The 71,483-nt window shown below is 38.1% G+C and overlaps 4 protein-coding genes, 1 long non-coding RNA gene and 1 other non-coding gene across 12 annotated transcripts; 2 read left to right on the top strand and 4 right to left on the bottom strand.

Annotated features, from left to right (window-relative positions):
- Positions 1-15,297: 15,297 nt before the first annotated feature.
- On the bottom strand, positions 15,298-15,390 carry LOC112201223. Its single transcript, XR_002936677.1, has one exon. It is a non-coding gene; the product is annotated as a small nucleolar RNA Z101 (small nucleolar RNA).
- Positions 15,391-16,812: 1,422 nt separating this feature from the next.
- LOC112197557 (sucrose nonfermenting 4-like protein) lies at positions 16,813-23,827 on the top strand. 2 transcript variants are annotated; one of them, XM_024338287.2, is made up of 14 exons: positions 16,813-17,102; positions 17,231-17,427; positions 17,543-17,630; positions 18,712-18,894; positions 19,307-19,438; positions 19,556-19,615; positions 20,181-20,270; positions 20,752-20,886; positions 21,539-21,683; positions 21,778-21,951; positions 22,262-22,325; positions 22,441-22,510; positions 22,819-22,933; positions 23,220-23,827. In XM_024338287.2, exons 2-14 carry the CDS (start codon positions 17,303-17,305, stop codon positions 23,309-23,311), a joined length of 1,473 nt encoding a protein of 490 aa, XP_024194055.1. In that variant the 5' UTR covers positions 16,813-17,102; positions 17,231-17,302; the 3' UTR covers positions 23,312-23,827. The 2 variants fall into 2 exon arrangements, with proteins under 2 accessions (XP_024194055.1, XP_024194054.1); XM_024338286.2 differs by having other exon boundaries at positions 16,814-17,102; positions 17,540-17,630.
- A 140-nt stretch (positions 23,828-23,967) lies between these two features.
- LOC112197556 (cell division cycle protein 48 homolog) lies at positions 23,968-26,076 on the bottom strand. The gene has a single exon (XM_040518774.1). It carries the CDS (start codon positions 26,074-26,076, stop codon positions 24,115-24,117), a length of 1,962 nt encoding a protein of 653 aa, XP_040374708.1. The 3' UTR covers positions 23,968-24,114.
- Positions 26,077-26,871: 795 nt separating this feature from the next.
- Positions 26,872-28,335, top strand: LOC112198511. Its single transcript, XM_024339651.2, has 5 exons — positions 26,872-27,211; positions 27,286-27,440; positions 27,552-27,616; positions 27,701-27,790; positions 27,892-28,335. Exons 1-5 carry the CDS (start codon positions 27,105-27,107, stop codon positions 27,952-27,954), a joined length of 480 nt encoding a protein of 159 aa, XP_024195419.1. The 5' UTR covers positions 26,872-27,104; the 3' UTR covers positions 27,955-28,335.
- A 319-nt stretch (positions 28,336-28,654) lies between these two features.
- On the bottom strand, positions 28,655-69,841 carry LOC112198509 (protein ALWAYS EARLY 3). 6 transcript variants are annotated; one of them, XM_040518382.1, is made up of 20 exons: positions 69,689-69,841; positions 68,855-68,978; positions 47,826-47,924; positions 47,673-47,735; positions 36,792-36,869; positions 36,059-36,245; positions 35,227-35,489; positions 34,829-35,138; positions 34,492-34,569; positions 34,139-34,326; positions 33,962-34,024; positions 33,050-33,355; positions 32,791-32,969; positions 32,403-32,685; positions 31,550-31,792; positions 30,895-31,053; positions 30,614-30,757; positions 30,287-30,493; positions 29,707-29,973; positions 28,655-29,337 (listed from the first exon to the last, which is right to left on the bottom strand). In XM_040518382.1, the coding sequence occupies exons 2-20, from the start codon at positions 68,957-68,959 to the stop codon at positions 29,173-29,175; spliced, it is 3,387 nt and encodes a 1,128-aa protein (XP_040374316.1). In that variant the 5' UTR covers positions 68,960-68,978; positions 69,689-69,841; the 3' UTR covers positions 28,655-29,172. The 6 variants fall into 6 exon arrangements, with proteins under 6 accessions (XP_040374316.1, XP_040374315.1, XP_024195415.1 ...); XM_040518381.1 differs by lacking the exons at positions 47,673-47,735; positions 47,826-47,924 and adding exons at positions 37,441-37,503; positions 37,595-37,693; XM_024339647.2 differs by lacking the exons at positions 68,855-68,978; positions 69,689-69,841 and adding exons at positions 48,531-48,654; positions 49,612-49,767.
- On the bottom strand, positions 57,024-57,711 carry LOC112196601. Its single transcript, XR_002935292.2, has 3 exons — positions 57,474-57,711; positions 57,229-57,349; positions 57,024-57,144 (listed from the first exon to the last, which is right to left on the bottom strand). It is a non-coding gene; the product is annotated as an uncharacterized LOC112196601 (long non-coding RNA).
- Positions 69,842-71,483: the final 1,642 nt, after the last annotated feature.

Raw genomic sequence — 71,483 nt, 5'->3', positions numbered from 1 at the left:
AAAACACACCTGACTCAAAGCTCCATTAGATTGGAGTATTTGCTTCGTAAAAGGACAATCTCTACAAAGATGTAAAGTTGTTTCAATTGTAGATGAACACAAAACACATACATGAGAATCCAGCACTACCATTTTTGACTCTAGTCTCTCCATTGCAAGCAAAATGTTATGACAGACTCTCCAAATATGAATCTTAGCCGAGCAAGGTATATTCACCTTCCAAAGCTTTTTCCAAAAAGCCACACCCACCGACAAATGGAATGGACTTCTAGCATTAGAAATAGCAAAATCAAATCGATAAGCTGTTTTAACAGAAAACATACCATTTTTCCCTAGTCTCCACACAACTCTGTCATCAACACGTCTTGTACTTAAAGGGAGACTCAAGATAGCATCAGCCTCTGCCAATGGGAAAAGCCTTCGAATCAAACTAGTATTCCACAATCCTGCCTGAATCATTAAATCGCTAACCTGTTGAACCTCACTAGCAGCAATGCTATTATCCATTGGCTTAAAATCATGTACACCAGGCAACCAACAGTCTGACCAAATGTTAACAGTATTACCATCGCCAATTTGCCAATAGGAACTCTGCCTTAGAAACTCCCTTGTTGAGAACAAGCTTCTCCAAGAGAAAGAAGGAGAATCATGAGCAGTTGTCATCCAAAAAGAAGTATCCGGAAAATATTTAGCCTTGAAAATTCGAGCAACCAAACTCGTGGGATTAGTCACTCAAATCTGCTCACTTGACCTCACTCTATTATGAATTATTAAATTACATATATAACCTACTATAAAATGACTATTAAGGACAATAATTATACCAAAAAAATATTACATTTATTTTATGTAGACTTTTCAATTCAATAATATTAGATTGTATTCCTTATCTATTTTCATTTTCCAATTTCACTACATACTCATTATAGCATTCATATATATTTAATAAGAATTAAATATATAAAAATGTATTAAGATAATGTGACAGAAAAATGTATAATATATATGTTGAATGCATATTGGTGAGGGAAAACAAAATCATTCCTCTTATGATTTATGACCTAGATCTAAGTCAATCCATTATATTTGCAAAAAAAAAAATTAATAATAATAAAATAAAATATTTAAATAATTAATCTTGTGGTACAAAAAATACAGAAAAAAAATAAACATTAAAAAAACGAATGATTTTTTTTTAGAATAAAAACAAATGATTTTTTTTTTGCACAGCTAAAATGGAAATTGTTTTTTTTTTTTAACAAAAAAACAATAGTTCGTGGCATTTTCTTATTGATTAGACATTAATTTTTGAAACTCAAGTTTGATTAAGAAATGTATATTTAGTTAAGATTTCTAGAGTGATTAAATCATTGAAATGACTAATTTTTTTTATTAAAGATAATAATTTGCAAAATGAGTGAGGTTATTTGAGGAAGTTTAGTGAGATTTAGTGAGTAAATTTAGTGTTTGAAAATTTGATAAGAGGTGTAAAAAGCATAGAGGTTAAGTGAGTAAATTTGGAGGTTCCAATAGAAAATTTTCTATGGATATGTCATATAAGGATATTTTTGGAAAGAGAAATAGGTTAAATAAGTAAATTTAGGGATTCGCACACCCATTTTCTCTATTCACACCCCCCCCCCCTATTTATCTATTACTTTAACTTAATTTTTTTTTTACAAATTACCCTAACTACCCTCCCTTGCAATTTTATTTCTTTTTCTTTTTTTCTATAGGGCAAGTCAATCATCCCCAAATCCTAAACCCTTATTTTCCTGCAGACACAAAGAACTTCAAAACTCTTTACGATTTTCTCTTTTCTTTTCCATCAAAATCTTCTCTAGCATAGTCATTTTATCTTTCTAACGTGATGCTTTGAAGTTTAATTATGGCAGAATAAGCCACTTTAGACCCATCTTTGGAAAAAAAAAAATTACATCTTATTGCAATTGAGACATGGAAGAAAAATATGAATTTAGTGATCATTCGAGCCCCTTTGAATCTATCATTCCTGGTAAGATTCTAACTGAAATTATTTGGTTTATTTCAATCCATCGCTCTTCACTACAAAGATCAATTTCTCAGTGATTTGGTGGACTAGGAGCTTTAAATCTGTGCGTTATGTTCATCTTAGCTTGATTTTGGTATGGCTTGCTTGCTAATCATGATTTTGACTTGAGTTAATTGATAATTTTGAAATTATTGACGCTTTGATTTCGTTTTGACTTTAGTCATATCATCACTCTATAAAATGCTTTATGTCACTGAGAATAGTATCTTGAATCAACATTGCTTAATCAGATGTGAGAGGTTTTGGATCTCCTTTAGTTTATGTGATATGCTTATATATTTCTTCAGTTTTGTATAGCAGTTATGATGATATACCTAAATCCCCAAACTCAGTTATATCATGTTTTTCATCTAAGCCCTAAACTTTGGCACACTAATTGCAAAACTTTTGACAGATTGCACTTCGTCCTGCCCATCATTTTTTCTTTCTTTCTAATTAGCAATGACATTCACGAGAAAAATTGGTTTATTACATAATGATGTTTAATTCATGACTGACTTACCAAATAGAAATAAGAAAAAGAAAAAGAAACATAATTACAAGAGAGGGTAGTTAGGGTAATTTGTAAAAAAAAAATTGTATTAAAGTAATGGAAAAACAGAATGGGTGTGTGAATAGAGAAAATGGGTGTGCGAATAGCACCACCCTAAATTTAATATTTGAAATTAAAATATAGGGTATAATGAGCAAATAGGGTGAACAAAGAAAATGGTAGGGTGACAATAGCTGCACCCAAAGAAATACCATGACCGAACTAAGAAACGATAAAAGATGGAAGTGAAAGCCACCAAACTGAACCTTTATGCAAAGCGCCATAACTTACCAACTTGTCTACTACTCCATTGCCTTATCTATAGATGTGTGAAGCATAAAAATTCAGTTGCCAAGTTTCATGTAAACAATTTAGCCAACGTCCCCGAAGTTTCAAACAAAAGGTTGAATGACTATCTTTATCTTAGCCTGATCTCGAGATAGTCTATAGCTATAAAGAGATAGTATACTGCTAAATAGTTTGTCAACATTTGATGCACTTATACATCAATATAACATAGAACTTTCATATCCTTAATTAGAACGCAACTTGTACATCAATACTCATCAATTGTCTTTTACTTCTGGTGGCTTAGGGCTCAGACTTATGTTAAAGTAAATCCGGATGCAATTGATTACTTCTGGGTCCACATGCGATTGATGAGCCTATTATAGATTTTGGTTAATTATATTACATATTGAAAAAGTTTTTCATAAAAAACATAAAAAAACTATCATCAAAAGCAATCAATTTCACTTTTGACTTATGTTATTTAATTTTATCACTAGAGTTGCTTTGACTGGCATATATCATGTCTAGCATAAAGTTGATCACGGTAACAAAACATATAAAACATACCTGAGAACAAACAATTTCAAATTTGCAAATGTATATGTAACATGTTACGTTAGCAATTCGGGTTGCCCACACGTACATTAGTGATATTTCATTGCATATGATCGTGCAATATGTAGTACAATTCATACAAAAAGTGGTAATTTAGCAATAAAACCATCAACCACTACAACAACCAACTCTGTCAATTTTACAAAACCCTAGGAGAGTTTTTTCCTCTCAACCCTAGCTCTCCACGACACCCTTGCCTCCTCCTAGCCGGCCTAGTGTCAGTTTCCTCCTTCTACCTAGCAGCCATGGCCTCTATTGACGCCGTTACGGCCAGTTTTGCAGCCTCCCTTGCCCTTGCTGAAGGGGGAAGAGCCCCGGACCTGGGGAAGATCGGTGGAGGCCCTTTGCGCCGATCTTCTTAATCATTCTTGCTTGGCAAGCCTTTGACTCGTAAGACGGTGGATTCCAAGGCCTTCAAGGCTCACTTCCATCGTACATGGATGGTGGATCTCGAGTTTAAGGTTCAGGATAAACCTGGAGATATTTTCCTGTTCTCTTTTGACTCGATGCGTGACTGCAACAAGATACTCCGAGGTGGGGTTTGGTGCTTTGATCGAGCCCCAGTTTGCTTTGTAGAATATGATGGTGTCAAGCCTCTCCAGGAGATCCAGTTCCAACATATCCGTATTTGGGTTAGGGTTTCTGGAATTCCCCCTTTGTATGAAGAACCATAAAACTTTACTCTGGTTAGTAATTTCTTAGGCGGCTTTTTGGATTTTGATAAGAAGGAGTTTAAGAAAGGAGTCATCCGGATCTTGATCTCCCATGACATCTCCAAGCCAGTCCTGCTGGAGCGACAAGTTTTTTTGGATAAGGGCGTGGAACCGACACTACACTTTCAGTTTGAACATCTCAAAGGCAGATGCTCATAGTGTGGGCTCTTCACACACGCTGGGATCTCCTGTGAGATGCCGAATGCTGCTGTCACAACGCCTAGGGCTTCCCACTTTCCGGGCTCATCATCTTCGGGTGGTTCTTTTTCTTTTACAGCCCAGAACAATAGGGACTTCTTCACCGCGCCCTCCACTATCCCTAAGAAAAAGAAGCCCACGATCAGAAGACTCGACCGCTCTGTTAATATCTCCCCCACGCCGGCTGAATCACTGCTAGTTTCGGACTGAGTTGATGGAGTTCCTGGTGTTTCTGCGATGACGCATGAACTGGAACAGAATAAAGTTTTAGATGGGAATGAGCATACTGGTGCTGGTTGGATAAGCTACTGGCGGGGATATTGACCGTGTGCAGGTGGTCCAGGAGGATATCTTGAGGTCTAAGAAAAGGGAGCGCGCTGATGCTTGCAATCCCTCCACGAAAAAGTTTAAGACCATACTCGGCGGCAAAATTCCAACGTTGCAGGCTGATGCTCTGGGATTGAGGGATATGGACAGTGATGTTCCGCTGGTTACTCTGAAGAAGAAGTTGGGTCGTCCCTTGGGTAATAGGAACAAGCAACACCGGTCTGGTAAGCTGCAGGGTGTTGCTACTCTGAGGCTCACCTATCCTACTACAGGTGTTTCAACCTCTAGCCCTCGAGCAAAGGGCAAAAGGAAACTTTAGTTTCCCTACTTTATCTTTGCCTAGCACTTGGCACTGAGTTTTCACTTCCTATTTCTTTGTTTTCTCTAGTTGTACACCAATTGAGGTCTCTAGGCAGCTAGGTTTACTTTATTGAGAGATTTGTAGTGAGGATTTGGTGTCTTGTCTATAGGCTCAATAAGTGAGCGAATATGTTATACAGTGAGGGTCACCTGTCTTTTGCTTGACAGCTTGTGCCATTTAATTCCTAGGTATGAGACAGCATCTGATGTACGTGGTCTTCTGGCCGTTTAGTAATGAAATTTTTCCCTTTTCAAAAAAAATAAAAACCAACTCTGTCAATTTTAGTTTAGTTTGTAATTTGCCCTCTAAACCATACATGATATTTGACGTAATACTCTCTCTGTTCCATTTCTCTTATTCCTTATTTACTATCCTCTTTTTGAGTCATGATATGCATAGAAATGTTTCGCTCTCTTATCTCTTCTTCTATGATGAGACGTGTTTTAGTTGGCTACGTTATGCGTTGTATGTCTTTGGTCACAATTTTAGTAGTATTGGCCACAATATAGTCGAATCGCTCCTCAACTGGATTATGGCTCAATTGTTGGTAGGTAATGGGAGGCGTATTCTTTTTTGGAAAGTAAACTGGTTTAGAGTTTCTATAACATCTTTATATAACATAAAGCATCAAGTGTTGCATTTTCTTGTGAACATAGTTAGTGACTTTTTAGTGGAGAACAAATGAGTGCTGCCTCCTGGTTTTTCTGAGCTTTTCCCTAAAGCAAGTGAACCATTAATTCGAACATTCTTCTAATTGAGGATCTATTAGGTGAGTCTATATGGTCGAGAGCTTCTTCATGATAGTTGCCTACATCAAATGCGTTTTTTTTTTAATTTTATTTTATTTTTTTATAGAAATCAACAAGCTAGTTTCATTAAAGAAGAAATTAAGATAACTCATAGCGCAACACAACGCAATAAGTAAGTTCTAAATACTTAACATAACAAACATAATTAAGTTCCTCTACTAATACATATAACATAACATAAGGTAAGATAACATTCCAATGTTCACAAACTGCTAAACACCATTTCAAGCTACTCAGATGTTAAATCAGTTGCTAGGAGAGTTGCTCATGTAGCACACCATGAGCCTCAACCAACCCCATTGCGTCATTCTCCAGTGTCGTCTTCCCATTGTTCTCTTCCGGTGCAGTCGGTCCCAAGTGCTCTTTCATTGTCGTCGCCACCGCATTCCAGTCCACCGTTACTATTATTGCCCTCTTCCACCATCTTGATTACCATGGTCATTGCTACTTTCATTTTCACCATCGTTTGATGAGAAGTTAGGATGTGATGATGGATGGATCCTTGGATGATAACATCTGCTAGTTGAAGAAACACTAGGACTTCTCTAGCGGTGTCAAGCAGTGTGTTTGAGGCATTGATGAAGTTGTCGATTATTTTTGATCCCACAGAAAGTTATGTTGGTTGACACCTCCCAAAATTTCTTAACTTAGCTAGAAGGTATTGCACTTCCCAAATACAAATTCAAAATTAATTACGAAATTGGTGATATAGCCATCTAGCAATTTCTACCATCTCTAGCATTCCAGGACCCGGTTATGGCTTTAATCACAATGTCCAAATCGTTGTAGAAATTCACCGACCATTGTCAGAGCAGAGCATCCATAATGTTTTTCGTCGAGATGACACAAATTTGTTGGTAACGATGTTTTCTTCTATCTTGTCAATCGAAAAAGTTTATGTTGGTGTTACAGCTATAGTTATGAACTTGTTGAATTCACAAAAAAAAAAAAAATTAAATGGAGTGATGAAGTAAAAGAGAGAACCAGAAGAAGTAGACATTGTATTGTATAGTACTCGGAGGGTTATGCTCGCCATCTTCACATATAATCGAGATATATTGGAAATAGAAACTTGACAGAAAAGATAAATAGAGATATTAGATACTGAGATTTTTTTTTATGAAGTTTCGTACTAAGATATTGGATAGAATCCTAAAGCTAAGTATCAAGACTTAATTAGGACATTTTGGTAAACTAAATCATTAACTATAATGAGACTTAAGTCATCAACTGCATCAAATGTCATAAACTATATATTAAGTTATCAACTACGTCAAATGCAATAAATTAAATATTAATTAACTAAATAAAATCATATTGCCGATAGTCAACTACCTAATCCCAGCATCTCATTACATTTGCAATGAGCTATTAGCAAGCTTCTTCATCATCCCAACATCTATCAACTTGAACACAATTTTATGACTCTTGGCTTTATTCAAAAACCTTGAATCATTATCTTCCTTATGTCTCTATGTCTTTTACTCATTTTCTTCCTAGAACTATATAATTGTGAGATCCTGAATTTTGAAGTTGCTCGAATTTTATTTTTGAGGTTGGAAGTGCAAGGTAGAGGTCACCACAAGTTCGCAGCATTTTTGGGTAAATTTTTCAGGTTCCCGATCATTTTTTAAGAAATTTTTGAAGTTTATATGAAAAAAAAAAAACTGACTACGTGTGATTGTATTCTTCACTTCTACATGGTACTTCGTGTTCCACATCCTAAATTTCTACAGCTGAAAATGATTGATTGTTCAGGAGAAGTTACAAGAAGTGGATAAAGAAATATAAAATAAATGGGCATATGTGGATGGTAAAAAGTTGGAGGTGTCATGTTATCGAATTGAATCACTTGGATTATTTATAGGCCGTGACAAGCACCCAAAGAATGGAATGTTAAAAAGACAAATCAACTCAAGTGATGTTGTCATCAACGTTGGAGATACAAGTCAGACTCCACACTGCCCCATTTCTGGATGTTGGAAAAAAGTTGTAAGCGATCCTCATCTTAAATGACTCCCATATTGGAAAGATTCAATTTCCGAGAGAAGAAAGTACTTGAACTTGAAATATTACAGCAGTATGTTTGACATTTCAAAATTTAACAACGCGAGGGAACTAAAGATCAATCAAGCAGAGATCAAGCAACAATACACAGTGGATTTCACCAGTTCAAATCTTGTGGATAAGCAATGTGCAATTGTTACATATCTTATTGATACAGTAGCTTTAAGACTTGGACATGTTAAGGATGAAGAAATTACTGGCCTACTGTTGGATGTTGCACTTTAATGATGAAAAATGTAATTTTACATGAACCCTCATGTTTGGAGTTTCGCTTTACTGGGAAAACATCAGTCGACTACGAGAATGAGGTTGAAGTTGAAAACCTTATGTTTAATTGCATTGAAGAATTCCATCTTGGGAAATCTCCTGAAGACAATTTGTTTGACAAGTTGGATGACAAAAAATTGAATAGATATTTACAAAACTTGGGAAAACCTTTTGGTCTCCATTTTACAGCAAAGACATTCCGCGTATTTCGAGCATCTGAAATGATGGATGATTTGTTGAACAAGAGAGTTGAAGGAGAAAACAGAAGAAGATAAGCTTGCTATTTACTGGAATGCAAACAAGGAAGTTGCTATTTTTCTAAATCATCTGAGAGAAGTGTCAGATTTTGAAGAGAAACAAGCTTAGGAGCTTAGCATACAGATCTTTGAACTAGAGGCGCAAAAATAAAAATTGGAGATTTAAAAAACTCATCCAAGTAATGAGTATAATGCCTCTAACCTGGAAAACTCGAGTTAAACATTGAAATAGAGAAGATAATGAAGAAGATTCATGAGCTCAGTCTACAAGAGCATACCATAGCCTGTAGTCAAACTTATCGATTAGAAACATCCAGAGATAATTACCTTGATCCCAGGATTACTGTTGCATGGTGTCTACGACATCGGATTTCAGTTTCTAAGATTTTTGACTCGCGTCTCCGAAACAAATTCATGTGGACAATGAATGTGGAGTCTGATTTTAGATATTGAAAATGAAATCTCTTAGGTGAGCATTTCTTTTGTTGCCGTTGGATATGAGAAAGAAATCTGATGAGCGCGCTGTTATCATTTATTATTCCCATATGTTTTTCATATATCATAAATTTTAATACAGCGAAACCATTCTAATCACTTCCCTAAACCTTTTTATATGGAAACCTCCATATTTATTGTTATTTTTTATAAAAGTAGTGGTTTATTTAATATTTCTTTTTAAAAAAAAAAAAAAACTGACGTAGAGACATCTTATTGGTTGTTGGGTGACATGTGGCACGGTGATAACATGTCAGTTAACAATGATGTCATCCAAGTGGATGACAATGACATTAGCAAGGATGTTAGTTATTAGTCATGTGGTGACAAATGTGGTGTGGCTTTGTGTGGAGTTGACACGTGGCAACAAGGCCACCAATGGTTGATGGACACGTGGTAAATCCTACCTAAGGCCCCACTAATACGGATTAAAAAAGAAATTAAGCATATCAATTATTGCTGATTGTTGGAATCAGAGCCTATTATGACTCCACCCATAAAAAAGGGATCAGACTCACAATGTACCACCGATATAAGGTGGAGAAGAAATTGAAAAAAGCTTATAAGTTGACAAGAAAGTTGATTATGGTTCAAATAGAGCTACTGAATGAACAAAAAACTTACCAACGTCTATCAGAAAAAGCTGCTTAAACAATAAGAGCTTTCACATAAGTGCTCTTTCTGGTGGTGATCACTATGGGACTCTTGAAGACATGTTAAAGCTTAGATCATCATCCACTTTTCATCTTGTTTGTGAGTCACACGAGGTCATCCCATGATTTAGGGTTGATGATATAGTTACCAATATTATAGTTACATTTAGCATGATATTATTTACAAGTCCATCAGGCCTACGAACGGCCTCATCGTCGACATGAACTTTGTATTCGAGTGCGATGAAGAATCACGTTAGAAGGTATGTTACCCGATCTCTAAAATTAGTGCATCATTTTCATAATTCATTTAAGCATTAAGTTAAATCAAAGAATTTGAGATGTGAGTATGGTAGAGTTTCGGTGTTAGGAACCTAATGAGTAGTTAAGATAGTGGTCTTAGGGCAAGTTCTGGAAGCTCTACAAGGAGGACCGACCTCGTTGCTCCATTGTTGTTAGAACTTGAATAAGACTTCTGCATCTTCACGCTTGGTAGATAAAACAATTTATGCCTTCATTTTTTTGCTAAAGGACTCGAGCAGCTGATTACTTATTACATGTGGAGAAAGATATTCAGTAAACATTGTGTGTGCAACTTCAACTTGAGTTAATGATGATCAGAGTGGTTAGTTTTCTTTTTCTTTTTTAGCTAAGATCTGAGTCTCAGATAAACATGAATTAGAATGTAGAATCGATTTTGGGAACCAATCCAAAATTGTAGTTACATTTGGCATGATATAGCCCAAGTTCATATTCAAAGACATCGACTTGTGTATTTTCTCTTTTCTTTGTTTGGTAAGTAAACTAGAGGATTGACATTGTTTCAAAACTAAATTTCATAGTATGAATGATAAAAGAATTGACAAATTTTGTTGTGTTAACAAAAAATTGAAGCTTCTATTGATGAGTCTGTTTGGTGGAGGTTATTGTCGCTCTCTTTTGGTGGACATATGCGCATAATTAGGCTCAATTGTCTTCTTATTGGTTCTCTTGAAAAGTTGTTTAGTTTCTTTTGTTCTTCTAGTTGCGTGTAATATTGTTGCTTAGTACTTGTTATTGCAGTACATTTCTTAGTATTTGGGCTTGGTCTTGGTTTGATTCTCTAGTGCATTGTCTAATTTCTTATTTTTATAATAAAATTTCAAGTAAGGGCATGGAGTTAGCCCTTACAACGCCTCCACTAAAAAGATATAATAATAAAAATAAAACATGAAAAGCAATAGCCACATACATAAGTTTGTATCTTTGATATCATCAATGAAGCTTAAAATGTATTCATGACAAATAGTTAATGAATGAATGTTAGATGAAAGCCACCATTCTTAGTATAAAAATTGGCATGTATAAATAATTGGAGAATGTATCTTATAGAGGTCAAATATCTAGAAAAAAAAAATCAGGTACTATAGCTTCACATAAGAAAAGAAGTCGACAAAATTGATTTTGCTTGAGATGAAATTATTTTAGTGAGTGCTTATGAGTCACAATTGAATGTAAATACATTATTGGAGCTTCAATGAGTGAAACAATAGGTTTATTGTGTACATCCCTAATCATACACAAATCAATATAACTTAGACACAATGATTTCTTGAGGCAGTTTTCGTTACTATATGATATAGACTTCCATGAAAAGAGAAAACGACATAAGTTGGATTCACTTAAGAGGAAAAAATTTAGTGAATGTCTTTGTGTTATAATGGAAAACATACATATTAGCTTGAAGAGTCGAGCAATTAAGTCAATCGTGCCCATCATTATAAAACTATCAAAATTTTTGGAAAAACTCAGCCACTAATTGAATAATGTTAGGCAACAATATTGCAAAATTATACATATTGAATAGGTTTTGAAAAAGAGGTGAGCCAAGCATGAACTTAGAAAATTCATCACATTACCTATGATTACATTTAAGGACGAGATATGGGCGTGTTGAGAAAATTCAAGTCTCTTGACATTGTTGTTTTATTCTTTGTTTATGTAAGGAATGAATAAAGTCTAAATTAGAAACTACTAAAATTTGAGATCAATGTATCTTCCACATACGTACGGAGGCAGAACATGAAGAAAAAAACAAGGCTCATTTAGATGTGTAGCATCTTTAGCAAGGACATGAGTATCACATTAGCTAAATAATGTATATGTCTATGATTTGTTGTCGAAACTTGCTTAAGGCTAAAAAAATTTATATCAGAAATCTCATGATAAAAATTATGTCGATGAAAAAGCAACTACTTTTAATTAGTATATAAATAGAATCAGACTCAACAACTAGAGGAACCATTCCGTTAAAAATTGTCATTTAAGGTACCTACATTTGGCCTTTTATGACGATGAAGCCATGGCACTAACGAGTAAGGGAAGCAGAGATAGTTGATACCATGTTCCTCCCACCTAACTCATTGTCAAAACAACTAGCTCAATTGCAAATCTAAGATAGTCCTCCCACACTTTTGAGTTATGATTCCTTCAAATAGACCATTACAAATGAGTAAGATGGTGAAGGAACTCATAAAGCTATCTTACCAAGCCAAGTAACCAATCTTGAACACTAGTTTTAACGATACTTAAAGAAGAGGCATAAAATGTGCTAATTAGGGACTTTTAGAGCAATTTGACAATCACTTGGTACATCAATTGGGTAGCGACTCAAATGTTACAAAGATGATATTGAGTAGCAATATCAATGCCTCTTTCTCACTTAATTTGCTATCGTGGAAAAAATATTAGAGCATAAACTTCCATTCACTAATTTTTACGTCTCGAGCATTGACGCATTACATAATCCCTCAATAAAATCTTATTAGGGTTTGGATTTGAGAAATAATCGTTGTTGGGAATGTAGAATCTAGTAAAATTAGGAGAAAAAAGAGTTTTTTTTTTAGTATATTTGTTAAAATTATTTATGACTATTACATAATAGTCAATCTAATTAGTACACATAATTTTGGTTTTGTTGTTTCGTCTCTTTATAATAGTGGAGTGTACTTAACCGTACTTATACACTTTGCAAAAAAAAATAAAAAAAATAAAGACCTTACACACTTGCTTTTGTTGTATTAAAATTGAAATATCACTTAGCAATCACATAGATTGATAGATACATGGGCGGATCTATCCTTAAGGCTGCACCGCTGCATAGGTTGTAGTCTAATTTAGAATTGTGGTAAAATATGAGTACTTATAGAGAATGCTTGCCCAAGAGAAAAAAAAAATTAATATCTTTCTCCTTTAAATTTTTTTCGTATTCCAGTCTTTCTCAACCATCAATTTAACCTTTTCTTATTTTGTGATGACCTGAATTTTTGTTATTTAATTCTTACAATTAATAATGGTTCAGTTGTACGAATTATGAGTGTTAAACTTTGCCCGTATGTTATTTGTGAAGTGGATTTATTTTCGTACGAATAATTACTCGAATTTCACAGTTCTAGGGGGTGTACGAAGTTTGACTTTTTATACGTTGGGTTTCTCTAAAAACTTCCTTCATGAAAGTTGTAGAGCGCGTCGATACAAGTTCGTGGATGTATAGAATGCGAAAATCGGAGTTTGTATGTGAAAGTTATGGTCTGCGGAAGTTTCAGATATTTTTGGAAAACCACTATAAATAGAAATTTCCATTTTTGGAAATTTACTATTTTCATTTTGAAAATTTCCTTTTTTGGAAAATTAAAAAACGTCCGTTCTTTCTCCTCTTTGCGACTGACCCGACCCGGACCCGGTATTCCGACCCTGCCGGCGTTGCGTTTTCCGGCGACCTCTAACCGCGAGACTAACCCAAATTGTTTCGCCTCTTTGTTCTGGTCCTCCTTATGGTGGTCTCTAATGGCGATTCACACCCACGGCAGTGCAGCAAGGGTTTAGAGATTGGAGCTGTCGGATTCGACTGGTTCTCTCAACTCCGGCGACGGCAAGGGTCGAAACCAAGTTGGTTGAGCTCACAGAAACCTCCTCCATCGATCCTTGGTGGTGGCTTTGAGCGATTTTCACCAGAGAATGATCAACCCATAGTGAACAATGTGTGGGAGCTTGTGACGGCGATTGGCCGTGATCTAGGCCAATTTGGCTTGAACCTCAGGTACTAAAGTTGCTCTACTTGGTATTATTGACATTTTGGACGGTTAAATTGTTGTAGTTTTGAGTTTGGCCGACAGTGGTGTGCCACCGCCTATGGCGGTGTTTGGCACCGTTCCGGCCAGGCCAGGAGCAGTTTCTGGTTTTATATATGATCGTCTCGTCGATTTGAGCATTTCGATATATATTACGTAATTTTTGGAGATCGTATGAATAATTTTTGAAGTTCGATATATATTACGTAATTTTTGGAGATCGTAATTTTAGTGGCATTCCTGAGTGAATGACAACGTGTGTGTGTGTGTTTGTGTGTTGGTGAATTTATTATGATGAAAGCAATATTTGTGATAGGGTTCATATTATTGTTTTTGGGTTGACTTTTTGGAAAACAATATATTGTGGAAAGGGTTGATTTATATTGTTTTGAAAAGTGTTGAGAATTGTTGAACATTTTTAGGTCATGGGTGACTTATTTAAATGTTTGGTCTTTGTATCGGGAATAATTGATATGGATCAATTACGAGGAATATTTTACTTTAGATTCGGGTAACATTTTTGGTCCAGTACGACTTGTTTAATGTTTTTGTATTTATACTGGGGATCCAAAGACTTGAGGGTCGAGGATTGGGGATCACCTACAGTGATCAGGGGTCACGAATGTGACCAAGGCATGTTATCGGGAACCATGCCTTGCCCGGGTTAGTGGTTACTATCAGTTAGAGCTCTAGTCTGTTTGCTGGGATTTTAATTGTATTAAATGGGGGTAATAGTTGAGATTACTTGGGACTCATAAGTAAGGGTTTGAAAGAGAGTCTCAAGAGTATTCTTTCTTTTATTGTTCATGGGAGACTTTGAGTTTCACATTCATTTTGTTGTGTGATCAAATGGTATGATTTTTGTCACGAAGTGAGATATGCATCTCCTTAGAGGAAAGGAATTAGTGCATGGGTTGTTTTCATTAAATTGAAAGAGTGGTTTTCTTGTGGTTGGTGTGAATTGTTTAATGGTTATTTTTGAGTTACTCATACAAATTTTCTTACCGGATTTGTTGTGTGGCAACCCGATGCACTATTCGATGGTGTAGATGTTAATCATGCAGGTCAAGATAATCGTGGCTGAAACTGAGGTAGCGTGTTTGTAGCTTTATGGTTGGAAGCCAATTTTGTGACTTTACCGTTGATTAGGACTGGGCACGGGCCGGTTACTGACTGATACCGAGCCCGGTATCGAAAATATTATTCAGGACGAGATTGCGTTTTTTTAAAGTTGGTACCAAAGGTACCGAAACTGAGTGGGATTGGGTCGGGCCCGGGCCCAATTCGGGATGCCCTACTCTCTCTCTCTCTCTTTGCCCACACTTAAGTACTCAAGTACTTAACACTTAACATGTATCCAAAATTTCCAGATTTCAATCCTTCTAGGATGCAGCTCTGACGATCAAAACTTTGGCCAACAAAGCAAACAATGACTTGATAAATCAAAATTAAGCACTACAACAAAGATAATCCCACAAAATTGAGCCCAAAATAACAGAAACTTGATAGAACTTGGAAACCGAAAAAAAAGACTTGGGCATCAGTTCTCCAAGGTGAAAGTAAAACATCGTTGATTATTCAGACGCAATTACCCACAATACCATGAGACTCATCAACTGCCCAGATTGAAAGAAAAACAAGATAGAAACTTGAGATCCATATGTGTGCGTGAATGTTATGTAAAAATGAGAAAGAAAGTGATCAGAACCACAGCCAATTCAAAGTAAGACAACGAATTGAAGATATGAATTTTTATCGTCACTTCACTTTCTTTCATCGATCCACAAATTCTCAAAACCAATTCAACTACAACCAAATACAGAAACATGAAAGTGGGGGGAATTGGAAGTGGAAAACGGATTGAAAGCGATCGAAACCTGTCGAGATTCATTGTAACATCACACGTTAGTCACCGTACCTTCCGACGGTGTCGGCGATGCGATCGATACAGGGCTCAGAAAACGGCGTCCCGTTGTCCCAAACGAGCTCGTCGTTGACGAGGAGGGGATTTGAGATTTAGATGAAGAACATAAGAAGATCTGGAGAGTGGAGAAGAGAGTGAATTGGCGATGCGATCAATACAGGGCTCGAGAAAAGGCGTGCCGTTGTCCCAGACGAGCTTGTCGTTGACGGGGAGGGGATATGGGATTTAGATGAAGAACATAAGAAGATTTGGAGAGTGGAGAAAAGAGTGAATTGGTTTAGTCGATTTAGGTTAAAGGTTAGTGATCAGGTGTGGTCATTCCTTTGTGTTCCCAACTAAACTATCAAATCAAACTCAGCCAAGTAATGTAAAAAGTTAAATTAAGATTTAATTTAATTAATTTAAACGAGACGGGACGGGACCAATAGGTATCTATTAGGCTGGTACCGGTACCGAGCCGGTTTTCTCTGGACAGGACGGGCCTAAACAGTGAATTTCAGATTTTGATACCGGCTCGTATCGGTGGTTTTCGGGATGGTTTCGGAACGGGACCGGGCCTTCGGTTTTGGATGCCCAGCCCTACCGTTGATAAGACTTTCGTTGTGTATTAAGCTTTGAAGAGTATTTACGTTTTATTTTGTTGTGGCAACTTAAGTCATAAACTTATATAATATATGACTTTATGGAGCAGGTCTGTATTAACATAGTGGGTTCAGGGCATCGGTATGAAAGTAAAATAGAAAAAGTTTTTCAGATATTTTGTATTGATGACTAAACCATCACGCGCATGTATAATTCTGAAATTATATTGATTTTTAATTGTGTTTAAAATCGGGGCGTGACAATTTCTCTTTCTATTTTCTACCTCAATTTGCTGACTTTCTTGGTGCAAAATGTTTGGGCAAAACTAAGTAGAGGCCGCAACCCAGTATTATAATTTTAAATCCGTTCCTGCACGCACGTAACAAGAGATTGTAAAGTTACAGTGTGCCAAATCCGGCTGCCATTGCATCCCCAGCATGAACACGTGCGAGCAAAAGGTTAATGCCAACAGTTAACATCACTCATCGTTGTTTTCCACGTAGTCCCGGAGCTCCATGCTGCTCAATTTTCATCTATTTTTATTTCCACAAAAAGAAAAACACATCGTTTTAATGGATTTTAACCATCTCTGTCAGACTCTTTCTCTCTCTGTCTTTTAGGGTTCGAAAATTAGATTCGATCGTGTCGCAACCCGTCTTGGTTTTCTCACCCATTTTCTATATATAATCTCAATTCAGCTCCCCTAGGGTTTCCTCCTTTTTGCAATTTCTTCGATTTCTCGAAAATGGAGGGGGTTTCGCTGCTCTGATTCCTCCGATTCTGCCCCAAATCTTGCCAAAGCTTGGGTTTTTCCGCTGCAATTCAGCTCCCGTAAGTAAAATCCCAGATAAAGTTTGAATCTTTTTGCTGTTTTTCGTATTTCTGCAGTGAAATTAGCGTTGAATTTGGGTCAGTTTCTGTGATTTTTAGTGTAATTTTGGTTGAGTTTTGTTTTACAGTGGATGAATTGAGCCTGCATGTTATAGCTTGGAGGGTTAATTGTTTGTGAAATATTTATTTTTGGGGGGCAAATGTTTGCTGCCAACATGGATTCGGCACGGGATATAAGTGGAGCTCAGAGCACAGTGTCGATCCCAATGCGCTTTGTGTGGCCTTATGGTGGCAGAACTGTGTTTCTCAGTGGTTCCTTTGCACGGTGAGACTCGTGTTTTCCCTGTGTTTCGTTAGAGATTAGAATGCCCTGTTCTGTAGTTGGATTCGGTGATTTGTGAGACAGTGTTGCTAAAAGGGGATGTTGTGGTTCACAGCAGGTGGTCCGAGCTTGTTCCTATGACGCCGGTTGAGGGTTGCCCGACTGTGTTTCAGGCTATTTATAGCGTTACGCCTGGTATCCACCAGGTGAGTTTGTGAAGTAGTGTGCTTTCACACTTTGAGGCACCAATGGTTAAGAGCAGTCGTTTGCCTTTAATTCACTGACTGTAAATTATATTGGGTTTAATTTAAGCATGGTGAATTCATTGATCCAGCATTGTAATTCAATCATATCTGTCTTCACATTTGATAGGAGCCAAGTTGATAGAGTTGGTTGCCGGTCATGAAAAAAGATTTACTGTAGGTATTTTTGTTGATAATCAAATGTTATAATATTGTTGAATATAGTTGTTAGGAACCAATTCAGTTGTCCTCATGCTTGCAAAGGATCATTTAGCTATTTGAAACATCACATTGGGATAGTTTTGTTCACTTAACTGTGGTATTGGTGAGCAAAAAATGAAGGGTTACCAAATTAACCATTTGACTTTCACCATTTTAGTAGTAGTATACTGATTTAAGTTTTAGCTTTGGTTTGAATGCCATTCTGGAACTTGCATCTTTTGTTTTTGTCCAACATAGCCAATTTTAAGCTCTTAGTGGTCCTAGTCTTAGGAGATGAACTCAGTAGTGCGTGTATAATAATCTAGTCAATTTGAGGACCTTTTCATCCTGGTAGTTCGTTTTCAAAATTATTGCAGAAACAATGGTTGTATGGAGGCAGACTGATTACATCTTAGCGTTTCACTTGCCATATTTCTTCTTAAGAGGCTCATGTATACTGAGAATGTTTATGGTTTTCATCATTTCATGTGGAGCTAGAACATTGGCACTATGAGAACTTCTAGAATGGAATTGCCTTTCTGGGTACTTAGTTAAGCTTAAATCATTAGCACAAATATATCAATTGCACTTTTACTGAATTTTATACTGTGGGTGATATTGATATGAATATGGGGAAATATGTATGCATACAGATGTACAGTGGAATAGATTAAGCATATGGCATAATGTAGAAGTGCTTGAACGTGGGAATATTTACTAAGCCTTACATATTTACTAAGCCTGTCATCTGATTTTAGAATGGTGCTACTAGGATTTCTGCGTTAACATTAATAAAACTTAAAACTCCCAGTAGTCTTACCTGCATATGTTCATCATACTACAGTACAAATTCTTTGTTGATGGGGAATGGCGACACGATGAGCACCAACCCTATGCAAATGGTGAATATGGGTTAGTTAACACCATGGTCTTGGCTACAGACCCTAATTTCTTTCAACCAAATGTAGCTCCAGAGATAACTCCTGGAACTCACATGGAAGAGGACACTGAAGCCTTTCGGCGTTTGGTAAGACTTGCTCATTCCTTGTCATTTGCGATCTTGGTTTCAGGAAAACCTAATGTTCCATCTATTATTCTGTATTTCCTTATTAATTTCAATGTACATAAGGGTTCTATAGCATTGTAGCATCCATATGTGGTTTTTATTTGAAGAACTAGGATGCTCATGCAATTTATGCATAGCTAACTGTTGAACACTTTTGAACCTTGTGGAGCCTTATGGGGATTCGAATCACCCCTTTTTCCCAATTTTTATTTTTTTAATTTTTATTTTATTTTATGGTTTCTTAGCATGGGTACGATATTGTATTGTGGTGATTTCTTGGTGTGCATTTTAGCACTCAATTTGTGCTCCTTAAAGCTGCAGTTATTAGTTTGAGCTCTTGTATCTCCTATTAATTATATAGTATGTAATGCAGGTCCAGCTTACAGATGGCACAGCTGATGTTGTACCAAGGATGTCAGAGGCTGATCTGCAGGGCTCCCGTCATCGTGTTTCTGTCTTCCTGTCTACACACACCACTTATGAACTACTTCCCGAGTCAGGCAAGGTTTGGATGCCTTGCCATTGGCCCTCTTTTCTTCATTCTGCATTTAGTTATTTATATAATTTCAATTCACTATGGATTAGATCATGTGTTCTTGTTTTTTAATCAATTACTTTACAGGTTGTCGCCCTGGACGTTGATTTACCTGTAAAGCAAGCATTTCACATATTGCATGAGCAGGTATGTACAAAATTACAGCTCTTTCTCAATTTTTATTGAGCCATGCTTCGTAGTCTGTATATTGATTTTCTTAAAACTAACTTTACATGTATTCTAGCACGCTTGTCCTTGTTGATTTTGATTGGCATGGTGGTAACTCTAAATTAGCTTATAGTAAGTTATAGGCTATAGCTGGACGAGCCCTCATTATATATATTGGCTATAGCTGGACGAGCCCTCATTATATATATTGTATATATGGAACATTGGGCAATGGTGGAAGAGCTAGTTTGCCGCTTATTATTTTGGTGCCCTTTGGCTATAGTTTCTCTTGAAAAGATAACAACTTTTATTGATCAAAATATAGGACGCTTTAGTCATATGATTCCATCCTTAATATAATTGCAACTATCAATCTTATATGTAATGTTTTCTCACGATCTTTTATAAAGCCACGTACAACTGGAAAGTTGACTTAAGCTGTTATAGTTGCATGCTACTTTGTTTTTTATTATTTTTTGGCGTGTTACTTTATGCAGATAATGAGCTTGTATATGCATATTTCTGAATTAACCTTTTTTTTCAGGGGATCCCTATGGCACCACTTTGGGACTTCAGCAGGGGACAGTTTGTTGGAGTTCTTAGTGCATTGGATTTTATTTTAATATTAAGAGAGGTAAGTGCAACTGGTATTTATTTTGGGCTCTGTTCCCTCAAGGTCTCAACCCTTCTGTAACCAGGTTGCGGACCAATCTTGTACAACCTGAAAATCGAACTATAGGATTATGAAATCTCATGACTCCTCTGACCAAGCTGTCAGTAAATCACCCCAATTTGAATTTTATTTTGTTGGGTTGGTAGTTAGCTTATAATCTGCACTTCAACCAAAAACTCAAATCCGTCAGTTTGTTGTTTTCTCAGTAACAAACATTATATGGCTTAAAATCCTTTGCACCTATTAAAAAAAAATCCCCACATATTCCGAATTATGATTGCAAGGCGTCAGGGTTATTGATGGAGTCGAAACATCAGCTAGGATAGTGCTGTGGTATTCTTAACTAGGATAAAATTTATTTGCTCATAAATTAAGCGCACACATTGACATGTGAGGGATGCATGATACTTTTTATGTAGCTAACTCACCTTATATTTTTTAGCTTGGGAATCATGGGTCTAATCTGACAGAGGAAGAGCTTGAAACACATACTATAGCTGCTTGGAAAGAAGGAAAAGCATATCTGAATGGACAAATTGATGGTCATGGGAGAGCATTGCCAAGACGTCTCGTCCATGTGAGTGTTTTATTTGGCATCTTTTGAATTGCTGGCTTGTAATGCAATCCCTGTAAGTTGATATATGCATTCTCATAGTCATAATTGCCCATTCTAGGCATTCATGTAATCTTAAATTTTTTAGTGCAAGCATGTATGTGTATTGAGTATGTCTGTATGGTTTGATGTAACCATTCTCAAAGTTATGATGTTTTCTGCTAGGAATTCATGCAATATTAAGGATTTTTTTATTTATTTTTTATTTTTTGGGTTGGTGAGTATAAATTGTCATATGAAATGATATCTTCTTACAAGATGCAAGAAAAAAAACATTGCTTTTCACTTCTAGGGTATAGAAGCAGCCCACCTTTACGGGTAGTTGGAGACTACTGAAGTTGCAGTGGTTGTGTCAAACTGTGCCACTTGCGACCTTAGTTATTAGCAGCAGAAATATGAATGCTTATACTGAGATAATTCAAACTTTCAACCGTATGGGCATTCCACTGAGTATTGCTTTCATATTTTGTTTTTGTTTTTGTTTTTTTGGGTTAAAGAAACAAGCAATGCTTGTGTTGATAGATTTGATATTTTGTTTTTTCTTTGGGGTTCTGAATGTTTGATTCGTCTTTTATTTTTCTTGGTTCCTTGACCACACTGTTAATTAATTTTGCAGGCCGGGCCATATGATAATTTAAAAGATGTTGCTTTGAAATTTTTGCAAAATGATGTGGCTACCGTTCCAATTATCCATTCATCTTCAGAAGATGGCTCATTTCCACAGCTATTACACCTTGCTTCGCTGTCTGGTATTTTAAAATGTAAGCTATTCGGAGGCTTATCATTTAAATATATGAATAGATGCAACACAATAGGTTATGATTCTACCTGGCGCTAATGGAACTTAATTTTCAGGTATTTGCAGATATTTTAGGCATTGTTCTAGCTCATTGCCCATTCTCCAAGCACCGATACGTGCACTTCATGTGGGTACTTGGGTTCCAGAAATTGGAGAGCCAAATCGTCGGCCATTAGCAATGTTGAGGCCAAGTGCTTCACTTAGTGCAGCTTTAAACCTATTAGTTCAAGGTTAGCTATGTGTCCTGATCTAGTGCAGTGTGGTTTATTCTTATTGGAAATAATCCAAATCAGTCATGTTTAGTGGAGTTCTATTTGGACCTAGCTAAAATATTTTGAGTCAGATGTACCTATTCCATATGTAATGAATTATGAAGTGGGCTGGCTAGTCCCAATAGAGGGTATATATCCACGCATTTCATTGTCATGAGTCTGTTCTTCTATTGTAGGAAGTTGAATCAAGTTATAGAGGAAGAACAATAGGTATTTAGACCTATATCTCCTTCATGTTAAGTCAATGCTTTTGTGCCTTTTTTTGCAGCTCAAGTAAGTTCAATACCTGTAGTTGATGATAATGACTCTTTGCTGGATATATATTGTCGGAGGTTAGTGGTAATTCTATTTGTATGTGTTTGCCTTTAATTTATTGTAAGTTATTCATCAAATATTGAATTGTAGCAACAGTGAGTGATTCTTTTTTTTTAACTGCATTCTTTACAGTGACATTACAGCTCTGGCTAAAGATAGAGCATATGCACATATTAATCTCAATGAAATGACCATTCAGCAGGTGACTGCTCTAATTTCTCCCTTGTCTCTGAATATTATTGTTTTCTGTAATGAATTACTTGCACATTACTGCGTACATGTTGAATGTCTTGTGGAGTGAACCCTTTCGGATTAACCAGATATAGGTTTCCAATCAGTTATTTATTTTTGGGACAGAAGAGGTTTAGGGTTCTTGTTGCTTTGGGGGTTTATATTGGGGGGTTATCTGAAATTTGAGGTGGATTTGGTTTCAAATTTTCAATGTCAAGGTGTGTTGATGTAAAAGAAGCTTCAGGCTATCGTCTTAGTTCTTTCTCTTTGTATCTCCAGGCATTGCAGTTGGGCCAAGACACGTACTCTCCTTTTGAGCAGAGAAGTCAAAGATGTCAGATGTGTTTACGCTCTGATTCGCTTCATAAAGTGATGGAGAGATTAGCCAATCCAGGTGAATTCATTTTTCCCTTTAGAAGAAAGAAAGGAAAAAAAAAAATTGGAGCCTCTGCTCTTCTTCAAGTAAAGGTTTAAATGCACTGAGCTGTTGGAGTGTAGGGTCGTGATCATATATTACAGTAGAGTAATATATGATTTGTGAGCTGTCTAGAGCCAGCTGATCTTGCCAGAATTTCTACTATGAACTAGCAGGCAATCAGTAACCAGATGCTCTGGTTTTTTTGTTCAATGTTTGGGTAGCTCCCTTTAGAACTTGACGTACCTTAAAACTTGGATTTCAGGTGTCAGACGACTTGTCATTGTTGAAGCTGGCAGTAAGCGGGTTGAAGGCATTGTTTCACTAAGTGACGTTTTCAAGTTCTTGCTTGGTTAGCACAAAGTAATGGATGATAGAGTTGGAATGTGTTTGTTCAGACAGGTTTATAAGCACACCACCTCTACCCAACTGTTGATTAGAGAATCCAGTATTTCACACGGTGACTTGATCTGGTTTCATTGAAATTACATTGGATTGGCCTCCTCGCTTCGCCTGGTGTTTTAGGATTTTAGGCTAAAGGAGAGGCCTGTAAATTGAAGGATTTCATTCCCTCCAAAATTTGTTGATCTTCCCCCCTCCATCATTGATTATACATTATGCTGCTAATGTAGATGCGATGGTACTGAATAGCAGGGAATTTGCTGTATTAGTTTTCTGTTAAAAGTAGGGGAAAAAAAATGCAACAATGGTGGGGTGGAAGAATGCTGAACAATTGAAGTTATTATGTGCTATGCTTACTTGTTGACATGTAATTGGCTTTTTGGTTATTCTTCTCGTGGTTTGACCTTCAAACATTGTAAGTAGCGGGCGAATTGAGAATTCAATAAAGAACCATATCATGTTGTTGTTGTATATCTGGGTTTATTTTCTCTAGATATCTTGTATGACGTGAGATTCAAAAGGATAACATAGAAGGTCAGTTTCAAAATTCGATAATTACTGTATTTTTCAACTGAGGTTACAACATTTATGGAATTCAAACTGCAGACTGGAAATTTGAATATGGAAAATAATGAGAGACTGCATAGTTACAATGCTTGAACACATTTCCAGCTTCACAAAGACGCTGCCTTTACATATCTGAAGTCTGAGGATTTTTTGTTGGTCAGTGATTTTTGGATCTTCTACACCAGCTAGCGTCAGACAGCAGCATGAGAACCGCTCCCTGCAATTTTGAACTGGTCTGTTCCAAACCCTCTAGACTGCCGCAATGTCTGAGCGTATGCCTTGTATTTGCGGATATCGGAATCACCAACACTTCTACGAGCATACTTCATCGACTCCACGAAGTGAGCTGCCGTGATCTCTGCCACTTCATCCTCCTCCATAGCTTCGCAATTCTCACTTTTGCTCATCTCCCTCTTGATATCATTCCCAATGTTCTCTCTAATGGCATATTTGCAAGCACGCTGGCATATTTCTGTGATATCAGCACCACTAAATCCTCTAGTGTTCTTTGCAAGAGCTCTTATGTTCACATCTTTGGAAACTGGAGACTTCCTCAAGCAAGCCTTGAATATTTCACAGCGGGATTCCTCATCAGGGAGAGGGATGTAAATCAATTGGTCCAGACGTCCTGGACGCAGAAGTGCAGGGTCTATAATGTCAGGTCTATTGGTGGCCCCGATAACAAAGACAGTTTTCTTAGCAGACAATCCATCCATTTCCGTAAGGAGTTGGTTCAAAACCCTATCAGCTGCACCACCACCTCCAGCATTACTACTTCTCTGAGTAGCAATGGAATCGAGTTCATCAAAAAAGAGGACACAGGGAGCAGACCCTCTAGCCTTGTCGAAAATTTCCCTCACATTCGCCTCACTCTCTCCAAACCCACTAGTAAGCAACTCAGGCCCCTTGATACTAATAAAATTTGCCTGACATTCATTGGCAATAGCCTTGGCCAAAAGGGTCTTACCACAACCAGGAGGGCCATAGAAAAGAACCCCCTTTGAGGGTGACATCCCATATTTATCAAACTTCTCAGGACGCTCAACTGGATACTGAACAGTCTCCTGAAGTTCCCTCTTCACTTTCTCCAGACCCCCGATAGCATCCCAAGTCACATTCGGCACCTCCACAGCCGTTTCGCGAAGAGCAGAAGGGTTGCTTGCTCGCAAAGCAATCCGAAAGTGCTCATTTCCAACTTTCATAGAGCCAAGCATCGCAGCATCTAATGTCTCCTGATCTTCCCAGTCAATTTCATCCAAATTCTCTCTTATGCATTGAAGCGCAGCCTCAGTGCACAATGCAGCTAAATCTGCCCCAACATACCCATGTGTCTCCTTGGCTATCTTTTCCAACTCCACATCCTCACCAAGCTTCATGTTCTTGGTATGGATTCGAAGCACCTCAAGCCGCCCGGCCTCATCAGGAACACCAATATCTATCTCCCTATCAAATCTTCCACACCTTCTAAGAGCCGGGTCAATACTATTAGGCCGATTCGTGGCCCCAATAACAATCACACGCCCTTTCGACTTCATACCATCCATGAGTGTCAAGAGCTGTGAAACAATCCTCCTCTCAACTTCCCCATTACTCTTCTCTCTCTTCGGAGCAATTGAGTCAATCTCATCTATAAACACAATAGACGGTGCATTCTTCTCCGCTTCCTCGAAAACCTTCCTTAGATTACTCTCACTCTCCCCAGCCATTTTCGACATGATCTCCGGCCCGTTAATGCACAAAAACAAGGCCCCCGTCTCGTTCGCGAGGGCTCGGGCAATCAGAGTCTTGCCCGAGCCAGGGGGGCCGTATAGAAGAATACCCTTTGGAGGCTTCACTCCAATGAACTTAAACAACTTGGGTTGCTTCAATGGAAGCTCCACTAACTCACGAATCTGAGCCATCTGCTTCCTCACACCACCTACGTCTTCATACCCAATTTCCTTCTTCTTCGTCTTCATCTGAGATGAGTCACCATTATCTGATGAGAGCTTGATTCTTTTCATTGCATTGACCAAGATTGCGTCGCCAATGCCATCGCCATCATCGGAACCGTGGACATTGCTGAAGTCCCTCTTTGTGGCCTTATTGGAATTGGAAGATTGATCGGCGAATTGGTTGTACATTTCAAATGGCAGAGCAGATTGGAGAGCCATAAGATGAAGAATCAGAGGGTTTTTTGGTTTTTGAAGAAAGGGAAAGTGAAACGTTTTGGGTTATGAGTTGGGAGAATTTATGAGCCAGTGTGACAGTCCGTGTCTTGATAGGAAACACGGGAAGGTTTTGGTTACTATTCCTTCTTTAATGGGGATATACATTTTTTTTTCTTTTTTGTTTCTTTTTCTCCTTTTCATTTCGGGAAACCTACAAATGAATTTATGAATATGGCGTCATACAGAATAAATAAAAATATAAGCCTAAAGAACAAAACTAGTTTTTGAGTAAAATATGAGTTCGTTACTTAAATTTTTGTGCTTTAACCAAAATTAAGAGAAAATCAAATGCGATGATCATTAATACTTTTGTTAGAGAAATACTTGCAGAAGCTTGTAGAGGTCTCCAGGTACAAGAGCTTGAGAATTCTTGGCCCTAGTTTATGGTCTACATTTTGATATCCAACTAGGGGTCTTGTCATGATGAAATTGAAGGCAATGCACAACAAGTGTTTGCTGCTCTTGGCGCATAATTAGAGAATTTCATTAAGGAGAGTCTTTTTTATTGATACAATTGTTTATAAAAGGTTTTATCTCAAGATTTCATGATTAGAGCTGCTTTAGTGTTGAGTAACTATCCAGGGTGAAATACTTTTTTTTTTTTTTTGAAGTGAAATTCATACTCTTCATTTTACAATTCACATTTCATGTTTCTTTTTTTTAGTAACTTAAATTTTATCTTTAATAACTTAATTTTTTTTTAATAAGAATTTCATTTAAAAAATGAAAATGAGCACGATGATCAAACTAGGGTTTGGGTAAATTTTCTCCGATGTTGAATAAACCGGAACACTAAAATTCACCGCGGTGAGTTTTATTTTCTCAAACGGTAAAAAGTCTGCATCCGAGTAACCAATAAAAGTGGGGCAGCAAATCGGTTTCAATTTTCAAAGTTCCGGACCCAAAAACAAAAACGGTCGGCGTTTTCTGATCTGAATCGGAGCCGGAACAGCGAGAGCACGACGTAGTAAATGGCCAAGGACAGAGCAGAAGAGTTAAGCGAAGACGAAAAGAGGGCCTTAAGAGGCAGCAAATTCGCTCCTCTCCCATCTTTACCGCCTCCTCGATCCCAACCCAGGTAATTTCATCTTCCTAATTTTCTAGGGTTTTTGTGGTTTCTGATATTGATTCTCTGTATATATACATCTGTAGGTTGGCTCATCCAGGGGGTCCGTTGACGACGAACAAGGCGGCGGCGTTGGCGAAATTTCTAGAAAGAAAGCTGCAGGATCCGGATGGATTGGGCACCATGAATCCACAGCTCGTTGAACGCGCTGTTCAGAACGCAAAACGCACCGTTTTCGCAAGTAAAACCCTAAACTCAATTTGGTGTTACGGTAATCAAAGATTTAAGCTTCAAATGATTCGATCAATAGAATAGTGTATGTTAAAAAAGAATTGGATTTTGGGGAAGTCAGGTGCAGCTTCTAATTCTCAAGGAAGAATACGACATGTCAACTCCTTTGGTGACTCTGAGTCTGAGGTGATGCAACTTTTCGGGTTTTCGCTATTTCGAGTTTCAAGATTATTTCGAGTGGTTTTTGAAATTCTGGGTACAAATGTGCAGGACCCTCTTCAGGAAGAAGAAGAAGAAGAAAATGTGGGAAACTCTGAGCCCAAAAAGAAGAAAAAGAATAAGAAGAAGAAGAAGAACAAGGTGAGAAGTTTGCCATTGATGGGTATTTGTCGTTTACTTTCTTGCATTGAATTCTCCTTGTCTCTTTTGCTAAATTGGTACCAACTTCTGGTGTGATGCAGATAGCGAAGGACATTGGGGTTGCTGTGGTAAAAAAGCCGAAGAAGAAGAAGTTAAAATTGTGATTGGAAGAGATTGTGATATACTATTGGTGCCTGGAATTGGATAGAGGCTTCAAAAAGCTAAGAAGTGTGGAGTTGATGGCTTGTGTACCACATCATTATTGCCGGTACAAGCTACAGAAAAGCATATGAATTCCATAGGATTGTAGTACACTTGGCCATTTAGAATCAATGTCAGCGAAGCATACATTCTCATTTGAGACATGATTTTTCTTGTTTCTCATTTAGATGTTGAGAAGTGTTCCTCATGTTTGTGCTGGTAGAATTTGATCTTTTTATCTTTTTGGGCAGTTAATTCAATTGATCTCTGAGCACTTGCTAGAAATGCTCGCAAGTGTTCGTTCTTCTAAGCTATATTTTCTCTCATGGTTTATTTCGTCCAAAGCTGCTTTCATTTTTCATTTTCACAACGCTGACCTTGATAGAATCTCTTGGAGTTTCAAGAGGATGGAGATGGATGATAATCTTTTCTTGGATTGAAAATGTGTAGAAAACATTTCAATACTTTCAAATTTTGGATTGATAGACTCGTTACTTGATGTCCAACTTTTAGTACCCACAAGATTTGTTCTGTAGGTGGGTAGAGTGGAATGTGAAATGTCAATGAGAATTTAGATATGAAATAACTACCGACTATTGGTTTTTAAGAATTTTCTCTGCATTAGAAGAAATGTACAAGAGTAATTAAATAGGAAAACACAAATTTAGAACCTCTTAAGTGATTATGAATTATTATTCATACGAAAGAACAGAAGCATTGTCAGCTGTATACCTCAAAGTTTAGGGAGGCCTCAGCCCTCTGATGTGGAATGTAATTCAAAATTTTTTATCCTCAACATAAACGAGTCCAGGGAAGTCCATATAGATGTTGCTGAACCTATCAAAACTCGGTTGAAGATTCATGTTGATCCCGATTCCCGTCGATCATTTGATGGAAAGTTGCAGTAGACATTAGGCACACGTAGTGTTACACTGTTACCAAATTAAACTCCTATTCAACAATTGAAACCGACTCCCCCTCCACCCATTTGATGGCAAGGAACGGAACTGCTCTTCTACAACATTTATACTAATTTGAAAATACAACATTTATACTATAACTCTATCATAAATACGAAAAAAATGAAATGTTAGGTTCGTGAGCTGATTATGGTTATACATACAACATGCCGAAAGACACATAATTATACTGATATTGACACGTGTTTAGGCTGAATGAAGCTATGTAGGCACGAGTGCTAGTATCTGACTTCTAACGATTCCCATGCACTTCTGTATCTCTCCATAAACTGGTAAGTTCTGTGTGCAAATTGGCTTCAAACTAGTGACAGCACGATCTAATACCCAGGCAACATCAGCTGGTGAAAACTGTCGTGCTGTACATGTCTGCATTTTGTATAGCAAAAATGAAAGTCAAGGATAAGCTTCCCATCAAGATACTAAAAAGAGAAACATAAAACCTTGTAACTGGAAATTTATGGAAAGAACGAGACTAGCACCAAAGCCTCTCAGGCTTTAGAATCTACTGATAAATTTGACCAGGGACAAAATTATCATTCAAGAGGCAATGGCTCAATAACAATTGTGTAAAACATATGAACAGCACTTGCATACGAAAGGTACCAACTTAGGGGATTCACTCCTAAGAAAGGCCGTTGCTCTATGTCCAACCAACAGGATTGGCAATCTAAGATACTTCACCAAGGAAAAACATGCAATCCACAAAAAAAAATACACAACACATGCTATAATTACCTGAATCATGAACAAAGCTGCCACACAATTTGCAATAAGGTCTGAAAGGAGTTGGTCTTCGCTTTGGTTGGATAAACTGTTTGACTTAGGATCAGGTTTTTCTGTACAGGCAGTTGACTGGTCTTCAGAAACCAGAATTGGAGCTGCAGGGGTAGAAGATCCCATTGATAGCCTGCCAGCATCATCCTCTGAGAGCTGTTGACTTACAAAGTCTATAACCTCCTGAATTCTCTCAATGTTATTTTCCCTCTTCAAGGATGATATTGCCTGAAATAGTAATTACTATGATAAATTTTCAGAGAAGAAAAACTAATTTTTCAAGCAATAAAGTGACAAGAAAGATTGACTATTGTTTCCAAGTTCCATGTATGCTGGTGGTGTGGCCGAAACACATTCAATCAACAGAAACCAAAATGCAAGTTCTAGCATGCACTCCTACCAGATAAATATACTCTCCAAAGACTCCAATGACCCTTTACTTATCAACTATCATTCATTGAAATGTTAATTCTGCTTAGACAACATTAATTGTATAGAGGCCAGCGTAACAACTAATATTCATTTGATGGCCTTTCAATACCTGCATAGCTACATGAACCATTTCCTTCGCTTTTGCTCTTGAACTTTCAACAATTTCATACACATGAGTTGCCGGTTCTTGGACATGGCACAAAGAGCTTGAATGGCCACTGGAGTCACTAAAGCCGGACAGGGGATTCGCCGATATAAGTGGGTAGCTCCCTCTATATGTGTTGCGTTGTCTCAAGCAAAAAAGAGCAGAAGAAACCTGCAAATGAAAAGCAATCAGTTTCCCTCTCCCTCTCCAACAGTCACTTAACTGCTGCATAGATAGGAAATGATAGAAGAAAAGGGAATGAAGCTACAAACAAACCATAAAAACTTATACCTGATCATTGATTTCGCTCAACTGTAATAGTACTGCAGCATATTCCTTTTTAAAAGGCTCAGAATTCTTAATAGAGTCATCTCCATCTCGGCACTTTTCAAACACCTCATCATTCATGCGCCTCAATTCAGAAACCACGGCATCCTACAAGTTTCAATATGATCCATCAACTCAGTTCTCAAAGTTTCCAGGAATAGAATAAAGACAATTACTATTTCCCCGTAAATTTCCAGAGGCCAAGATCTAAGACTGATACAAAATATGTATGTCGAGCAATGCACCTTTTTGTCAAGTGCACGGGTCAACTCAAACAGAGCTCGTACATCAGCTTCCTTAGCTTGCATCTGCACAGAAATTGAAGGCTGAGAATTTGCAACTTTTGTACTAGCAGTCTCAGCAGGCCCAACTTTAGCTTCTTTATTAAAAATTGAAGACTTCCCCTAGACAAAACAGTTTTCACTTAGATAGTAGCATACTTTTTCTGCATTTTCATGTTTTCTATACTTAAAGATATAATAGTAGTTAATGTTACCAGTCAAGTAGTCAGCAAGAACAAATGACCAATGGAAAGGAGCCCTAAAGGGAAAGGTAAGAAAAGCATACTGGAAGCCAACCACAGATAATCAGGCCAAAATACATCATAATGAATTTAGCAATACAATTCCAAGAAGAATGGCAATCTGACATCAATAAAATGGCAGATATTCAGCGTCAGTTGCATAGCAATTTCAAATATTAGTAGTGCATCTTTCCTGGATATAAACAAGAGCAGTCTTTTATAAATGGAGATGATTCAATGGCCCCAGACATATCAGGAACTTCAAGAATCATTGAATATTTAATCGTACCATAATAAAGGACACAGAAAGGCACGTATTTTAAGCCATAAAAACCATTTTGCACTGGAATATTTTTCATCGGGAAACCACAACTAACCTCTATATGCTTTGATGATTTGTTGGTTTGAGGAGTTGTCGGCAGAATATGACAAGGAACAGCAGTGCTATTCAGGTTGCCAGTAGAAACAGCTTTCATATACCCTTCAGTCTTCCCTTCTTTTTGTTGTTCATTAATCTTGATCTCCCTAAAGTTCTCAGTATATTTGTTGACAATGATGTTTTGCCTTGTGAAAGAAGCAGGTACATTTTCCAATGGATTCAGCGGCATGCAATCAATATCCTGCAATAAAAGTATTTCACCAAGCCATAAAAAATGAATAACATCAACCGACAGACAGACGGCTATTGCCTATACCAACATAAAGATTTAGAAGTGTAAAAGTAGCTGCCACAAACAATGGAAAGTAAACACAAATGTGCTCTCAGAATTGCAAACTAGTGATATGTTTCAAAATTTAATAGCTTAAAATAAAGTAATGATGGTTTCTCTGATAAGACGTATCCTTTTGTTATGCTTACTATGTAGAAAAGAAATTTTTGTTATTATGCTTATTATGTTATTATAAGCATAATAACAAAAATTTCTGAACATTGGGAAGAAAGAAAACTTTTATTATGCTTTTGGGATATTAGTACTAAAAGTGTGACGCAAAAACCCAATTAAACATAAAATGACATTTCGCATAAAGGTTTTATTGTAAGATGGAGATGTTTATTATCATAAATTAAACAGAAAATGATACTTCGCCATACCAATCCTGTTAATGCAAAAGGTGCAAGTTATCATACTTGCTAGTAATCATACACATTCCAAAATCCATATATCTTTCAATCATAGAAAAGAACCATGTAAATCACATCATAAAATTATCTGATTGAGAGCTAATTACCATGATATCTGCAACTCCTAGGTCAGACTGGTCAAACTGAACACGATACCTACTATGGTCAACACTCAGTACAATTCCGTTATGGATCTCCCTAGACCTGGGATGAAAAGCAATAACATGTTGTCCAACTGATAAAGGCCGAGCTAAGTCAGTTGGAAGTCCATCCCTTGTACCGGCATTAAGTTCAGCATAATGCTTTCTAACAGACTCCCGGTACTGATGAAGTTTCTCTTTTTCTTCCTTCAAAAACTGGTCAGAAAATCTCCGTGGCCTCCCAAGGGAACTGCACCAATAAGTGACAACAAAACAATATAAAAACAACTTTATCAAGAGTTACCAAACAGCAGTAGGACTGCCGGTGAAAGAAGCAGAGATCAGGGGCATATACCTCCTTATAACACCCCATTCAACACGAGTTAATCTTGGAACATGACCCAATCCAACGTGATTCAAGTACTCAACAAACTCCCTTTTAGCAAACCATGGGAAATCGATTGCACTATAAAACCATTCAAAAGCACACCATCTCCGCGCTTGATACCGAGATAAGCAATTGGAAAGTCTTCCCTGTAAATGAAGTGCAGACATATATGATTAAAAAATTTGACAAACTCAGTTGGCAATTTAAATGATGGCAGCTGTATGACCTTGAGATTCAGTTCATTTTTAGGAACTGAAAGAACCAGTTTATCAGGCTGGTCATATGATGTACTCTGCAGAGACTTTGCATCTTTCTGTATGTCCTTCCGTCTACTCTTGTCTCTCAAGGTTAAGTTGGCCTGGTTTGCATATTGAACTTGTACAGTTGATAAACCTGAATTGTTCTCTTGCCTTTCACGATCTGTAGTAGAAGATGAATTCCCCAGAGGCTTCACCAATTTCCCTTGCTTTTGGTGTGTATCATAGTGAGAAGACCGTTTAACTTTATTCACATAGTTCACCTCATCTGTAGACTGAAACCAATTGCAGAGAAGAAATACCAAAAGTTAAATGTAACTATAGGTGCCAGAATTAAAAGAGAACACTATCAATGTGTGTCTACCATTACTTTAAGACATTTATAATTATAATTTACAATCATAATATAACTCATTATTACTGTATTTAATTTATGGCACGTTAAAAATTACATTTTTGACCTAAAGTCTATACTCAACTATCAGATAGAAGTATAAATCAACACAGCCTTGAGTATGTAGCAGGAAATGTAGCTTGCTTTCTGAAAACAACAGAATTAAGCAGGGAAGTTGATATGATTTAGATGAATTGATTAATATAAAAGGGCAAGATGTCAAATCCACTTTGATCCGCTTATGAAAAATAGCAACCTATAACAAAAACTTACTATCTTGCTCTGCAGTCTATACCAAATCATTAGATTTACGGATCAACACAGGTGCCTTCTGAAGGTACTTATGCTAACCCTGATTCTGTTGGTAGAAACTAAAGAACACCTAGACTTAGGTACTTGCATAGAATATAGAGACTTTTAAAGGATAAATTACAGTCATTGCTAAAGTGAAGAACACTGTAAAGTCAAGCTGAAAGGATCTGCGCACCTCAATCATTTGATTGTCTTTCCAAGGAAACTCAGTCTGAGCTTCATTCTCATTTATCTGCAACTGAATAATACCAAATGTGGTTATTAGTCATGCTCTAACCAGGTGGACCATGAAGATTATCATAAGTAAAGGAAATCTGAATCAATTTGTACAGAGAGTAAAATCGGTCATTACTTTAACTGGCGACTTCTGTTTTCTTTTTTGAATTCCAGTAGTAGACTGTGGAAGTCCCTCTTTGAGTTTTCCCAGATGAGATGTTTTCAAAGCAGTGTCTTCTTCAACCATAGTAACTGAAGGATTCCCTTTGAGTTTAGACTTCTTAGCAATGTTGAAGTTTTCTTCCTCGACAGGTGCAGATGATTCTAGACACACAGAATCAACAAGAAGTTAAGATTGAGTAAAAAAAACAAAAAAAGACAATGGTTAGCTGTTCAAGACAATCCATAAACTCTTAACATGATTGACATCATCTAAATGTTAGGAATGACACTGAGATAAACTTCCATGTTTCAATATCAATGTCTTACCCATTTCAGCAGTTGCTTCAGGCATCCTCAAGGATAGATCTGCCAGAGTAAGTAGCGCATCAAAGGAAGAGTCTTCATCTGCATGGACAGAAGATTTGGAATGAATAATGTCTGAACATGCTTCAAAAGGTTAGAAAAGGAGCGATCAACTATAAAGGAGATGATCAAGGTTGATTGCTTTTCCACAACAGTTGGCAATAACACCTTTAATCATTTTTCTCTGACAAAAAAAAAAATCATAAAGGAAAGAGGTTGTATAAAAAGAAAAAGACTTCATTTTAAGGGGGGGGGGGGGGGGGGGGTGGTAGAGAAAGAGAGGAAGGGACTGAAAGAATACCTCTTCCAACATTAGCTGTTTTAGTTTTCTTTCTATCCTTGTGGAAGGAACTTGCATTTTTTGCACCCACAACTCTAGTACCCAGTTTTCCCTTGACAGCACTTATCTTATATTGTTCTTCCTCTGTTCCACTACTACTTTCTTTTACATCATCCAAATGCTTGTTTTCACTTTCTTCCCTTTTTTGCCTCTTTAAATAGTATCTCTCCATGTCATAATCAGCTTGCATGCTGCCTAAGCTTAACTCACAACCAACCCCATCCATTTCCCCACCACGGGGCCTGCCAATTTTCATATCTGTTTCTGCAAACTAAATGCAAGGAAGGATTGTGGATTATTTATTTATTATCTGGAAATCATTTTACAAAAGCACAGAGTCTTTTAAGTAATAAAATTACCATCCTTTCGCCATTCTGAACAGGAGATGGAGTACTGCCTTTAGCTCTTGACTTGGGCGTCCTGGAAACTTGGGGAGAACTACCTTTATGTGAGGGTTCAGTCAACGAAAACGCCAACTCCTGACCCATGTTAACATCACTACCATCTGTGCTGGTTTTTATACCTTGCCTCGCCGGTGAAAAGTACTTTTTGCTGTTATCTTTATCATAAGAAGAAACCGGGACACGAGGAGTCCTTTTTTTAACAGCATGAGGCCTGATTCCTGAAACAAATTCCAAACACATTAATTACATAAAGATATAAATCCAAACAAAAATAAGAAAACAACATGAAGCAAAGAGCAGGGCAACTTCATGTCTAATCTCAATTCAAGATGCAGAAAACTTGAATTCAATGACAGCTTTACTAATATAAAGAGTAATTCTCTTGTAAGCATAAAAAAGGTAAGCACAGCACGAAAAAGCTATTGAGTTGAGAAGGCTGAATCTTCATGCAATTGTATTTTGCAATCCAGTGGCTGTGATTATTATGCTTAGGTATGCCCACATTTTTTTGTGCTTCCAAGTGATCTTCTATGGTAATCAAAGCCTGATAGTGCAGTCCTAATTCCAAATATTATTAATTAAACTATTCAAAATAAACCTAATTCTACCTTTGCACCTACATTATTTTCTTAGATCCACCCCCAATTTCTCTTTTCCAAGACAAGGGGTACATACATAAACATGAAACCACTATTGACATTTTTTTCACAAAGTTGCACCAGAATTTTACTGCAAAGAAATAAACAAAATTGCTACTATAAACAGAAAGATTACAATCATTCCCCACCAGTGCGCCTATTTTTCAACAGTGACAAGCAGCCATCTGATGCAATTGAACGGGAGTGAGAAATATCTGGAATATGTCCTTCCAATCCTTTTGAGGTGTCATTCCGTAATTTCCCTCTTGCAAGCTTTCGAGGCTTTCTGGAGGTTCCTGCATCGTCAATGCTTTCTTGTTCACTGTCACTTCTTTCCTGCAAGGCCAGATCATCTTATATGAGTTCGATATTGGTCATTCCTGATACATTTAGCCCAACTGATATCAAGAGAAAGGATTTCTTTTTTTAGGAGCTATAAACAGAAGAGTCTAGATCATTAAAGTCATTGATAACTTTCCTCATTAAAATTGATAAACATGATACACACACACACTCAATATAAATGGATAGAAAACTAACATTTTATATTGCATGACATGACAATGACCAAAAAGAAAAGTACAGATAACCTTGCATAAGCAGTAACTAGAAAGTTGCAAAAGATTCAGTACCTAATGAACGTAGCAAACCACTGAAATTCCTTAGAAAGAAACTACATTACTGTTTTATTTTAGCAATATAAATGACAGGTTCCGATTTTCCTTAGAGTTTGTACTAACTATTAACAGTTAAGAAGCCACCCCTCAGTGAATGGGAGACAGAACTATAAATTCAAACGAGTGAACTGATACTATTTCTCATGTTCAAAGGAAATGCACAACTGAGCCAACCAGAAAAAGGAAAGAGGAAATCCAAACTCACCAGCATAGAGTAATAGTCACACATCATTGCTGTTAGGCCAATCACAGAAGCAGTGCCCTCGGGAAGAGATAAGTAGGCCTGCAAATAATAAATTCATGAGTCCCCAAAAGCAAGAAAAGGGATTATCATCAAGTAAAACATATTTAACAGAAAAAGCATAGACATATGTTTTTCCTCTGGGAAAAAAGAAACATCCAAAATGGTGGAATAATTAAGTTGGTAAAAATTGTAATCAACAAACGTAATGTGTTTAAACTATGCTGATAGAAGTCCTCTTTTATATTTTCATATTAGCGTGAAAAGCTATAAAAAAAATATTAAAAAATAAAAAAATATAAAAAAATGGTGCCCAACTGGAGTATACAATTACAGTTTTCTCAACAACCTGCAACCAATTGGTGGACTTGTAGCAACATGTACAGTTTTAAAAGTAACCGAGTTTTTAGAGAAACAACAAGCAATTGGTGGACTTCTCGCAATATGGAAACATCAGAACTTGAGAAGTAAAGGCAAACCATACACTGTTCATAGAACTGCAAAGCCTCATGTCAGAGGGTGAAAGAATAAAATACCAGGACAATTGAAAATATTCAGATATAAAGTATGATGCATATAATTAAGATAGAGTTACACCGTATCGCACACATACCCTATTCATAGTGTAAAGGGCCTCTACATTCTCCACAGACCGGTGACGGACTACCGAAGCAACCTAAAACACAAATATAACTAAATAAGCAAGTCTCCAGGGATGGGGAGTGACATGTTAGTCATGTGAAGAGTACCATAACATTTGTACAAACCTTCTTCCAGTCTCTCCCATACTTGCGATATCCTTCATAGAAGTGCTTTAGCTCTTCAGTGGTCCATTGAGGCCCTAACATGTCAGACAACTTTCTCTTCTGCACATAAGAGGAGAAGGAAAGCGTACCCAGAACTTGTTAACACTTGCAATTTAATTTTTTCAATACTTCATGAAAATACCCAATCTGATAACTATCAGAGCCCTTGATATATGTGTGTGTGTGTGACAAACAATACTGATCACATAGTAACTTCCTAATCTTAGAATGACAATGCAATGTTGATGCCTCAAAAAACAAAAAGAAAAGGAAATCAAAATTTCAAATTTGGTTTTAATTGAGAAATTAAACAATAAGGAGTGCAGTTTTCCAACTTTTTTTTTTTTAAGAGTACAGCTAAATAAATAAAACCATCACACATAACCCACATATCAAAACCATAATCTGGTCATCATGTGAAGCAATATAAGATACTTATTAACATTAAAAAATATACATAGTAGCTTCATAACATCAATAACTAATGAAATTGAAACGTACCAAAATTATTGAAAGAACAAAATGGGAAGCAAAGAAAACCAAAAATGAGGAACCATGGTACTCTAATAAGGTTCAATCTTCATAAAAATAAGAAATGATTGCAGAGATATATAATAGCTAGAGCAATATCAGATAATAATCATTATCATAAGTCATGACAAGGTCAGTACTCACTTTCTGCTTGTTTTTGTTAGCGTTATCTCCATATTTGCTAGAAGCAACCTCATTGATATAAGGAAACCTCTTATTCACACCCTTTGTTTTCCTTACCGGGGCCATGAATAACTTCCTTAATTATCTGAAACGAAACAAGAAGAAAAGCACAAGTCAGCAAACTAAAAACCAATGGCCATAAAGTCAGTAGTAAATCTAGAGTTTAACTATCAAGGCCAAGACAACAATGCGAAAGCAAAATTCTAATTCTAAAAAGGGAACACAAAATTCACAATTTCACTCGCCTAGAACAAAGCTTCTACACAATTTTTTTTTTTTTTTTTTTACACACGTGAACGATGTAATTTTCTTTTATCATAAAAAAACTCCGTTCTCTTTTTTTCTCAATTTTCCCGCCAATTTTCTGTAAAACCTAGGGATTAAAAAGCTTAATTACTCTACAAGATCGAGCTCAGAATCCAAGCATCCTAGACCACATACATGGCATTACCGTTTGGTTGCTGATAGTGAAGCCGGAAAAAATTACCGAAAATCTAACTACCGAAAACAAAATCTCTCACAAATCTAGGCTCCGTTGCTTCTACAAGCACAAAATCGAATTCCAAAAACAATAAAACCGACTGGAAACTGAGCCCAACACAAAGAACAAAATCGAAGCTCATGAAAAAAAAAATCTTCCACTAAAATAAAAAACAGCCAGAGCAAACAATAGACAAATCACGCTCGCTTCTCCTGTTCGAAGCTTTATCAGGCCCCGAACAGAAGCGAAAGCCCAAAGGAAAAATCGACAGGGAGCTTGGAATTGAAGAAATTGAGAACCCTAGCACAAAGCGGAAGAAGATTCAAAAAGGAAATTCACCTGGCGAGCGATTAAGGAGAGTCCGGTTACGGAGCCATAGAGAGAGAGAGAGAGTGAGAGCGCGATCGAGCAGGAGTGGAAGTGAAAGAGATTGTGAGAAGAGGAGGAAGAAAGCAGAAAGGAGAATGAGAAATTGGGGCAGAACCGCGAAACTTTAAATCACTGTAAAATTTTCGGCCTAGAAAAGAATATTGAATTTTGGCCTTTTTTTTTAAATTTGTACACGTGTGCGTCTTTGAATCTGTGATATATTTTTATTTGTTTCGATGCGGTAAATGGTAAATTCAATTTAAGAATGTTCGGTAATTATTTTTTGGTCTTTTTGTCCTATATTGATAATTTACTAGAATTTTGAAAATATAAAGTTCTATACTTTGTTAAATGAATTGGGTTTGCGTAAGAGATAAACAATGTCTTAATAACTACAACTTGTTATTTTGAAATTAAGAAATAGCATTGATCCGACAAATTACAATTGTCTACCAAGAGAAAATGGCAATTGACGTTAAGCTCTAAATGGGCAGTAGGCTAGCATCCCTCAAGGTATACCCGAGGCCCTAGCTAAATAGACGATCATTGTTCCGTTAGTTGTGTTTCAGTAGAACACAATCTGTGTGTGCCACAAACACCTAAAAATATCCGTTAGTTGTGTTATTCATATATAATCATCATCATGAATCAAAATAATGAATGAGAGAGAGAGAGAGAGAGAGAGAGAGAGAGAGAGAGAGAGAGAGAGAGAGAGAGAGAGAGAGAGAGAGCAAACTGGTTTTCAAATGCTACCAGCTGATGCTGGTCACTCTTGTATTGGCGGTACAACCTTCTGTTGCTTTCGCCAGCTCTTGAAGCAAATGATAGGAGAAATTTCCAATTAATAAGAAGAAAAGACTATATATTATTAACTTTGGAGCAAAGTCATTCGTGGACAGAGAAACATCGATAGGATGGAGACTATCAACATGTTACAAGAGATTATAACCATGTTACAAATACATTTTGGGTCAAAATAATACTAATTTATTAAGGGAGACTTACATTAAAATTTGGTAAATCATTGATTCGATATGCGACTCTTAACTCATTCATGATGTGAAGGAAAAGGTATATGTATTTGTGTTTGAGTCTCAAGTGATTTGAGAACTCAATGATGTTGTGACATTCCTCCATTTCTCTAGAGGCTATCTAGACTAGTTGATATTATTCGGGAGAAAAAAAAAATTATATATATATATATATGAACAATTTAAGGGCAAGCCAATATTAGATCTCCTATATAGGTTATTTCATAACAAAAACAGGCTACACTAGAAATGAGATATTTTAGAAATTCTCTGCTATGTCAACCTAACCTAAAATTAGATCAACAAGAAGATAGAACGCCATAGAAATCAAGAAAAAAAATTGAAGAAAAATAGAAGATAATACTTTAAACAAGGTATAAGACATGTGAAGAATTCTTAAATTATGATTCAATGAATTGTAACTTATACCAAATTCAATGTAATTTATATGGCCATGTAGCTCTAGGTTCTTATTTTTAGCATTGTCTTGAACACCGGTGAGTTGACATACTATACTGATATTGTCTATATTCTTTGAGCCAACAAACTTTACCTAATAAGTTTCATACCAAATTCAATGTATGTACATTATAAATTTGTAATTATTCACCAAAATCAACATATTTCTTGAAAAGTAGTACGATTCTTAAATTATGATTCAATGAATTGTAATTTAATTAGGCAAAATCATAATCCAATGAAGATTTAATTTATTACTATAACAACATAGATACAGTAATTTTTAATTAAAGAAAAAAAGGCAATAGAAGAACAACTCATATCACCAACCACTCGTTATATAGAGTTCGACTCAAGTTATACGGACAACAACACAAGTACTATTACTTATTTCGAAAGATAATCATGGTTATTTATGTACAGACCTTGTCATTTGCGCACGTATCTTGTTAAGCATAACTCTTACAAGATATTTAATGAATTTTTATAGCACCAGAGATCATCACACACTATAGCGTTTTATTTACAAAAATGCAGTCAGTGAAATTATTGTATTACTACAAATAAGGTCAAATTTATGAACTCTTTGTTGTAATCCTATCGTATGCACTTCTTAAATTTTTTAAAGTTTAGTGATTCTGTAACATGATATGGCAGAGCTAAGAGATATATGCGATCAATGAAAAGTTTGTGCATACATTACTTATTTTAGATAAAGGCTCATCCACTTTTCAATTTTTTCTGTCTACCTCTAATTTATCAATAATTAATTTATTTTATTTTTCAGGAGAAAAAATTAAGGTAAACCCAAGGTACCCAGCAGGAATTTTACTCATATTGCAAAATGTACTCAACTAACAACAGCTCAGTGAAGGTTTGCCTCAAAAATTGTACGTAGAGATTGTATTGCTGCAGCAAAGAAAACTCATTGGGCACTTTCAACAAAAGTAAGCACTTCTTCATTCTGATAAACTTAGTACCAGATCAGAGCCTATAATTGGAATATTACAAATTTAAAATAAATTATCTTTTAATTCATAGTAGCAACGATACATAATGTCCAGTAGTTACGAGCATGTATGTGATAAATCGTATATAGTTCAATATCTGAATTTGATGATGTACGTGCTGCTTGAGTTATGTAAGTTTTGATGCATTTCCACGTCCCTTATATTTACCACTTCAGATGATCTAATATCCACATGGCTTAAGTTGAAAAAGACGATCTTACCTACAGAAAATAAACTCAAAACATATCATGTCTTTACATGGTAACTGAAAATAAGTTCTTGAAATCATGTCTTCGTTCCCTGTTCTTCCACTTGTGTTGTTTCCACGATGTTGTAGACCAATTGATTAAGTTCTTCTTCATCTTCTTTCTCCTCCTTCTTCAACTAGACTCCTAAAGGAGATTGGAATGGCTTCTACTGGCTCCTGTCCCATCTGCTCCCCTTGTTCTGGTGTTTGAGCTTGATCTTATGCCCTGTTGTCTTCAAATTCAGCTTGTCTTACTTGCTCTTCCTCTGTTGATATTTGTACAATCTGTAGCTGACTTTCTTTTTGCTGACTAGCTCCCGCATTCCCCGAGTGTTTTGCTTTCGCTAGCAATTTGTACAGAGCTGCAATCTGGTTTTTGCTTGCCCTCGTTTCTAATAACAGATCATGCTTTTTCTTCTCCATACTTTCTATCATTTCGTCCGCTATTTTCAGCTTGGTCCACATTTCTTTATTTTGTTTTGAGAGTTGCTCATTTCCTTCTGCCAGCCTTTTCAATTTCTCCTCCATGTTTTCCCTTGTAGGCTCCTCTCTGAGCACTGTCTCCAGCTCCTCTATAATTACTCTCATGTTTCCCGTCAGCCTTATTATTTCTTCTTCTTCTCTTTGGCTAGCTTGAGGAACCTGCAACCAATAGAACAACACTTGTATGAGGGGAAAACCTGAAAGTTTTATTTCCCAATAAAACTTTTATTAGAGGCCAATAAAAGTTTTACAACCGAGAATCATAGGAAAACACAAATGAGTTTTATCCTCAATAAAACCAAGAATGATAGGATAATACAAGTTAATGATTACTGATCCTCAATTGGGTTCAATAAGTCCTATTGCCCCCAATAAAAGTTTTGTTAGGGGGCAGTAAAACTGCTAATTTGGTTCTTTTTATCGTAACAATGTATCAACATTCATCCATTTCTACTTACCCAATTGTTGAAGCTTGGTGTCTCTTGCTCCTCAATCTTCTCCTCAAATTCCAACTCTTCCAGCCATTCCTTTTCCAACCACGGTCCGTCCTTGATTAAGCGCTGTTACATTTATAAGTTTATGAACAAAGTTAGATATTTCTATACACGTGTAATATTTTTATGTTTTGGATTTGCCTTACCTCTGGCCAACCTGGATTCTTGTAAACCTCTTGCAAGTTAAAGATCTCCTTTATTGACCATCTCACAAAGCGTGGTGTTTCTGTCTCCTTCCCGGGAATCCAGTTCTTGATCTTAGTCTTCTCGAGGAACCAGTACTGTTAACAAAATTGCTTTTTTAGTAAATGTATTGCATAAAAAATAAAAATTAATTAGAACATTAATTTTGAACTAGAGCTTATAATTTTGAATGTTGGTCTAGCCATTCTGCACATAAAGAAAAACAAATTGATTACTGGCTATCCATAGTTGAATTACTGACCCTCAATAAACTTTTATTGGGAGGTAATAACTTTTATTACCACCCAATAAATCTCCTAAGACTTTTAAAATCAACATCATCATTATCACTGATTACTGACTCCCAATAAACTTTTAACCCCCCAAATAAAAACCAATAAATGTATTGCATAAAAAGTAAAAAATAATTAGAACATTAAAGTAACAATATTATACTTACATAGATTAGAAGTAGGCAACCGGACAGAGTTGTCGGCTTGTCTTTTTGGTACTTCTGGATTCCATCTAGTAGAAAATCAATAATCATCCTCGACCAATTGAACTTGTTGATGTTGTCAATGTCTTCACAGACACTGATCAAATCCCAAGTGATATTTGTTGCAGTTCTACTAAAGAAGAAGGCAGCGAACAAGTACATGATGATGAGTGAGGCTATTTTTTTGGGATCTTGCTGTTTCTTCAAATCTTTTTCTTTCTTCTCCTTGGTCAGCTCCTTTACCAATTTCTTCTCTACTTCTGTTTTGAGCACAGAATCTTTCTTCACATTCGTGTCAAAGATTGCAGACTCTTTACGCTCCTCCTTGCTCAACTTCTTGTTCAGTTCCATATATATGCCTTCAGTAGGCAGGTCAAACAATGTCTTTACATCCTGCACTGTTATTTCCATTTCCTTTTCGCCAAATATGAACTTGTTCTTCTTCTTGTCAAAATATCTCATAATTATTTCCAGGTCTGCCTCATGCTTATGCAGCTGATTTTCAGTAAGCTTTCGCTCAAGGAAAGGTTCTATCATCCCCCAGAATACGGTATGCCTTAATATTTCCCAAGTTGCTGCTGGTATTCTGCTCTTGTGCGCATCAATTAGTCTCCAAAACGCACTCAAAGTGCATTTCTGCTGCCTCCAATCAATCTTGGCTATGTTTTCTTCTTTCTTCTCTGTTTCCTCTTTTTCTTCTTTCTTCTTCCTTCCGTGTTTTTTTGCCTTCTGCTCTTTTGTCTTTGGCAATTGAACTTTTCTCTTCTTCTTTTCTTTTTGATCGTATTCCTCATCTTCATCATCTGTTGTATTCCTCTTCTGACTTCTTTTCTTTACACAATATCTACTTGTTGTTTCTTCCTCGTCTTCATCTTCTGTTTCTTCCTCTGCTGTTTCTTCATCATCAGTGTCCTCTGCTTGTTTTTTCTTCCTATGCTTTATTTTTGTCATCTCATGTTGTAGTGTTTTTTGAAATGAAGTCGGAGTTTCTTCATCCAAAGACTCTTGACTTTGTGTGTCTTCCCTAAATTCTTCGGAACTAGAGCTTATAATTTTGAATTTCGGTCTGGCCATTCTGCGCATAAAGAAAAGCAAATTCATTACCTTCAATAAACTTTTATTAGGGAGCAATTAACTTTTATTCCCACCCCAAGAAATTTTCTTTTTCACTAATTCACATATTATTTTTGCTCAATAAACACAAAACAATATATATCTGAATCTGTAAGTTATGAACATATAAACCCTAGATTTGACAGATTTTGAAAAATGCAAACCCTAAAAATTTCTCATCAACGAACTCGATAAAGCAGTTTTAGTCTAACAACAACTGTCTAACACAGATATATGCAATCAATTTCAGAAAATTCTTCAAAACCGCAAAATGAAATGGGTGATTGAAATTTTACTTATTTCGACGAATCCAAAGCCGGAGAATCCTTGAATCGAAGCTGCTTTTGAGAATCTGTAATTATAGGTGCCAGAAAAAAGAGAAAACAATATCAATGTCTAACTACCATTACTTTAAGACATAAAATTAAGATTTAAAATCATAACATAACTCAGATTACCATATTTATTTAATGGCACATTAAAAATTACAATTTTTGACCTTAAGTCTATACTCAACTATCAGATAGAAGCACAATATCAACACAGCCTCAAGTATGTATCAGGAAATGTAGCTTGCTTTCGGAAAACAACAGAATCCTTAGGATTTAGAGGAATTGATCTTAGGATTTAGAGGTATAAAAGGTCAAGAATGTCAAATCCACTTTGATCCGCTTCTAAAAAATAGCAACCTATAACAAAAATTTACTATCTTGCTCTGTTGTCTATATCAAAACATTAGATTTAAGGATCAACAGAGGTGCCTTCTGAAGGTACTTATGCTAAACCTGATTCTGTCGGCAGAAACTAAAGAATACCTAGACTTACGTACTTGGGAATATAAAAATAACAGTCATTGCTAAAGTGAACAACACTGAAGTCAAGCTGAAAGGAACTGCGCACCTCAATCATTTGATTGTCACTCCAAGGAAACTCGGTCTGAGCTTCATTCTCATTTATCTGCAACTAAATAATACCGAATATGGTCATCAGACATGCTCTAACCAGGTGGACCATGTAGATTATCACAAGTAAAGGAAATCTGAATCAATTTGTACGGAGAGTAAAATCTGTCACTACTTTAACTGGCGACTTCTGTTTTCTTTTTTGTATTCCAGTGTCAGACTGTTGAACTCCCTCTTTGAGTTTTCCCAGCTGAGATGTTTTCAAAGCAGTGTCTTCAACCATAGTAACTGAATGATTCCCTTTGAGTTTAGACTTCTTAGCAATGTTGAAGTTTTCTTCCTCGACAAGTGCAGATGATTCTAGACACACAGAACCAACAAGAAAATTAAGATTGAGTAAAAAAAAACAACAATGGTTAGCAGTTCAAGTCAATCTATAAAACCTAACATGATTGACATCATCTAAAAGTTAGGACTGACAATGAAATAAACTTCCATGTTTCAATCACAACATCTTACCCATTTCAGCAGTTGCTTCAGGCATCCTCAAGGACAGATCTGCCAGAGTAAGTAGCGCATCAAAGGAAGAGTCTTCATCTGCATGGACAGAAGATTTGGAATGAACAATGTCTGATAGTGTAGTCCTGATTCCAAATATTATTAATTAAACTATTCAAGATAAACCTAATTCTACCTTTGCACCTACATTATTTTCTTAGATCCACCCCCAATTTCTCTTTTCCAAGACAAGGGGTAAACATACATAAACATGAAACCACAATTGACATTTTTTCACAAAGTTGCACCAGATTTTCACTGCAAAGAACTAAACAAAATTGCTAATATAAACAGAAAGATTACAATCATTCCCCACCAGTGCGCCTATTTTTCAGCAGTGACAAGCAGCCATCTGATGCAATTGAACGGGACTGAGAAATATCTAGAATATGTCCTTCCAATCCTTTTGAGGCGTCATTCCGTAATTTCCCTCTTGCAAGCTTTTGAGACTTTCTGGGGGTTCCTGCATTGTCAATGCAGTTTTGTTCACTGTCACTTCTTTCCTGCAAGGCCAGATCATCTTATATAAGTTCGATATGGGTCGTTCCTGATACATTAGCAAAACTGATATCAAGAGAAAGGATTTTTTTTTTTAGGAGCTATAAACAGAAGTGTCTACATCATTAGATTCATTGATAACAATTCCTTATTAAAATTGATAAACATGATGTATATATACACATGCTCAATATAATTGGATAGAAAAATCAACACTTTATATTGCATGACATGACAATGACCAAAAAGAAAAAGTACAGATAAATTTGCATAAGCGGTAACTAGAAAGTTGCAAAAGATTCAGTACCTAATGAACATAGCAAACCACTGAAATTCCTTAAAAAGGAACTACATTACTGTTTATTTTAGCAATATAAATGCCAGGTTCCAATTTTCCTAACGTTTGTACTAAGAAGCCACGCCTCAGTGACAAGAAGACGGAACTATAAACATCAAACGAGTGAACCGATACTATTTCTTATGTTCAGAGGCAATGCACAACCGGCCAACCAGAAAAGGAAAGATGAAATCCAAACTCACCAGCATAGAGTAATAGTCACACATCATTGCTGTTAGTCCAATCACAGAAGCAGCACCCTCGGGAAGAGATAAGTAGGCCTGCAAATAATAAATTCATGAGTCCCCAAAAGCAAGAAAAAGATTATCATCAAGAAAAATATATTTAACATGAGAGGCATACACATATGTTTTTCATCTGGGAAAAAGGAAGCATCCAAGATGGTGGAATAATCTAAGTTGGTAAGAATTATAATCAACAAACGTAATGTGTTTAAGCACCATTTTGGTTTTCTTAGCTTTTCACGCTAATATGAAATTATAAAAGAGGACTCCATCAGCTCTCAACAACCTACAACCAATTGGTGGACTTGAAGCAACATGTACAGTTCTAAAAGAATAAAATACCATAAAAATTGAAAATATTTAGATATAAAGTATGATGCACATAATTAAGATACAGTTACACTGTATCGCGCACATACCCTATTCATAGTGTAAAGGGCCTCTACATTCTCCAAAGATCGGTGACGTACTACTGAAGCAACCTAAAACACAAATATAACTAAATAAGCAAGTTTCCAGGGATGAGGGTGACATGTTAGTCATGTGAAGAGTATCATAACATTTGCACAAACCTTCATCCAGTCTTTTCCATACTTGCGATATCCTTCATAAAAGTGCTTTAGCTCTTCAGTGGTCCATTGAGGCCCTAACATGTCAGACATCTTTCTCTTCTGCACATGAGAGGGTAACCGTACCCAGAACTAGTTAACACTTGCAATTTAATTTTTCCAATACTTCATGAAAATACCCAATATGATAACTATCGGAGCCCTTGATGTGTGTGTGTGTGTGACAGACAATACTGATCACATAGGAACTTCTTAATCCTAAAATGACAATGTGATGTTGATGCCTCAGAAAACAAAAAGAAAAGGAAATCAAGATTTTAAATTTGGTTTTAATTGAGAAAATATACAATAAGGAATGCAGTTTTCCAATTTTTTTTTTCTTTTAAGAGTACAGCTAAATAAATAAAACCATCACACATAACCCAGAAATCAAAATCATAATCTGGTTATCATGTGAAGCAATATAAGATGCTTAATACCATTAAAAAATAAACGTAGTAGCTTCATAACATCAATAACTAAAGAAAATTGAAATGTACCCCTACCACTGGCAAAATTATTGAAAGAACAAAATGGAAGCAAAGAAATGAGGAACCAAAGTACTCTAACAAGCTTCAACTTCATAACAATAAGAAACAATTGCAGAGATATATAATAGCTAGAACAATATCAGATAATAATCATTCTCATAACAAGGTCAGTACTCACTTTCTGCTTGTTCTTGTTAGCATTATCTCCATATTTGTTAGAAGCAACCTCATTGATATAAGGAAACCTCTTATTCACACCCTTTGTTTTCCTTACCGGGGCCATGAATAAGTTCCTTAATTATCTGAAACGAAACAAGAAGAAAAGCACAAGTCAGCAAACTAAAATCCAATGGCCATAAAGTCATTTTTGGCAATATCTACCAAATATACAAGTCATGTGTGGCTGCCTCAGCTGGATACTCCAAAAAGTTTTTCCAAGATTACATTAAAATCTATGCTTTCCTATCTTCCAACTTTTGTGACTTTGATGGAAAGTACAAGCTACTTGGTGAGTAGTTAAGTATGAGCTGCAAAATTTGGAGAGTAATATCCCTTTCAAATATCTACGACAAAGTTCTGGTTCATTTAAGGAGGTACCAAAACTGACTCCCCAAAACAAGTCCAGTAAATCTAAAGTATCAAGGCCAAGACAACAAAATGAAAGCAAATTCTAATTCTAAAAAGGGAACACAAAACTCACAATTTCACTTGCCTAGACTATGTATTATTTTTTTACTTTAATACCAACGATGTAATTTTCTAGTATCATCAAAAGAACTCTGTTCTATTTTTTCTCAATTTTCCCGCCAATTTTCTGTAAAAACTAGGGATTAAAAAGCTTAATTACTCTACAAGATCGAGCTCAGAATCCAAGCCTCCTAGACCAGACCAGATACATGGCATTAGCGTTTGATTGCTGATAGTGTTGCCAAAAAATTACCGAAAATCAACTTCGGAACACAAAATCTCTCACAATTCGAGGCTCCGTCGCTTCTAGAAACACAAAATCAAATTCCGAAAACAATAAAATCGACTGGAAACACAAATAACAAAAACGAAGCTGATGAAAAAAAAATCTTCCACTACAATAAAAAAACAAGAGTAAACAAAAGACAAATCCCGCCCGCTTTTCCTGTTCGAAGCTTTCTCAGGCCTCGAACGGAAGCGAAAGCCCAAAGCAACAATCCACATGCAGCTTGGAATTGAAGAATGTGATAACCCTAGCACACAGAGGAAGAAGATTAGAAAAGGAAATTCACCTGTGGAGGATTAGCGAGTGCGGTTTCGGAGACATAGAGAGACGGAGAGAGTGAGAGCGCGATCGCGATCGAGCAGCAGTGGAAGTGAAAAGAGATCGGAAGAGGAAAGGAAGAAGGAGAATGAGATACTTTAAAACACTGTAAACTTTCCGGCCTAAAGAGTGTGGGATTTTTTGGCCTTGGTTTTTTAAAATTTGTACACGTGTGAGTTGTGACTTTGAATCCATGATATATTTTTAGGGTTTTTGTCAATTTACACCATTTTTAGAGATTTTTTCCCCACTTACCCTATTAAGTTTTTTTAATTCTCTCTTACCCAAAACACTCTAAGGAGGTCTTCCCTAATACCATATTAATTTTTTTTTTTTTTAATACCATTTTACCCTTACCCATTTGTTAGTTAGAGAGAGAGAGAGAAAATGGAAGAGAGAGAAACTATGGGAGAGTTCGCCGAAGCCCAGTCATCGGCCGCCGGAGTCCGATCACCTGCCGCAGGAATCTGATCAACGGTCGCCGAATTCCCGTCACTAGCTACCGCCCATCGGAATTTGCTGAAAATCTAACCGGAAAGTTTTTTTTGCCCCTAATAGACATCTATTGCCCTCTAATAGAGGAACAATAGACGACTATCAGCCATGTATTGCCCCATAATAGACGTCTATTGCCCCCCAATAGAGAGGCAATAGACGTATATTGCCTCCCAATAGATGTCTATTGCCCCCCAATAGTATTGTCAGTTGCCGGAATGAGAACTAATCTTCTTAAAATTAGACAAATAAAACTTTCATTAAAGAAAAAAAAACTAAGAGATTACATCAATTCAAAACACCTATTGCCCCCCAATAGACGTCTATTGCCCCCCAATAGATCTGTACTGCCCTTGGCATAGCACCATTTTGTAGATTGGAAAGGAAAGAACTTCAAAGTTGCAGAGATAAAAGGGAAAAATTCATCAACGATGTCTGGACACTTATGAGACTTTTAAAATGATACTCGAACTTATAAAGTTATCAACGTGATACCTAAACTCATTTGTTCTTATCAATGTCGTATCTCCGTCCATTTTCCATCACAGAACCGTTAAAATGAAGCATGTGCTACGCACGTGATTTGATTTTCAAGGGTAAAATTATCTTCTTACACCAATTTTTTTTTTTTAAAAAATAAATGAAAAAGAAACTGAAAATGTTTTATTAATAAAATATAATTAAGGGTTAAATATTGTTTACTCCCTGAACTTTCAGGGAAAAAACAGTTCAGTCCCTGCCTTTTTAATTTCACACGTTTACTCCCTCAACTCTCAATTTTGAACTATTAGGTCCATTCGGTCTAAACCCTTCGTTAAGTAGGTGACGTGGCAATTCATTTCCGCTAAAATGTCTATTCTACCCTCACTTCCTTTTTTTTAAATTTATTTATTCTTTTTTTTTTTCCTTCTATTTATCTCCTCCCCTCCCCTCCCCATCGCCACAACACTTCATCCTCGCCATTGCCACCACCACTTCCACCACCATCACTACCCACGTTGCAGCCAAAGGCTGCTGCAACACCCCCCTTACCGCCACTACTACCAACACTTCCTCCTACATGTCCCTTTTCTTTCGTCCAAATTAATGCCACAATTCCCAGCAAATGTCACCTAATCGCAATTTTCCTGCAACCAAATCAATGTGAAGCAGAACACCATCATCTCCAAGCTTCAAATCTCTAAGTAGAACACACCCATCATCTCTAAGTCTGAGCAATTAGTCCAACATTAGAAAGAAGAATTTGCAGGGGCCTGACAGATCGATATGGGTCTCGATCTTTGATTTTCATCAAGCAGAAGATAGATATGGGTCTCACCTTTCGAGTGCTTCAGCAAAAATACCAGCAATAGGTGAGACGGCAGAAGTGAGTAGAATAAGATTCCGAAAGAGGTGGTAATGGTGGCGCCGCCGCTGCGGTGGGGCCATTTTTGTGCGCTTCGTCATGGTTTGGCTTTGGAGGCGCCCCTCTTCTCAATCTCTGCTTCTCTTCTCTCCATTCCCCCAACAAAGGTATTCTCTCTCTCTACACATAATTTCTGCACCCAAAATCACAACCAATCTGATTCAATTTTGCATCTTCAATTAATTTAGGGATCAGAGTTTCCTAGAACAATGCCCCTTCGCTTTGAGCTTTCGCATAAAACCCAACATTCCTACAGATAGGAAGGGATTAGGGTTGGGGTTTGAGGTCTGAGTGAGGAGGGTTCGGTTGATTATGGTGCCGGGTCCGTATCCGTGTACTCGTCGTGGCCAGGGAGATCCAACAGCTGTGCTTCTCCGCCATCTTCTTCATCTGCTGGAGCATCCGATCTCTAAGCGCCTTCAGATCGTCGTCGTCCAGATCTAGGGCTGCGATTTCCTCGTCAAGCTTGTCCTCCATCGTCTTCGCTACCGTCAACACTTGCTGCTCAATTATCTACAAACCAATCAAAGGAAAACTTCAATTATGTTTCTGGAGATGTGTGTGTGCGTGTGTATATATATTCGAATGATAAGGAAGAGAGAGAAAGTTGTACCTCTTGGACAGTTCACCATTGTTGGATTTGATGGATTTGCAGAAAGTTTGATTCAAATGAAGGAAATGAGATTTGAGATAAGGAGAGGGAGAGGGAGAGGGAGAAAGAAGGCTGATCTGGGTGAGATTTTGTTGAAGATGATAATGGAATTGGAATCCGGAGGAGAGCGAATTCGCAGGCAGACAGGGGTGGAAGTGCTGATGCCGGATTGGGAGGGCAGACAGTAGGTTGTACTGTCGTAGTGGTGGAGGATAAGAGATAAAAACAAAGAAAGAAAGAAAAAAAAAAGAATAGATTAAAAAAAAACAAAAACAAAAAAAAAGAGAAAAGAATAAAGTGAAAAAAAAAAAAGGAAGTAAGGGTATAATAGACATTTTACTGTAAAAGGACTGCCACGTCAGCAATTTAACAGAATTTTTGAACGGAGAGTAATGGAATGGACATATTGGTTCAAAATTGAGAGATGAGGGAGTAAACGTGTGAAATTGAAAAGGCAGGGACTGAACTGTTTTTTCCCTGAAAGTTTAGGGAGTAAACAGTATTTAACCCTATAATTAATTACTATAACACTAACCTTTTTCTATGATTCTCTCTATTTCATTTTTGTTTGAGTGCCCCAAAACATAGTACCCTCTTCATCTCTCCCTCTGTCTTCCTACTCAGATCATCAAAATCCCAAATAACAGAATGCTGCTGCTGGGACTTAAGAGTGATTCATCTTCTGATGCTTCCTCTAGAACTTCCCTGAGCTTGTTCTTTTGAAGTTTTCAGAGAACTGATTTCGATTTCCTGATGTCAACGCTCGAATCTGACATTCTGACCCATCTTTCTTCTTGCTGCTACTGCTCTTCTTGTCCATAAGCAGAGTAGCACACTGATATAGGGGATTCCATATTAAAAAATGCATGAAAGCCTGTGATCTAGAATTCAATCTAGTCAAAAAACACAAATTAAGGAATGAATTGGCTTAAAGCAAAACAACAAATTGATTTGGGGATTTATCGCATCAAACATGTAGAAATCCAATTTGAGCTTCAAACACTACGATCAAAGAAACCCCCAACTCTGGAATCCAATTCAATGACAGAAGGGAACCAACTTTAAGTTTCAATGGTCAAATTGAGCCACAAATGACGAATCTTTATCCCATAGCATTCAAGATAATTATGGGCTTTCCATTGAAGAAATATACAACATTATCTATTAATTAATCTGATGCATGACTCCTGACTCTCCACTCAACAATGGAAGACATCTGGTTCTTCCAAAATCAAAACCCCTAACCTCAGTGTAGCATTGGAACAATTCACATGTCAAACCCAGAGTTGGTTAAACTCCTTTCTGATTGAAACCCATAAACCCCCAAATTGAAAGGACAAACTTATTGGTAAAATCCTCTTCTGATTAAAACCCATAACAAAATTGAAAGACCAAACAACAATTACTAAAAGTATATTTGCACCCTTTTCTGATTGTCCAAAATTGAAAGAACAAAAAACAAAGACGAACTTTGAATGAAGAAACCAAAGTCTGCGACCTTGTGACTCTTAGTGTTGACGGTGAGGTTTCCATGGGATTCGAATCGAGAAGGTCGCCGGAAAAAGAAATTGGTTGTCAAATTGACCAGAGAAATCGAAAACTGATGACATTTAAATTACTCCTGATCGAAGTAATTAATTAAATACGTTCATCTGAAGCTAACCATTTTTATATATGTAAATTACTCGATATAGTGTTCTTATATATGATTTTGTAGTTACTGGGCATCAATGAGTTTGAAGTCTTGACGATTCAAATCAGGAGGAAGCGAGCTGAAAAAGAAGAGGAAAGAAAGAAAGAAAGAAAGAAAGAAAAGAAAAGAAAAGAAAAATATTTTTGAGGGTAAATCGGTCTTTTTGCCTTTATTTTGGCCCTCACGTGCATCACGTGGTCAAATTAACGGCTCCGTGACAGAAAATGAACGGAGGTACAACATTGATAAGAAAAAATAAGTCAAGGTATGATTTTGATAACTTTGTAAGTTCGGGTATTATTTTAAAAGTCCCCTAAGTGTCCAGACATCATTGGTGAATTTTTCCCGAGATAAAATTCCAAGAATTCCTTTACCAGTTGAGCCTGAGTTCCAGCTATCCAACCCCATGTAGGAAGTAAACTCAACCAACATAACCAACTGTTTCTGATTTGGCCCTCCAGTAAACCCAATACCTTGGCCAGATCTGATCTGGACACCCAAACCCATTTGGGTGAGGTGCCAGCGTCTTGCGCGACTAGCAGCCGTCACTTTTGCATCTCCAGCACCGACTTCACATTGGTTATGCCAACTCCGATCCAACAAGATCGACTTCTAGCCGCCACCGAACTAGAAATTCGTCTCCAATCTGCAACACCAAAGCATCCCAACCTCCAAGTATCCAAATCCAAAAGCCGTAGAAAAAAGAGTCGACGAAGTGTCATTGACCGATTTGGACCTCCTATTTGGACCTCCAGTGCATCCTCGATTTGGACCTCCGATTCCGGCATCATTAACCGAGTTAACCAGCGTGAATGTCGAAGCTGAAAAAGCTCTGGCTAATGGGGCCGATCCCGACGAGTTGACTTGGCTGGAGGTGGAGAGCCTTGATCTTTACAAGAACAATTTCTAGGGGAGTTTGCCGGCCAGCATTGCCGACTCGTCGAACCTGTACGGAGCTCCGAGCTTGCTGCACTGAGGCACGAACTCGCTGCCGGCTACACGATCAATGGTGCCGCCTCACGACGATCGTCGGCTGCACCTTTACGGCTGAGAGAGAGAGAGAGAGAGAAGAGACAGATCAATGGCATATGGGGTAGTTTATTGATTTGGCTGAGGGTAAACTTGTCTTTTTATGTTCAATTGGGTTGCTGAGAATAAAAATCTGTTACTGGGGCAAGTGGGATAATTTTGGCTAATTTTGGTGCTTTAAGTCAAGAACCCATATTTTTATTTGTTTCGATGCACTAAATGGTCATTTCATTTTAAGAATATTCGGTAATTATTTTTTGGGTCTTTATCCTATATTGGTAGTTTACAAGAATTTATAGTTCTATACTTTTAAAATGAATTAGGTTTGCGTGAGAGATAAACAATGGCATAGTATACAGCAAATGATATATGTAATCGTAATATTTCAAAATAAATAAAAAATAGTAATATTAGAAATATAGTTAATTTTATATCACAAAAGTTATAACTGTTATAGACAAACAAAAATAAATAAATTACAACTCTCTGATAGGTCGTTGATTCGACAAATTTTGTGTGCGTGCTCAATTGCTCATCATACAAGCCCTTATCTTCCAAGAGAAAATGGCGGTTGATGTTAAGCTCTAAATGGACAGTTAGCTGGCATCCCTCAAGGTACACTCGAGGCCATGAATAGACGACCATTGTTCGTCAATTGTGTTTTAGTAGATTTTAATCCGTGTCTACGCCAAACACCTATAGAATATATCTATGTTAGTCATATAAATATATATATATATATATGTCGTCGTCATCATGAATCAAAATAGTGAAATGAGAGAGAGAGAGAGAGAGAGGCCATACTGGTTCTCAAAGGCTACCAGCTTATGTTGGTCACTCTTGTATTGGCAGTACAACCTTCTGTTGGCTTCCGCCAGTTCCTAAAGCAAATGATAGAAGAAATATCCAATTAATAAGAAGAAAAGACAATATATATATTATTGTTACCGTAAGATGCAAGTTATCTGCTTGGAAAGGCAATTTGCTTTCTCAAGCGGGACGTTTGCAACTTATTAACTCGGTGGTTCAGGGTGTTCTTGTCTATAGTTTTCAGATTTATGAATGGCCTACAAACCTTCTTCATGATCTCCAATCATGGGTAAGGAATTTTTTCGGGACTGGTGATCCTCTAAAAAGAGGGATACCGCTAATATCTTGGCATCATTGCTACAAATCTAAAGAGGAGGGAGGGCTAGGATTGCGGAATCTTTTTGAGACTCAAAATATCTTTCGGACTCAAAATCCAAAACACAAAACTCAAAGAAATGCATAATACCTGATGGCCGGTCTCATGGACCAACTACACGGCCTTACCTCAAATAAAATCATCACCAGGCAAGCGTAGTGAGAGTGTCCACTTACGCCATATCACCTAGAAATAGTGCCACACCTCAGAGGATGTCAGACACCATTCCGTCCATACGGCCCCTCCGGATGTTTAGGGGATTGAAGCCCAAGGAATCACTATGTTCCACTCACTCTCAAGCCATCAATAACCAAACCATGCAACTCAAATATGCATAAACATTTAATTCAAAACGGAAAACAACTAACCGAATGAGTCTTGAGTCCCTTACCTGGATTCCGATGATTTTCTTCACGTACTCTGAGAGTCACGAACCTTACGTTCCTCGGGTAACCGGAGTCCTAGATTCCGACACGATTCCATATTAACAACACTTTCTTAGGGAAATAATTGTATAAACTTCAACAAATTAAATTGTCCGACCATTCCCTAGTTTGACCAAAATTTACCAATAACTATCGCTGAGCTTCCAATTTCCAATAAATATATGGAGTCTCTGTCCAAGCTTATAAATTAAGCTCAATCTTGTATTTGTATTTAATTGTGCTCACTGCACATATTTTAGGTAGAACCAATCTCTACATTTAAAACCGCTTAATCCCAAGGATTGAACAACGTGGTACTTCAATTCCTTTAAAGGCAACGTGACCTTTTAACATTTTTGTCACTACTTGCTTAATTAGGACATCAATTCCACCTTACAAATAGAACTAGTTTACAACTCTTGTCAATTGATCAAAACCACATCATTGCACTTTTACAGTAGCCTACTACTTTCACCAAAATATACCCATCATATAGTCGGGTCCAACTATAATTATCCAAGGTGACCTCTCACTTACCTTGTAAATCTTTAGATTAAACTCTTCCTTCTTGCTGGATTGTTGGACTAGAAACAACAGTATGCTTTCTCCTCCTGTTCTGGTTCAGTCAAACAAAAGCACTCAACACCACGTACCATAACTCGTAAATAAACCCAAATTCAATTCAGTGCTAGAACCTTACCCTTAATTATCGGTTCCATCATTCCTTCGAATTCCTTCCAAAGTTCAATTATTCGCTTTGTTCTTACTTTCTCTTTCCTTAGCTTTGAATTTTCTGGAACCCAAATTTAACTGCAGTCTCCCTTCGGCACCGGCAACAAAATTGTCAACCAAAATCAGAACCCAATCTCTCTCAAAATCAAAAAGGAAATTCAGACTGCCACCACAAGTGGTGGTACCATGGTGGCAGCCTATACCACAACTCACCAATTCAACCCACTCAAGGAATCGAGCTCCAACATATGCCAATCCATGCTCCAGGAGGTCAGCGACGAACCCAGAAGCAAAGGACAACCAAGGAGGACAGCGGCTCCGCTGGTACCCGAACCACCAAAACATCAATTCGTCAAAACCCATCCAAAACTGAAAACTAAGTATACCAGTACGTATAGCTCACCAAGAGGATCGATTTCCATACCTCATGCAGCCCCGAAGATCGCCGAAAATTGCAGAAACTTTGCAAGAAAACTCGAAGCTTTCGGGCTTCCGTTCTCTCTCCTCGCTCCATGCATGGACGATCTGTGACCATAGGCAGAACCACGACCACAAGACGCATCGAGCATGACTGGTGCGCCGTCGTGTCGTTGTCGGACGCGGGAGTTCCGGTTGGGTCACCGTTACGGGTCTTGAGCTGGAGAAATGGGTCGATGCTTCTGTTCGTTTCTGGAACGATCTAGTGCGTCCATCAAGTCTCCTCTCTTATATACTTTCCCTTAAACAATTTTGGATGGCTCAGATGAAACGGTGAATGTTTCAACTGCTCAGATCGTGCCAAAACATTTCCTTTTTTATATAAAATGAATTTCCATAATTCCTAAACTTCGGAAATTCATAATAAATAGGCCGGGTGTCTGAAAATTTCCCTGAAAATTCTCACGGACTCGTCACATCGCGTACTTCATTATAGAGTCCAAATTTTGAAGACTCCACCTTGTGAAAAATCTCAATAATTATTCCCGAAGATTTTTAACAATTACCGAGATCGTCAAATTTATTCCAAACGATCTCACCTTATCTCGATAATTTTTCCGGGGCTCACATCTAACGCCACCCAGGTGGTCGAAGATAAGGTGGTAACAGATGGCTATGTGCCCATCCCCATCCTAGAGAATGCAAGCATAGAAGAGCGACTTGCCATCATGCAAAAGAACAATGCCTCATGCTATGAAAAGACAAACAAAGGTTTCGTGGAGCAACGAAAGAGGTTTGAGGATGCTATAAGCACGATCCGGAAACTCGAGCATGATACATGGCAAACACATGGGCGTTTGGGGCATCTGACATGATAAACCTGGGACAACCACGAGCAGCTTGTGGCCATGATAAATGCCTAGGCTGCCTAGAGCAAGAATATCGCTACAGAGGTCGTAGCTATTCTTAATGAGGGGTCCAATCTTGCTACCCAAGTTGCCATGCAGAAAGCTGACTTGGATCAGGCTAAAATGGTTCTAAATAAGACATTGGGAGATCCCAATGCTATCCTTGGTTCTCTTGGTCAGCCCGCCGGATCCGGCAAGTACGTGCCACCAAATGCTCGAGATAAGGCTAGCAGTAATACTGCCATACCCTCGGCAGCTACTACTGTCGCATTGGCCAAAAGTAAGGAGAAGGCCCTGGAAATTGACAGCAAGGACAAGGCTACACCGCCGGTCACTCAGAAGAGCAGGACTCTGAAAATCGGTGAAGGCGCCCTTGCTGATCCTATCGTGTTTGCCTAATGTGACAGCGATAGAGCGGAGAACGTATACCAGGAGCTTCCAGGGAACTACTATGGGATTGACCAGGCAGGCAACCCGGTCAGAATAACGGCCTTGGCAAAGGATGTGTCTACGCCAAATCTTACTCTTCAACAGTCAAATATCCCTCGGGTCATCCGCTTAGGAGAAGGAACAGCGGCTGCTAGCCAAACTGTGCCTACTTTGCAAACCGCTCGCCAGATTGTGGCGATACCTCCTCCTCCCAACCCAGATTACGTAAGACACAAAAAGGTAGAGGAGATGATTAGATTGGCTAATCTAAGGGCCCATCTTGATGAGGTGTATGAAGGGCCTTTCCCGCCGTATATAATGCTCGCGCCTTTTTCCATGGGCTATAAGAATATCATATTTTCGACCTTTTCAGGAGAGGATACAGAGAATGCGACGACCCATCTGGCCAGGTTCAAAGTACAATGCAGCCAGTACCAGAATGATGACAGTCTTAAGTGCGAGATCTTTGGCACTTCTCTATCAGGAGCCGCCTTCACCTGGTTCTCTGAACTCAGGCCGGGGTCAGTCACAAATTGGCCCGCAATGGAAAAACTCTTTCGAGAAACCTTCAGAGCGATAGAACCCGAGGTCGATTTGGCCTCCCTTACCCAGATGGCCCAACAGCCTACTGAGTCTGCTATTGCTTATCTTCAACGATTCCAGATTCAAAAGGCCAAGCTGAACATGGTTCTGCTAGAAAGAGAATTGGTTAAGTTGGCAATCAAAGGCCTAAAACCACCCCAATGAAAGAAACAACATGGCAGCATGATCAAATCCATGGGATAGCTGATCACGGAGGTAGGCAGCTTTGAGCACCTTCTCAGGGAGACGGATGCTAGGAAGAATGCATCCAAAAGAACATATGTGCCTGGGAAACATAGCACAGTGGCTGCTTTAAATTATCAGCCAGCCACATATGACCCCTACTATCAGGGCGGAGAGGTGTCCCTAGAGGAAGATGAAGAGGAGGAGAATGATGTCTCCACCTTCAAGCTAACTGGAAGGAAGAACTTTGCTCTCAAGCAGTTGAAGTTAACCAAAGAACCAGTCAAGCTCAAGTATGTGGCCTTCACCAAAACCTGAATTCGTGACATATACATATGATACCAACAAAGCGCACAAAATCTTAGACGAGATGATAGCCTTGAGGATGGTGAAAACATATTTCGGGCCTTTCCCCAGACCTGAGCAGCTAAAAGGGAAAAAAGTATTGCAAGTTCCACAATCTGTGGAGCCATAACACAACTGAGTGTGTCAAGCTAAAGGATCAGATTCAGGTATGGCTAAATAATGGGAGTCTGCAGGTTGAATATCCAACTACCGCAGCAGCGTTAGTGGATCTAAATCCCTTCCCTGATACCGGGGTAAACATGATTGATGTGACTTGGAATCATGTTCACCTGCTTCAACATCTGCCATCAAGGAGAGCAAGTGGTACACCAGGGAAAAGGATAAGGTTGTGGAGATCAGCCCCTCCAAGAAGAGAAAGCTACAACGCAGGTTTGGAGAAATCAAGCGAACATTAGAGGCTTTAGATCAAGGCCTGATTAAACCTTGGAAATTGGTTAAGTCTCCAGAGTAGTATCAGAGAGAGATGAAGGCGCTAGTCGCTAAGCCTTTAATGGTTTCCCGCAGTTTTCAAAAACAAGCGAGCTCAGTGTTGGGGCCACCCAAGCCTAGTGTTTTCTGTAGGATTACCAAGGAAAGGACACCTCCACAAGCCAGGAAGGACAGTTCTCCAACCAGGAGACCAAGTGTCAGACGCAGGTTGTTCCGCGAAAAACCCAAAGCGAAACCCTCCGTTTTTGAGAGACTGGGGGGCAAAGAAAATTACTCGGAGTCCTTACAGTGAAGACTTAAGAAGTTCAGAGCATAGTGGTCCCAGCTTCAAAAGAGGCTCCAGCAGCGAAGCATAAGCCGGACCCACCAAAGCAGGCTCCCATGCTCCAGGAACATAAGCAGGATGAGGAGATGATCCCCGCGGAAGAGTCTTTGGTCGCTTCGTCACTAAACAATTCAACACAAAAATCCCGCTGACTAACCCTAGCTCGACCTCGATGATGATATGGACGAGACATAAGTGATGGATACCACCTGCAACATGGTATATGTGTTACCCGCCAAGTACGCCCTGCCGGTCGCTACACAGGAATGTGTAGAAGCTGAAGAAACCGGCGAGCAGCCGTTGCAGATCACTTCAGCAGCAATAACTCCAGTGGAAGAAGCAGTGTTCCTAGAAACTAAGGATGCTGACAGCAGAGGCTTCTTCATGATTTTCACAAGGCCAACACCCTCTATGGTACAACACATGCGATCTCTGTACATTACGGCAGAGATTAATGGCGTTAAGGTCAGCAAGATTATGGTTGATACCGAGGCGGCTGTAAACGTCATTACTATAAGGACCATGCATCTGCTAGGGATCAAGAAGGAGAAGATCTAGTCTACCTCCCTCACACTTAAGAACTTTGCAGGGATCGTGACTAAGACGTTGGGCCTGCTTTTCCTGCGAATCAAGGTTGGCCCTGCTGAAGCCATTTACGCTTTCTTTGTAACAGATTGTTACGCAGCCTACAGTACCATTACGGGCAGAGACTGGATTCATCAAAGATATTGTGTTCTGTCGACTCTCCACCAAGAACTGATTATGTGGAATAAGGTTACGGATAAGGCAAAGGTGATTAAAGCAGATCCTCGACCTTTTCCTATTTCCACAAACTATGTAGATGCCAGGTACTACTTGGAGCTAATTAGTCCATTGCAAGTCAGTGGCATCGACAACAAGGTCCGCCCCATGGGGGTGACGGCCTCTGAATTGGCACAGTGGGGGCTCACGCCCTCGAAAGAAGTCCCAGAAATTCCAGGTCACGTTGTGCCTCACTCTCAGATTGATTAATGGATTACGATCTTCCAGGGGAAGGGATAGAGGCCTTCCACTCCTTGTATGATAGGTTATCTTCGCACTTGGTGGAGAAAGGGGCCTATGATTGAGTCGCGACATTGGAATGCGTTAACAAAGAGTTCTCTGATCATAAGGAGGAAGAAGAAATTCAACTCGCCCCAGCCGCGTTGGATGACACTCCCCCAAAAGTTAGGGATCCTACCGAGAAGGTCAATTTGGGAACGATAGCTGAGCCCATGGAAGTGGCTATTTGTACATACTTAAAGCCTACCAAGAAACAGAGGCTCATTGCCTTGTTGCTAGAATACAAGATTGTTTCGAGAAAAACTATGAAGACATGCCAGGCCTATCACCCGACTTGGTCTGCCACCAGCTACCAATGTTGCCTGATAAGAAGCCCGTGAAACAAGAGATGCGGAGAACGAACTCAGAGACCTAAGTTTTGGTTAAAGAGGAAGTTGAGAAGATGCACAAGTCAGGAATCATCAGAGTGGCCAAATATAACCAGTGGCTATCTAACATAGTGCTTGTTCGCAAGAAGAACGGAAAAATGAGGGTCTGCGTGGACTACAAAGATCTTAATACTGCTGACCCAAAAGACGGCTATCCCATGCCGGTGGCAGATATGTTGGTAGACGCAGTAGCGGGGCATGAACTTCTGTTCTTTATGGACGGGGCAGCAGGATATCACCAGATTCTGGTAGCGGAAGAAGATTGGCACAAGACCGTGTTCCGCTGCGCTGGCTTCACGAGAGTTTTTGAGTATGTGGTCATGCCCTTTGGTCTAAAGAACACCAGGGCCACATATCAGTGAGTCATGAACCTGATGTTCCATGACATATTGGGAAAGATTCTAGAGGTTTACATAAACAAAGTGGTCGTTAAGTTCAAAAAGCGAGGAGACCACATTGCGGACCTCAAGAAGGTTTTTGAGCACATGCGGCTACACAAATTGAAGATGAACCCTGCCAAGTGTATGTTTGGAGTCCAGGCTGGTGACTTTTTGGGGTTCATCGTCCACCAAAGGGTCATTGAAGTACCTAAGGATAAGGAGTCATCAATGTGTCTCCCCCTCGAAAAAAGAAAGAGTTACAGAGGCTACTGGGCAAGATCAATTTCCTGCGGCGGTTCATCTCTAACTCCGCCGGCAAGATTCAACCTTTTTCCCCGCTGCTGAAGCTGCAAGGGCAAAATGAGTTTGTCTGGGAACCTAAACATTAAGAGGTCTTTGATAAAATCAAGGCCTATCTCGTGAGCCCACCAGTACTCGTCCCTCTCAGACCTGGTTTCCCGCTTAAACTTTATATCTCGGCGGCCGAGGCTTCCATTGGGAGCCTGCTCACTCAGGACGATGAAGAAGGGGTCGAGCATGCTATCTTCTACCTTAGTAGAACACTAACGGATTGCGAAACGAGGTACACGCCAATAGAGAAGTTGCGTCTGACGCTATACTTTTCAGCCTGCAAGTTACGCCACTACATGTTATGCTTTACTACCTGCGTTATAGCTCAGACTAATCTGGTCAAATATATGCTTCCGCGACCTATCCTCAGGGGCCTCATTGGCAAGTGGGTGCCCCCCTTGTCAGAATTTTCCCTGCAGTATGTTCCACAGAAAGAAGTCAAAGGCCAAGCCATCGCAGACTTCTTGGCACACCACCCTATGTTGGACATACCCGCCATACATGATTTGGAAGTCACTACAGAGACAATCAATTGACCAGACCTAGCGTGCCTACCTGAGTTTGCTGTGTTATATCAAGCCACAATCTCACTCCAGCCCTGGGTCTTATATTTCGATGGCCCAAGAACGAAAACAATGGCAGGCGCCGGGGTAGTCCTGGAAAATCCAGCTGGATATCGTTTTTCACTCTCTTTCTAGTTAGAGTTCCGTTGTATTAACAACCAAGATGAATATGAGGCCCTCATTATCGACCTAGAGGTATTACTGGAACCAGGGGTCTAGGACATCCAAGTTCTCGAAGACTCTCTACTAGTGATCAACCAACTTCGCGAAAAGTTCAGATGTACCAGCTTTTTACTCACCTCATACAGGGACCGCGCACTTGAACTGCTGGCCTAATTTGATGATGTGGATCTGAAGCACATTCCTCATGAGCGCAATTTCGCTGCCAATGAGTTAGCCCAGCTCGCTACTGGCATAACTTTAACGTATGGGGTTCGAGAGAGGATTTCAAAGGTAGAGCGCCGCACGTTACCTTCGTGGCTCGTGAAGGTTGAGCCACCAGATGAACCCACGGTGGCTGCCTTAGATCTTATCGATGTGGACTGGCGTATCCCCTTGATAGCATACCTTAAACACCCAGATCACTCCACATATAAGAAGATCCGCTTCCTTGCGCTTAATTATTTCCTCAAGAATGACGAGCTGAGGAGGCGCGGAGAGGATGGTGTCGATTTCAGGTGTGTTTACGGTCGCAAAGCAAAGCGCCTGATGCGAGAGGTGCATGCGGGCGTGTGTGGGGCTCACCAAGCGGGCCCTAAGATGTGATGGCTCATTAGACGACATAGTTATTATTGGCCAAGCATCTTAATGGATTGTATAACGTTCGCGAAGGGCTGCCAGGATTTCCAGGCACATGGACCAATCCAGCATATTCTGAACATCCCTATGTAGCCTATCATTAAGCCTTGGCCTATGCGAGGTTGGGCACTGGACTTAATTGGAATGATTCATCCTTATTCTTCTCTTCAGCATAAGTTCATCATTGTCGCTACCGATTTCTTTACTAAGTGGGTAGAGGTTGAACCTTTAAAGGAGGCTTTTGGTACCACGATCTGGATTTATATTTAAACACATTATATGCACGTTTGGTATCCCAGAAGTTCTGGTATCTGACAGGGGGGTAGCATTCATGGATCGTGAAGTTGAACAGCTCGTAAATGACCTGGGTATATAATTCATTCATTCAACCCCATATTATGCTCAGTCTAATGGCCAAGCAGAGGCCAGTAACAAAATTGTCATCACTCTCCTGAAGAAGATGCTCGCGGAGAATCCTCGCCAGTGGCACGAGACGTTGTATGAGACTCTCTGGGCTTATCGCACCTCGAAACGTAGCCCCATCGCCATGACACCCTACGTTCTCATGTTCGGTCATGATGCGGTGTTGCCTTTGGAAATTAATGTTCAATCCCTATGGGTCCAAGACCAGCATGATCTGATTGGCGAAGATTATGTTCAGGCTATGTGGCAAGAGTATGAAGATCTCAGCGAAAGGCACTTAGAGGCTTCGGACAGTTTAGTGATGGAAAAGCAGCAAATCGCTCGAGCATATGATAAATGGACACACGACCGCAACTACAAGGAGGGTGAACTCGTCCGGAAGGCAGTTCTGCCCCTGGGCGAGAAGTTGGCCAACGGCGGCAAATGGACGCCACGGTGGGAATGACCCTTTGTTGTTCACAAGGTTCTGGAAAAGGGAGCCTTTCACCTTAAAGATTTGGACGGCGATATCCACCGGAATCCTATCAATGGCAGATTCTTGAAGAAATACTACCCCAGTGTTTGGGAGTTCGAAGACCCACCAGATACTCCGGCCGTCGGGGCAGGGGGGCAAACATAGTCTTGCTCTGCTCACGTCCTCATCTTCGTCAGGGCCTACTTGTGGCCCCACTCTACTGTACTCGCTTCGCCTAGCAAGAATATGGGGGCAATGCTCTATATATTCTGAGCTTTGTTTTTGTGGCCCTTTGACTTGTTTTATGTGTGTGAATTTGCAAATTTAATTTTTCACATGTCTTTTTCCCTTTTTGACAATCAAGTGTTAAAATATGGGTATGTGTAACAAGGCCTATACCAGAGGCTTAATATACATTAGAAGATTGGAAGTAACAAAATATCATTGTATTCATAAAGTAGCTTTGCGGCCAAAAGCAATACAGTAAATTCGTGAGAGTACATCTGCGAAATTACAAGTTTAAAAATGTAAACTTTCAAGTCTTATGGATCTTCTTTCAAGAGGGACTAGACGATCGGCTTTAGTCTCTACACTCTTCTCTCTTGAACCTTGGCAGCTGCTATCGTCTGTACTCGAAGGAGGGGAAGGGAGGGGCTCGAGTTCATCCCAATCCTCCCAGTTGTCCATCCTTTAGGCCAAAGGCCTCAATAAAGATGGACATCAGAGTTCAGCGAAGCCAAGTTGCCCCGTCCATCTCGGGGGCAAAACGAAAGTTTGATTCATTAAGCCCAGGAGGTGGGGAGTCGAAGAAGAGCGGTTGACCGAATGGGGTCTCCCACATTTCTCCAGCATGCTCCGCGCAAGGGAACCTCAAGAGGATGACTCATCAGGTGTAGATTTCCCAAGCTAGGAGCTCCTCGTGTTCTTCAACCTATCTGAAGCCTAGGATGTTCCATCCAGGCTTTCAAAAGCCAAAGACACGAGGTTGCTTGAGATTAAGCCATAAGGCCTAACTCAGACTTGAGATTTCGCCATAAGGCCTAAGATCTAAAGGCTAAAGGTGAGATCGTGGGAAGAAGATTTTTGGAAAAGAAGGAAGAGGAGTAGGGCTTGCAAAGCCATTTCTGGGTAAGTCATCGTGCTGATCTGCTCATCCCCAAAGTATAGGTATGTATAGGGCCAATCCGAGCAGCCTCAGCCCTTGGATGGACAGTTGAAATGGCGATCAACGCCATCAATGAGATTAAATGCCATAATCTCTTAAATGAAGGAGATTTGAAGATGCGTGGGAAACAGAACGGTCTTCAAGGAGGTAACCGCTTGGTTTCGAGATTATCTATTATGAACCGCTTCAATATGTAATTAAGGCAAATTTAAAGAAATTGATGGCTATGAAGACAAAGGCGCGTTTGGGCCAGTAAGTGGACTAGAGCAAATAAATAATATTATTACTGGATTAATAGTATCCATAATACAAAAGATGATGGGCCTAATGCTAGAGGCCTAAAGCCTTCGAGCTACATAGGACAGGCGGAGAAGATGATCATCCAGATGGAAGCCAGCTTGAACGGCGGCGTGCTCGGCCTGTTGGGCTGCCTCGCGGGCCTGGGCCAGATTTTGAGATAGCACCTCCAAGGCGGCCAGTGATTGCTCCTGTTGGGCTTCTTCATGAGCGAACCTAGCCCTCGTAGTGGCCAATTGGGCCTGAAGATCCCGGATCTGGGATTCAAGAGTAAGAACTGTCACTACTTTAACTGGCGACTTCTGTTTTCTTTTTTGTATTCCAGTGTCAGACTGTTGAACTCCCTCTTTGAGTTTTCCCAGCTGAGATGTTTTCAAAGCAGTGTCTTCAACCATAGTAACTGAAGGATTCCGTTTGAGTTTAGACTTCTTAGCAATGTTGAAGTTTTCTTCCTCGACAAGTGCAGATGATTCTAGACACACAGAACCAACGAGAAAATTAAGATTTGAGTTAAAAAAAGACGATGGTTAGCAGTTCAAGACAATCTATAAAACCTAACATGATTGACGTCATCTAAAAGTTAGGACTGACACTGAGATAAACTTCCATGTTTCAATCACAACGTCCTTACCCATTTCAGCAGTTGCTTCAGGCATCCTCAAGGACGGATCTGCCAGGGTAAGTGACGCATCAAAGGAAGAGTCTTCATCTGCATGGACAGAAGATTTGGAATGAACAATGTCTGATAGTGTAGCCCTGATTCCAAATATTATTAATTAAACTATTCAAGATAAACCTAATTCAACCTTTGCACCTACATTATTTTCTTAGATCCACCCCCAATTTCTTTTTTTACATAAACATGGAACCACAATTGACATTTTTTCACAAAGTTGCACCAGATTTTCACTGCAAAGAAATAAACAAAATTGCTAATATAAACAGAAAGATTATAATCATTCCCCACCAGTGCGCCTACTTTTCAACAGTGACAAGCAGCCATCTGATGCAATTGAACGGGACTGAGAAATATCTAGAATATGCTGTTCCAATCCTTTTGAGGTGTCATTCCGTAATTTCCCTCTTGCAAGCTTTTGAGGCTTTCTGGGGGTTCCTGCATTGTCAATGCAGTTTTGTTCACTGTCACTTCTTTCCTGCAAGGCCAGATCAGCTTATATAAGTTCGATATGGGTCGTTCCTGATACATTAACAAAACTGATATCAAGAGAAAGGATTTTTTTTTTTTTTTAGGAGCTATAAACAGAAGTGTCAAGATCATTAGAGTCATTGATAACAATTCCTTATTAAAATCGATAAACATGATGTATATATACACATGCTCAATATAATTGGATAGAAAAATCAACACTTTATATTGCATGACATGACAATGACCAAAAAGAAAAGGTACAGATAAATTTGCATAAGCGGTAACTAGAAAGTTGCAAAAGATTCAGTACCTAATGAACGTAGCAAACCACTGAAATTCCTTAAAAAGGAACTACATTACTGTTTATTTTAGCAATATAAATGCCAGTTTCCAATTTTCCTAAAGTCTGTACTAAGAAGCCACCCCTCAGTGACAAGAAGACAGAACTATAAACATCAAATGAGTGAACCGATACTATTTCTTGAGAAAATATACAATAAGGAAATCAAGATTTTAAATTTGGTTTGAATTGAGAAAATATACAATAAGGAATGCAGTTTTTCCAAATTTTTTTTTCTTTTAAGAGTACAGCTAAATAAATAAAACCGTCACACATAACCCAGAAATCAAAATCATAATCTGGTTATCATGTGAAGCAATATAAGATGCTTAATACCATTAGAAAATAAACGTAGTAGCTTCATCATATCAATAACTAAAGAAAATTGAAATGTACCCCTACCACAGGCAAAATGATGGAAAGAACAAAATGGAAGCAAAGAAATGAGGAACCAAAGTACTCTAACAAGCTTCAACTTCATAACAATAAGAAACAATTGCAGAGATATATAATAGCTAGAACAATATCAGATAATAATCATTCTCATAACAAGGTCAGTACTCACTTTCTGCTTGTTCTTGTTAGCATTATCTCCATATTTGTTAGAAGCAACCTTGTTGATATAAGGAAACCTCTTATTCACACCCTTTGTTTTCCTTATCGGGGCCATGAATAAGTTCCTTAATTATCTGAAACAAAACAAGAAGAAAAGCACAAGTCAGCAAACTAAAATCCAATGGCCATAAAGTCATTTTTGCCAATATCTACCAAATGATGTGTGGTTGCCTCAGCTGGATACTCCAAAAAGTTTTTCTAAGATTACATTAAAATCTATGCTTTCCTATCTTCCAACTTTTGTGACTTTGATGGAAAGTACAAGCTACTTGGTAATTTTCTAGTATCATCAAAAGAACTCTGTTCTATTTTTTTCTCAATTTTCCCTGCCAATTTTCTGTAAAAACTAGGGATTAAAAAGCTTAATTACTCTACAAGATCGAGCTCAGAATCCAAGCCTCCTAGACCAGACCAGATACATGGCATTAGCGTTTGATTGCTGATAGTGTTGCCAAAAAATTACCGAAAATCAACTTCGGAACACAAAATCTCTCACAATTCGAGGCTCCGTCGCTTCTAGAAACACAAAATAAAATTCCGAAAACAATAAAATCGACTGGAAACACAAATAACAAAAACGAAGCTGATGAAAAAAAAATCTTCCACTACAATAAAAAAAAAAAAGAGTAAACAAAAGACAAATCCCGCCCGCTTTTCCTGTTCGAAGCTTTGTCAGGCCTCGAACGGAAGCGAAAGCCCAAAGCAACAATCCACATGCAACTTGGAATTGAAGAATGTGATAACCCTAGCACACAGAGGAAGAAGATTAGAAAAGGAAATTCACCTGTGGAGGATTAGCGAGTGCGGTTTCGGAGACAAGGAAAAGAGACTGTGAGAAAAGGAAGAAGGAGAACGAGAAATTGGGGCTGGAGAGAATATGGAATATTTTAGCCAAAATATGGGTTTTTTAAAATTTGTACACGTGTGACTTTGTGTGCATATGCTCGTCATCCAAGTTACTTATCTTCCAAGAGAAAATGGCCGTTGATATTAAGCTCGAAATGAACAGTTGGCTGGCATCCCTCAAGGGACACCCAAAGCCATAAATAGACGACCATTGTTTCTTCAGCTGTGTTTTAGTAGAACATAATCTGTGTCTGCTCCAAACACCTATAAAATATATCTATGTTAGTCTCATAGCAGGCCCCACCCATTATGTGTGTGGAGAGAAGTAAAAAAAATTCTCTAAAGGTTAAATTAGTAAAAAAATTCTATTTTGGAGAGCAAGCTCTCTTCTCTTAATAATAGTATAGATATATATCATCATCATCATCATGAATCAAAATAATGAAATGAGAGAGAGAGGCCATACTGGTTCTCAAAGGCTACCAGCTTATGCTGGTCACTCTTGTATTGGCAGTACAACCTTCTGTTGGCTTCCACCAGCTCCTGAAGCAAATGATAGAAGAAATATCCAATTAATAAGAAGAAAAGACAATATATTATTGTTAACTTTGGAGCAAATTCATTCATGGACAAAGAAACATCGATAGAATGGAGACTATCAACATATTACAAAAAATTAATTATAACCATGATACAGACACTAAATACAAATCATGGATCAAAATAATACTAATTTATTAAGAGAGACTTACATTATAGTTTGGTAAATCATTTATTCGATATACAACTCTTAACTCATTCATGATGGGAAGCAACATGTATACGTATTTGTGTTTGAGTCTCAAAGGATTTGAGAACTCAGTGATGTTGTGACCTTCCTCCATTTCTCAGACTATCTAGATTGGATGATATCTAGGAGAAAAATAAAAAGAAATATAAACAATTTAAGGGCAAACCAACATTAGATCTCCTACATAGGTTATTTCGTACCAAAAACAAGTTACATTATAAATGAGATATTTTAGAAATTCTCTGCTATGTCAACCCAACCTTAAGTTAGATCAACAGAGAGATAGAACGCCCTAGAAATCAAGAAATACTTCTGAAGAAAAACAGAAGATAATACTTTATACAAGCTATAAGACATGTGAATAATGACTCTGTGGCCATGTAGCTCTAGGTCCTTATTTATAGCATTGTCTTGAACACCGATGAGTTGACATACTATACTGGCATTGTCTATATTCTTTGAGCCAACAAATTTTACCTAATAAGTTTCATACCATATTCAGTATGTGCATATTATAAATTTAGAATTATTCACCAAAATCATCATATTTCTTGAAAACTAGTACGATTCTTATATTATGATTCAATGAATTGTAATTTAATCAGCCAAAATCATAATCCAATGAAGATTTACTTATTTGATAAAATAATTAGTTTATTACTATAACAACATAAATATAGTAACTTTTAATTAAAGAAAAAAATGTAATAGAAGAAACAATTCATATCACCAACCTCTTGTTATATAGGGTTCAACTTAAGTTATACGGACAACAACGCAAGTATTACTTATTTCGAAAGATAATCATGGTTATTTACATATGGACCTTGTTATTTGCTTATGTACCTTGTTAAGCATAACTCTTACAAGATATCTAATGACTTTTTATGGCACTAGAGATCATCACACACTATAGCGTTTTATTTACAAAAATGCAGTCATT

Source organism: Rosa chinensis, chromosome 4 (genome assembly GCF_002994745.2).
Source record: "Rosa chinensis cultivar Old Blush chromosome 4, RchiOBHm-V2, whole genome shotgun sequence".
NCBI classification, from domain to species: Eukaryota; Viridiplantae; Streptophyta; class Magnoliopsida; order Rosales; family Rosaceae; genus Rosa; species Rosa chinensis.
This window is presented reverse-complemented; position numbering and strand designations above follow the sequence as displayed.

Coding starts and splice junctions, on each gene's coding strand:
- LOC112197557 (XM_024338286.2), top strand. CDS start 17,303: ATGTTTGCTGCCAACATGGATTCGGCACGGGATATAAGTGGAGCTCAG. Junction 19,616..20,180: donor TTCACATATTGCATGAGCAG/GTATGTACAAAA, acceptor CTTTTTTTTCAG/GGGATCCCTATGGCACCACT. Junction 21,684..21,777: donor GCTGTCTGGTATTTTAAAAT/GTAAGCTATTCG, acceptor CTTAATTTTCAG/GTATTTGCAGATATTTTAGG.
- LOC112197556 (XM_040518774.1), bottom strand. CDS start 26,076: ATGGCTCTCCAATCTGCTCTGCCATTTGAAATGTACAACCAATTCGCC.
- LOC112198511 (XM_024339651.2), top strand. CDS start 27,105: ATGGCCAAGGACAGAGCAGAAGAGTTAAGCGAAGACGAAAAGAGGGCC. Junction 27,212..27,285: donor CCTCCTCGATCCCAACCCAG/GTAATTTCATCT, acceptor ATACATCTGTAG/GTTGGCTCATCCAGGGGGTC. Junction 27,617..27,700: donor TTGGTGACTCTGAGTCTGAG/GTGATGCAACTT, acceptor ACAAATGTGCAG/GACCCTCTTCAGGAAGAAGA.
- LOC112198509 (XM_040518382.1), bottom strand. CDS start 68,959: ATGGCCCCGATAAGGAAAACAAAGGGTGTGAATAAGAGGTTTCCTTAT. Junction 34,025..34,138: donor AACAGAAGTCGCCAGTTAAA/GTAATGACCGAT, acceptor GGTATTATTCAG/TTGCAGATAAATGAGAATGA. Junction 32,686..32,790: donor GAATGGGGTGTTATAAGGAG/GTATATGCCCCT, acceptor TTATTGGTGCAG/TTCCCTTGGGAGGCCACGGA.